The sequence below is a fragment of the Diospyros lotus genome, chromosome 7 (genome assembly GCF_014633365.1).
Source record: "Diospyros lotus cultivar Yz01 chromosome 7, ASM1463336v1, whole genome shotgun sequence".
Classification (NCBI taxonomy): domain Eukaryota; kingdom Viridiplantae; phylum Streptophyta; class Magnoliopsida; order Ericales; family Ebenaceae; genus Diospyros; species Diospyros lotus.
Genome location: NC_068344.1, coordinates 23,332,695 through 23,404,783, shown reverse-complemented (window position 1 = coordinate 23,404,783; position 72,089 = coordinate 23,332,695). Strand labels below are relative to the sequence as shown.

The window sequence follows — 72,089 nt, the reverse complement described above, 5'->3', positions numbered from 1 at the left end:
GGCCAAGTAAACCCAGCGAGGGTTTAATTGGCCAACAAAGCCCGATTTTATTTATTGTAGTTTTTTTTTTTTTTGGGTTTAATACCGATCCCTGTGTCCCATTAGCCCTAAAACGATCTTTGGTGCCACTCTTCGCGTTAAATAATATAGAATGCAAACAAAATTGTTTGAGAGGCTATTATGAGATGTGTTACATGATTGATCAATATTAAGATCACGTGTTATAACTTTTATACCATGAACATTGGACCAAGATGACTGAAATACGATTGCATGAACAATAATTTTGTAATTTTGGGCCTCTATGTTCACACTTACACCCACCAAACAAAAAAATCCAAAAAGAAAATTGCAGAAATAAACAAAAAAAAAATATTCGACTGAGTTTGGATGGCCAAGTAAACCCGGCGTGGGTTTAATTGGTCAACCAGGCCCGATTTATTTATTGTGGTGTTTTTTTTTTTTGGTTTCATACCAATCCCCGTGTTCCATTAAACCTAAAACGATCTTTGGTGACACTCATAGCGTTAAATAATATAGAATGCAAACAAAATTGTTTGAGACCCTATTATGAGATGTTCTACATGATTGATGATGTCAAGATCAAGTGTTATAAATTGTTTACCATTAACATTGGATCAAGATAACATGAAATGCGATTGGATGAACAATAATTTTTTAATTTTCGGCCTCTACGTTCAAACCTACATCCACCGAACCAAAAAAGCCAAAAAAAATATTCGGCAGGGTTTAATTCCCCAACCAAGCCCAATTTTAATTATTGTAGTTTTTTTTTTTTTTTATATCAATCCCCATGTTCCATTAGCCCTAAAACGATCTTTGGTAACACTCTTAGCGTTAAATAATATAGAATGCAAACAAAATTGTTTGAGAGGCTATTACGAGATGTGCTACATGATTGATCAATATCAAGATCATGTGTGATAACTTGTTTACCATGAACATTGGATCAAAATGACATAAAATGCGATTTCATGAACAATAATTTTGTAATTTTTGGTCTCTGCGCTCATACATATACCCACAGAACCAAAAAATCCAAAAAAAAAAAATTGTAAAAAAAAATAAAAAAAATATTCATCTAGGTTTTGTTGACCAACTAAACTCGGCCAGGGTTTAATTGGCTAACCAAGCCCAATTTTATTTATTGTAGTGTTTTTTTTTTTTTTTTCGTTTCATACCAATCCCCGTGTTCCATTAGCTCTAAAACGATATTTGGTAACACTCTTTGCGTTAAATAATATAGAATGCAAACAAAATTATTTGAGAGGCTATTATGAGATGTACTACATGATTGATTAATATCAAGATCAAGTGTTATAACTTGTTTACCATGAACATTGGACCAAAATGACATGAAATGCGATTTCATGAACAATAATTTTGTAATTTTGGGCCTTTACGTTCACACCTATACCCACCGGACCAAAAAAGCCAAAAAAAATAAAAAATAAACAAAAAAATATTAGTTCGAGTTTAATTGGCTAAGTAATCCTGGCCAAGGTTTAATTGGCTAACCAAGCCTGATTTTATTTAGTGTGGTTTTTTTTTTTGGTTTCATTCTAATCCCCTTGTTCCATTAGCCCTAAAATGATATTTGGTGACACTCTTTGCGTTAAATAATATAGAATGCAAACAAAATTGTTTGAGAGGCTATTATGAGATGTGTTACATGATTCATCAATATCAAGATCAAGTGTTATAATTGTTTACCATGGACATTGGACCATGATGACATGAAATTCGATTGCATGAATAATAATTTTGTGATTTTGGGCCTCTACGTTCACATCTACACCCACCGAACCAAAAAATCCAAAACAATTGCAAAAATAAACAAAAAAAAATTCGACAGGGTTTAGTTGGCCATCTAAACTTAGCTAGGGTTTAATTGGCCAACCAAGCCCGATTTTATTTATTATAGTGTTTTTTTTTTTTTTTTTTTGATTTCATACCAATTCCCGTGTTCCATTAGCCCTAAAACGATTTTTGGTGACACTCTTCGCATTAAATAATATAGAATGCAAACAAAATTGTTTGAGAGGTTATTATGAGATGTGCTACATGATTGATCGTATCTAGATCAAGTGTTATAATTTGTTTACCATGAACATTGGACCAAGATGACAAGAAATACGATTGCATGAACAATAATTTTGTAATTTTGGACTTCTACGTTCACACCTACACCCACCGAACAAAAAAAGCCAAAAAAAAGAAAAAATGCAAACATAAGAAAAAAAAAATATTCAGTAGGGTTTAATTGGCCAACCAAGCCTAATTTTATTTATTGTAGTTTTTTTTTTTTTCATACCGATTCCCGTGTTCCATTAGCCCTAAAACGATCTTTGGTGACACTCTTAGCGTTAAATAATATAGAATGCAAATAAAATTGCTTGAGAGGCGATTATGAGATGTGTTACATGATTGATCAATATTAAGATCAAGTGTTATAACTTGTTTACCATAAACATTGGACCAACATGACATGAAATGCGATTGCATGAACAATAATTTTGTAATTTTTGGCCTCTACGTTCACACCTATACCCATCGAAGAAAAACAACAAAAAAAAATGTAAAAATAAATAAAAAAATATTCGATCGGGTTTAGTTGGCCAACTAAACCCAGTCAAGGTTTAATTGGCTAACTAAGCCCGATTTTATTTATTGTAGTTTTTTTTTTTATACCAATCCCTGTGTTCCATTAGCTCTAAATCGATCTTTGGTGACACTCTTCGTGTTAAATAATATAAAATGCAAACAAAATTGTTTGAGAGACTATTATGAGATGTGCTACATGATTGATCAATATCAAGATCAAGTGTTATAACTTGTTTACCATGAACATTGGACCAAGATGACATGAAATGCAATTGCATGAACAATAATTTTGTAATTTTGGGCCTCTACGTTCACACCTATACCCACCAAACCAAAAAAGCCAAAAAAGAAAAATACTAAAATAAACAAAAAAAGTATTCGGCCGGGTTTAGTTGGCAAACTAAACCCAGCCAGGGTTTAATTGGCCACCAAGCTCGATTTTATTTATTGTATTTTTTTTTGGTTTCATACCAATCCCCGTGTTCCATTAGCCCTAAAATGATCTTTGGGGACACTCTTCATTTTAAATAATATTGAATGAAAACAAAATTGTGTGAGAGGGTATTATGAGATGTGCTACATGATTGATCAATACCAAGATCAAGTGTTATAACTTGTTTACCATGAACATTGAACCAAGATGACATGAAATACGATTGCATGAACAATAATTTTGTAATTTTGGGCCTCTACGTTCACACCTATATCCACCAAACCAAAAAAGCCAAAAAAAAAAATACAAAAATAAACAAAAAAAGTATTTGGCCAGGTTTAATTGGCAAACTAAACCTAGCCAGGGTTTAATTGGCCAACCAAGCCCGATTTTATTTATTGTAATTTTTTTTTTTTTTTGGTTTTGTACCAATCCCCGTGTTCCATTAGCCCTAAAATGATCTTTGGGACACTCTTCACGTTAAATAATATTGAATGCAAATAAAATTGTTTGAGAGGGTATTATGAGATGTGCTACATGATTGATCAATATCAAGATCAAGTGTTATAACTTGTTTACCATGAACATTACACCAAAATGACTTGAAATGCGATTGTATGAACAATAATTTTGTAATTTTGGGGCTCTACATTAAGACCTACACCTACCGAACCAAAAAATCCAAAAGAAAATGAAAAAAAAAATATTCGATCGGGTTTAGTTGTCCAACTAAACCCGGCGAGGGTTTAATTGGCCAACAAAGATCGATTTTATTTATTGTAGTGTTTTTTTTTTTTTTTGGGTTTCATTCCAATCCCCGTGTTCCATTAGCCCTAAAATGATCTTTGGTGACACTCTTAGTATTAAATAATATAGAATGTAAACAAAATTGTTTGAGAGGCTATTATGAGATGTGCTACATGATTGATCATATCAAGATCCAGTGTTATAACTTGTTTACCATGAACATTGGACCAAGATGACATGAAATGCGATTACATGAACAATAATTTTGTAATTTTGGGCCTCTACGTTCATATCTACACCCACTGAACCAAAAAAACCAAAAATAATGCAAAAATAAACAAATAAAATATTCGATAGGGTTTAATTGGCCAACCAAGCCCAATTTTATTTATTGTAGTTTTTTTTTTTTCATACCATTCCCCGTGTTCCATTAGCTCTAAAACGATCTTTGGTGACACTCTTAGTGTTAAATAATATAAAATGCAAACAAAATTGTTCGAGAGGCTATTATGAGATGTGCTACATGATTGATCAATATCAAGATCAAATGTTATAACTTGTTTACCATAAACATTGTACCAAGATGACATGAAATGTGATTGCATGAACAATAATTTTGTAATTTTAGGCCTCCACGTTCACACTTACTCCCACCAAACTAAGAAAGTAAAAAAAAAAAGGTTGCTAGATGGCCTACTAGGTTGTAATTTTGTAATTAATTCCTAACAAGGTTGCTAGAGGGCCTACTAGGTGTGGTAGGAGGTTTAGTGAATTATTTTAAATCCTTAGTGCGGAGCTAAGGGAGTGGATGTAGGCTGTTTGGCTGAACTGTTATAAATCGTTGCATCCATCTTGCATTTATTTTGATGGCATTTGATTGTTTTCATATTTATTCTTCAAAACTCCCAAAAAATTTTAAATTTCTCAAACACCCCATTCACCCTTTCTTGGGTTGTAGTGTCATTGCTATACAAACTTAACATAATCAACTTTATACCTACCAAACAATTTCTTTTTGTGAAGTTCAATTGCACTCAAAATATTAGCAATGGTCTGAAGATAAAATTTTGTATTGGAAAGCTTTCATCCATAGCATCTACAACATTAGTCTTTGGCATAAAATTTAGCTTGTACTTGTGGCTTGTAGTCTTGTATTTCATATTATTGTATCCAACTATAAAATTGAGCATAAAATATAATTGTCATTCATGAATTAATGTTTTGAAAGATCAAACCAATGAATAGTTGATTGTTGCATGAATCCTTCCACCCTATAAATTTGATGGCGAAATCTTAAATATGCAAAACAAAAGATATTATATAAATAATTAATATTAAATTTATAAAAATAAACGTGTTCATCCATGAAAACCATCTCAATTCTATAAATTTCTAACTTATCTTCAAAGCATGGAATCTCCCAAAGCCTCGTGACTCGAACCTTCAACGTCTATTACGTCTTGCTAGTGTTGATTTGATTGACAAAATCAACTCTTTCATTTATATTTTGAAAAGTTATTTTAAAAAGACTTTTATTAAATTATAGCGTGTTATATAAAATAAAAAATCTTGACATAAACTTCCTATTTATTCACAAAAACTATTACATTGGAACAACAAATCATTAGATATTTAAATATATTTTATAATTATTGGAACTTGACATATTTTTTATAATGCTCTCCCCGCTTCTCCAAGTGAGAATGAATAATGCTCTTAAAATTTAATTTTTGCAATGATAACAAAACTTTAACAATATGAATTTTGACTTATTTTTCTTTCACTATGCATTAATTTTCTTCCATAGTCTTGAAAATATGATATCTTAAATCTTAATTAGCATTGGAAAACCCATGCATTTGACTACCTTAAAAAAATCTTTAAGGTAGTGAAATGCATAGGTTTTCCAATGCTAATTAAGATTTAAGATATCAGATTTTCAAGACTATGGAAGAAAATTAATATATAGTTATTGATTCATTTAACTATGCAAGTTTCCTTACGGGATTATTACCATGTAATGCATGAGTTCCTGGTAGGTTCATTGGTAGAGAAATTGTAAGAAGTTGTTTGTTCTAGAGTTGTTCTGAAAGTTAATCTCTTTTTTATTTATGCGTATATTAAATATTTTGTTCGTAAGTAGTTCGTTCCTAAACAGCTTATTATATAAATCTACTGAGAAATAGTGTCTATAGTTGATTCTTTGGGAAATTTACTTCTAAAGTTTCATGGTTTAGGAGTTAGGTCTTGTCTATGTTGGCTATGAGCTCTACCAAACAAATCCATAAAAAAATCTTTAAGATAGTCAAATGCACGAGTTTTTCAATGCTAATTAAGATTTAAGATATCACATTTTCAAGACTATGGAAGAAAATTAATGCATAGTGAAATAAAAATAAGTCAAAATCCATATTTTCAAAGTTTTGTCTGAAGGATTACACATATGGTGGTGTTAGTAAAAATAAATTTGTTTACATGCATTAGATACACGCAACAGAAGTAATAAGCGCATCATACATAGATTTGATATTTACACAACACATTATTCATAACATGAAATACAATAAATAAATACCTAAAGTCCAATGTCAGGTTAGGATATATAAACTGTTTCTGTACTAAGATTGATCCACCTCACGCTATGGTAGTCCTAGGCTGTCCACACCTAGCATATTGCTTGGTACTATTTGGATCACCTCTCATCTTATGCTAGACCAGAGGTTCTCTATATCAACAGTACTCGTGTCTCAAATTCTCGTGTGGCAATCACGCACCCATAATTTTCATGGAAGTAGAAGAAAAAAAAAAATACAAAGAGAGCAAGCAGTATGTTTCTACTTTTTACTCCAATTTCATATCCTCAATTTCTTATTGCCTTACCCCACCACCCCTCCCAATTGGTTAACACATGGACAACATTACTACTTGTTGGGGTGGTGCGGGAGTCGACTGTTACGGTAGTTGACTCCTTAAGCCGAGTAGTCGACTTTTCTACTGAATTCAAAAGATTCTATAGCCCAATCCACTAACTCTTAGTAAACCGGATTGTAAGGACCTGTTAGGGGGTTTAGACGTTTTCGGGTATTTTATTTTGGTTCAAAAGTTTTTTCTTTAATTAATTGGGGGTTGAAAATATTTTTCTTTGGAATGAAGAGTAAATGGAAATGAGAATTTTGTAGCCTATTCAAATGGGATCCAAAAACATGGGGAAAGTCTAAATAAATTGGGCTATTGAGATGTGTTTGGAATTTTAATTATATTATGAATGGACTTGGAGGATGATAATTTATTTGGATTAGTAAGTTGGGCCATGGAATGGCCCACGGCATGGGCTGAGCCCAATTGAGAAATGAGATTTGAAATTCTTGAAGGAAAATCATAATAAAATAAATTGGCCATCAAATGTCAATAGTGCCCTTTGTCTTCCATTTGACCATTGTAAAAGTGAAGGGCAATCAGATCATTTTGACCAAGTGGCAGGTGCAGACTGCGCATTTTCCTTCTTCGTGCTGTACTTGCACTGGTGACCTTTCTCCTAATTGTACCCACATTTCCTATCTATGGCCTTTTCTTCTTATTTCTTCTCTTCCCTCCTGGCTGCTTGTGTTTTTCATCTGAGATGATAGCAGTTTCAGGAATGGAGGATTTTTCTGCATAGCGAAGTTATCAAGCAAGTTCTTCTTGCACTCCCCTTTGATTTTTAGTGCAAGTTATCTTATACATCCTTTTATATCCTTGTGCGAGCTAGCCTATATCTTCTTGCTTCTGTTATGATTGTTCTATTCATTATAGCTCATTGTATTCATTTTAGCTCACTGTGTTCAACCCATATTTTTGTATCTTTTTGTGGGTCTTCTTGCGGTCTCAAAATGGGTTTTGTTTTCACCCTAAGCCTTCTTTGTGAATGGCATTTTATATAGCTAGGTAAGGATGAGAACCTCTGCTTGTTCTGCATCCAAAGAAGCAGTGTTAACTATATATATATATGTGGGTATATCTTATCCGAATGAGCTCGTTCTTCCAAAGGCCTCTTATATTTGTATGTGCTATGTTAGAATGTAAAATGCTAAGTCATTTGCCACTCATTCGAATGATTTCATTGAGGTATTCGAAGGTCTCACATCAACAGCAAAAGCTCAACTAAGAATATATATTGTTCACCCATATATGAGACCCACTTGTAAATACACATATACAACATGCGTAACGAGTTGATACCCCTCACTGATGTGAAAAACTTACCCAAGCCATGCCCTGTCTAGCCAATCCACCATATACTCATGCTTAAACAGTCATTTGAATGCTCCTATTTTATTCGGCAAACCCAGTTATATATATATATGTACACGTTTAGCTTTATTAATGTTCTAGCGAGCTCGTTCCGAGCTCTTTCCTCTTGCCTTTTTTGTGAGGTCATTTCTCAAGCTCTTAGCCACGAGCTCTTATCGCGTGCCTGATCTCACACTCTTCTTGCGAGCTCGTCCAACGAGCTCTTACCCAACCCCTTGACTGCGAGTTCGTTCAGCGAACTCTTATTCAACTCATGACCTCGAGCTCGTTTCGAGCTCTCTCTACTTGTTCTTTTTGCGAGCTCTCCTGAGATCCCTCCGTAAGCCCCAAACTCATGACATCGAGCTCGTCCTGAGCTCTTCCCATAAGCCTTTGTTTGCAAACTCTCTGCTCACACCCCATCCATTTACATTTCATTTACTTTAATACATAAATTTAATACATAAATGTTTACATTTTCTTTAATTTATATTTTACCTTTCATTTACTTTATTTAATACATACATGTAAATAAGAAAGTACCCCTCATTTAGATTCAATAAAAATATCAAAAAAATCAAAATCCATAACAATAAAAAGATAGAATTTTGGTTTTAGTACAAATTCACGAATTTACGATTTTAGCACCCTCGAAATACACAGCTTTCGTTTCTTGAAAAATTCATTAAAAATCATTCTTACAACAATAAATGTTAGTTATCAAAATATCGGGAGTTAATTTTTCAAAATGAAGACATTTTCAAAAATATGTTTTAATTGGTCATTCGTCTTAGAAAAATTTCAGGTTTTTGTTTGACCAGCAATTTTGCGTGGTGTGGTCATTTTGATTGTGTAGGGACTAATCATGAATTTGAGCTATGAGCACGAATGCAAGTAAATACATACTATCACTGGTTAAATGAAATCACAACAATCATATGATGGGAAAAATAGTTATTAAATTTATAATACTCCTTAGCTGGTGAATCGAGATTTAATATTAAATAGCATCTCTAAAAAATTATTCCCGTGTTATAAATTACATTAAGTATTTATGTGTCATAAATTACATCTTGAATGTGGTAAACGTTATGAAGTAAGCTATATTGAATTTATCTGATGATGGAAAAATACCCGGTATGGGTAAGTGATGTTGAAAGTATGAATATCTCAAAAACAAGAATTTAAATACATGTGGTTGGCAAATGCATACATGATGCATACATGTACATGTTACATATATATATATATATGTTTTGCGCACCTATTATTTTGCACGAAGGGAAAAAGGGTATCCTAGAACACCTGGCACGAGACGAGGTGGCCATAACCCGATAGATTGGCTCCATATTTATTTGTGAGATTTTATTGAAATTATGCACTTTTGTATGCATTGATTTATGGCTTGAGAGCCGAGGAGATCGACATTGATAATGAGATGATGCATTCTTGCATGTATTGATTGATGGCTTGTGAGCCTATGAGAATTGATCATGACGTTGAAATTTTATGCACATTTGCATAGGGATACATGGTGACATGATATATTAAGTTGAATTGATAAATTCATAAATTATGAATCTTGTATATAATTGTGGAGTCCTTGATTACTTTTCTTAGTGTCATCATGTTCTTCGATCTTATTTATTGTTCCTTGTTTCTCGAATTTGCTGAGCCTTGTGGCTCACTTGATCTTCTTTGCCATTCCAGGTGAAGGAAAGAATGATATTGGGGGCAAGTTCAGTACGACTACAACCCAAGGATAGTGGTGTACGGAGACGCGTCTTAACTTCAAAGATCCTAGTTAGTGATTTGGTGAGGATTATAGTGATGAGGATTTGTTATGTTATTGGCATTTGAGCCTCTTATTATTTTGTATGGCCATTGAGTCTAGAGTTATGAGATATTGAAAATGTAATTAAATCTTATTTAAATTTTCGCTGTTAGAAATGAAATGAGCTGTTATTTGAGTTTAATTTTGTTCTATATCATCTCTGTAATGACCTTATTTTGAATACTCTATGCTAAGCGGGAATACGTGGAAGTGGGCCTTACACGGATACCATGCAAGATGACGATATTAGACGCAACACTATATGGTGTGTGATTTTCTAGGTCCATTGTCCACTAGCAAACATATAGCACCAAAAACCATTTTAGTACCGGTCAATACCTTGATCTAAGAGGTCCTGGATAACGATTAGGAATGGTCTAAGACAATATAAGTGATAGTGAAATCTCACTTTAAGTGAATCTATTATAATTGATGATTATCGTGTGTTATAATCCTTTTATCACCTAATATCCCAACTAAGCAAGAGTCATTGAGTGATAAACTCACAAATTCAATAACTATGTGTTTGACTTTATCAAAGTGACTCGATGACACCTCAAGAAACACTTTTCTTGATAATCAATTTTTCATAGCTAGGGATTGTCCCATTACACTAATAGTATATCACATAAGACGTTCATCTCATCAGTTACGATGAGGGTGATAGATCATACCTCCAACACTTGTCTCTATATATTAACAATATAGAATAACCTCTTCACCTTATAATTGGATGATTCAGCCTATTAGTAAATCATGTATACTAGTATAATCGTGTTGGTTCAAGTTTAAGAATTAGTTACACTGTCACAACTAGACGACATGACCATTATTCACAATGTCATGTGGGATCAGTCATATTCAGTGCATTATTCCCCAACAATCACCCACATATTTACTAGAGACATCTCTATGTTATATGGCATGTGACACACCATCCTTCCATTAGTATCTCATATTGAACAAGGTAGTTAATACTGTATTAATCCATACTCAACTAATCAAAATTCCCATCCGATTAATCTAAAGATCAGGAATCATTTAAGAAGTTTTGTTATCAAAGAATCCTGTTACACAGTTTTAACATCTTGAGAGTAAGATTCTCAAACAAGAGATCTAAGGATTCATTCATATAAGAAACTTGAGAGTTTATGAATGATGATAATTATAAAAAAAATATGTTAAGAATTTTTAATTAGTAGAGAAAAACCCATGAATTGGAAAGGCCATACTTCATTTGTAGAGATTTTCCAATACTAATTAAGATTTAAGATATCATATTTTCAAGTCTGTAATATAATAAATGGTTTTACTTTAATAAATAATTAATTAATCGCTATCTTTTATTTGATGCAAGTTTTGGAGGGAAAACAGTTCTCTATTGATTGCCACTTGGCAAAACAACAAATCCATAAAAAAAATTTTAAGATAGTCAAATGCATGAGTTTTTTAATACTAATTAAGATTTAAGATATCACATTTTTAAAACTATGAAAGAAAATTAATGCATAGTAAAAGAAAAATAAGTCAAAATTTATATTTTCAAAGTTTTATTATCATTATAGAAATTAAATTTCAAGAGTAGAAATTAAAAATTTCAAGAGAATTTTTAATTAGCATTAAAAAACTCATACTTCCTCACGTTTAGAGTTTTAATTTATATTTATAAATAAATATAATATAATAAATAATTTTATTTTAATAATTAATTAATCATTACCTTTAATTTAATTCAAGTTTTGGAGGGAAAATAATTCACCATTGATTGTTACTTAGCAAAATACTTTGGCACGGCTATTCTACTTTAATATATTAAAATAAGGAGTAATGTTATTAATATAATTATTAAAAGAGGTAATAGGTAGATGAGATAATCTCACATAATCTCTTCAATTTTTTTTAATGAGAAGGTTTCACATATAACATGACTCCTAACATTATTTATTAATAAGATAAAATAAGATTGTAATCTTTTGACAACTAATTATTTAATAATAAATATAAATACTGATTCATTTAAAGTGATTATGAAATTTAATACAATTGAATTGAATTATTAAAAATATTAGTAATATGTTATTTATTTTTATGTAAAAGTTTATAAGTTTTTAGAATTTTTTTAATTCCACCTACTTTAATATCAAATTAGAAAATAAATTATAACAAAATTTTGAAATTATCACTACAATCTGGAAACTTAAAAGTAAGGTACTTTACCAATAACAAGTAGATTATATAATAAAAAATGTTATTGGTACACTTTTATATACATCTTAGGTTATATAAAGGTATATTAATGACAAAAAAATTTCTCATAAAATATATAAAAATGTGTGAGATACAAAATATTTTAGTCATAATACTCCCTTATGTAATCAAGACGTATAAAAAAGTCATAATACCCGCCATGTCAAGTCCAACTCGAACTCGGACTCGGACTCGGACTCGGACTCGGTCGGACCGAATGCCAGTATTGTATCGTCTCTTTCCTTCTATTTCATCAAGCTTCGGCCTCTTATGTGAAAAACCTAACCAGAGAATGGACACACAACCACCGTCACCACCGCCGGCGCCGCAATCGCAACTGCAACAGCAACCGCCACCACCTTCACGGACATTGACGCCACCGCAGATCATCCGAACAATTACCACCCTTCTTACTGCCGAAAACCCCTCACTGAGCACGCTCACCGAATTCGTCCCCCACCTGACGCCACCGCTCGTTCACTCCGTCCTCTCCTCCGAAACCGTAGCCTCCCGCCCCAACACCCTTCTTTCCTTCTTCCGATGGGCCAACCACCACATCCCCCAATTCCACCACCACCCTGAACAGGCCCTCCCTTCTCTCCTCACCCTCCTCGCCTCCCTCTTCCGCTACAACAAATTCACCGACGCCAAGTCCCTTCTTGTCGCCTTCATCGCCGTCGACCGCCACCACGACCTACACCGCTCGCTCCTCCACCCCGCCCGGTCCCTCCCCCGCCCCTCCAAGGCCCTCCTCGACACCGCCATTGGTGCCTACGTCCATTTGGGCAGCCCCCAACTCGCCGTGCAAGTCTTTAAGAAGATGAAGCGGCTCCGGCTCCCTCCTAAGTTGCTCACTTTCAATACCCTCCTCAATTCGTTGGTAAAGTATCCGTCTTCTAGAACGTCTTTACTCTGTACAGAAGTATTTTCTGACGCCGTTAAGCTTGGTGTTACGCCAAACACAAATACTTTTAACATATTGATTAATGGGTATTGCTTGGAAAATAAGTTCAAAGATGCAGTGAAATTGTTGGGCCAAATGGAGGAATATGGTTGTTGTCCTGATAATGTAAGTTATAATACCATACTGGATGCACTTTGTGGGAAAGGTCGGTTAAATGAAGTTCGGGATTTGTTAATAGATATGAAAAGTAGAGGATTGGTTCCGAATAGGAACACTTATAATAGTCTGGTTTATGGGTATTGTAGAATGGGGTGGTTGAGGGAAGCGGCTAAGGTGATTGAACTGATGACACAAAACAATTTGTTGCCTGATGTTAGGACGTATAATATGTTAATCAATGGGTTGTGTAATGAGGGAAGGATTGAAGAAGCTTTTCGATTTCGAGATGAGATGGAGAACATGAAGTTGTTGCCTGATGTTGTTACCTATAATACATTGATAAATGGGTGCCTTGAGTGGAAGAATGGTTCAAATCCATTCAAGCTACTTGAGGAAATGAAAGAGAAAGGGCTTGAACCAAATGTTGTCACACATAATATAATAGTTAAATGGTATTGCAAAGGAGGGAAGATGGATGAGGCCAGTGATGCTGTTCAAAAGATGGAAGACAGTGGATTTCTCCCAGATTGTTTCACTTATAATACTTTGATAAATGGATACTGTAAATCTGGGAATTTATGGGAAGCCTTGAAGTTGATGAATGAGATGGGTGCGAAGGGTCTGAAAATGGATAATGTAACCCTTAATACTGTCCTTCACATTCTTTGCGAGGAGAGAAAACTGGATGATGCTTATGGCTTACTTAATGGTGCGAGCAAGATGGGTTATGCTGTTGATGAAGTAAGCTATGGTACTTTAATTGTGGGATACTTCAAGGTTGAAAATGTGGACAAAGTGGAGGAACTATGGGATAAGATGAAAGAGAAAGATATAATTCCTAGTATTGTCACTTATAACTCTCTTATTGGAGGGTTTTGCAAATTAGGAAAAATGGAGCAAGCAATAGCTAAGCTGAATGAAGTATTAGAAAATGGGTTGGTTCCAGATGAAACAACATATAATTCAATTATTCATGGGTACTGCTGGGAGGGAAATGTCGAGAAAGCTTTCCAGTTTTACAGTCAAATGGTCGAGAATTCTTTTAAGCCTGATGTCTTTACGTGTAATATACTTCTCCATGGGCTTTGCAGAGAAGGGATGCTAGACAAAGCTATAAAGCTTTTCAACACATGGATCTTGAAAGGGAAAGCTATTGATGCAGTGACTTACAACACATTGATAACAGCCCTATGCGAAGAAGGGAGAATTGAGGATGCTTTAGGCCTTGTTTCAGAGATGGAAGCAAAGAAACTGGGGCCTGATCATTATACCTATAAAGCAATCCTTGGTGTGCTTGCAGATGGAAGCAGGATCAAGGAAGCAGAGGATTTGATGGCAAAAATGGCGGAAATGGGATTGTCATATGACCCATCCTTACATCTTGATAGTGAAACAGTGGAGAAACTGGATTCAATCTCTACAGCTTATTCAGAACAAATAAACAAGCTTTGTGCTGATGGAAAATTTGAGGAAGCAATGCATATTTTTGTTAAATTGAAACAGGAGGGTATTACTGTAACTAAATCTTCTTATATTTCTTTGATGAATGGACTCTTCAAACAAAAAAAAAAGAGATGTCAACAAGAATCTGTTGTAGAAAATCCATCCTTAGGCTTTCTGCTCTAGAATGTCTGGTGGGCTGGCATTGTTGCATGTGTTGAATGAGCTCAGAAGTAATTCAATCAGCCGGGGACAATCTGTAACCCCACACAACCAGCTGAGGACAAGGTAGATATTTTCCTCCTCATCTTGGAAATGGAAGGATGAATAATTTTCTGATTCTTTTTTATTGATAAAGTTGTATATGATTTTCTGATGGTATGGATACAAGTTCTTAGTTCAATGGAAGCTGTTAGCTTATTCTTTGAAAGCACTTTCTTTTTTTTTTTTCCTTTTAAAGTATTGTACACATAGGGCTATATTCTGGCATCCTTTTCACTTGCATAGTTTATGATGAACCGTCCTTTTTTCTATTTTTTGTTGTATATAGCATGAAGGATATAGGAGACCTTTTCTGGGTACAGAGAACTTTTGTTTGAAGGGCTTCCTTTTTGTCTCTTTTCACTTGGTTGACAATGGACCCTCCTTTTTCAGTTTATTGATGATTTACTTTTCGTTTTATTGATGACTTGATAATAAGATTCGCGGTTTACTTATTGTGGTTATTTGTGTTCTAGAGAATATGATTAACCTTGCTATATTACTGAAATTGTTTCTTTGCTATTTAAAACACGTAGCTGATTGAAATAGGCAATCTGCTTTAAGAGAGAATACACTAACCGAGGGTTCCTTTTTTTAATGGTTAAGGGTAGCTTCTTTTTTCTCTTGTTTTTTTTTATAAATAGAGTCACTTGCAAAACCTAAAGTCTTTTGATCTCTGGTCCAATCCTCAATCCTCCCTCCCAAAAAAATTAACAAATAAAAAATAAAGTAAAGTGTTGTAATCACTTGTATTCGATTAGCTTGGGTTATCTCGGGAGAGTTTCTTTAGCTGTTAGCATTTGTATATCTCTTGTTTTATTCTAGAAGGATTGTTTCTATAATGGTTAGTTAGCAGATTTGTTAAATCGGTTAGTTGGTTGTAACTTCCGATAGTTTTTAAATAGCTTTTTGTTTTCTTCCTCTATGCTGTATAAATAGAGGTCGGGTGTGAGTCTTTAGCATAGGCTTTTATTCTGTCCAGGGATTAGAGGGAGAGAGGAGTATGCGCAGGTTTTACTTGAGTACTAAGAGGGTATATCTTTGTATTTTGGGTAGGGAAACTCTCAGCAGTTCTGGGTATAAGACTGGTGAGATTATTGGTGCATGTAATCCTTCAAGTTTCATTCAAGATAGTGAAGATAAAGTGCCTAGGGCAGTCTGGATGTAGGTCTTGTTAAAAGACCGAACTAGGATAAATTTCTTGGTGTTCTTGCTTCTCGGATCGTGCTCTTGTTTTCTGTTTTACCGTCAATCTTGTGTGTCATCAAGGTGAGTGATTCTGAGAGTGATTTTTCGTTGTGAAGAAGAGTGTTATTGAGAGTTAGAAAGCTGGGGGATTATTCCAACAACGTGGTATCAGAGCCTTCAATCTCAGTGGCATTCAAGATTCTTCAAGAAATCTCAGAAGGCAAAATTAGAGACTCAAATTGCGATGGCTCCAACTGCATCAAGATACGACATCGACAAATTCGATGGGTCTAACGACTTCGGCCTATGGAGGATCAAGATGGAAGCTTTCCTTTGCAGTCAAGGCTTAGAAGGGGCGCTGGAATCAGAGGTAATCGAGACATCAATTGGAAGTGCAACACTAGTTCTAACTACCGCACAGAAGGAGGCTCAGGCAGAGATAAAAAAAAAGGCATACAACCTTCTAATTTTGAGTCTTGGAGACAAAGTTTTAAGGGAGGTATCAAAGTTAAAGTCAGTGGCGGAAATCTGGAAAAGGCTGGAAGATCTCTACCTTAAGAAGACTCTATCCAGTTGGTTATTCCTAAAAGCCAGGTTCTTTAATCTTAAAATTCATGATAATAAAAAATTTCAGGAGCATTGAGATGACTTTAGCAAACTATGTTTAGATTTAGAAAACATAGATGTGAAATATGATGATGAAGACAAGGCCCTAGTTCTTCTATATTCATTACCTAAGTCCTATGAAAACTTTGTGGATATTCTCCAACACGGTAGAGACAAACTTTCTTTAGAAGATGTTATATGGGCTCTAAATTCTAAGGAATTAAGGATTAAGATGGATGGTAAATCTAACACTGGTGAGGCCTTAACAGCAAGATCAAGAAGCACTAAAAAAGATCAGAAAAATAAGGGAAAATCAAGGTCTAAATCTAGGAATGGAAAAGGGCCAATAAAGTGTTACTACTTTCAGCAAGAAGGCCATATCAAGAGGCTGTGTCTAAAGAGGAAAAAGGATTTATCCGAGAAGGAGAGTTCAGGAGGAGGGGTAAATTTTTGTGATAGTGGCTACGATTAGCTCTGAAGCTTTAGTTGTAAGTGAAAGTGCAGATAACCAAGAATGGGTTTTAGACTCTGGCTACTCCTTTCACATGACTCCTAAACGTCACTGGTTGCAAAACTTTAAGAATTTTAATGGAGGTAAGGTCTTACTAAGTAATGACAATGAATGTGAGGTAAAAGGGATAGGAGACATTAGACTAAAATTGCATGATGGTTCTCTTAAAACCCTCACAGCCGTTAGGTATATTCCAGAATTAAAGAGAAACTTGGTTTCTCTTGGGGAGCTGGATAGAAATGGCTTAAAGTTTAAAGGTGAAGGGGGAGTAGTTAAAATAACTAAAGGGTCCTTGGTATGTATGAAGGCTAAGCTAAGAAATGGAATTTATTTTTTGCAGGCTACCACATTATGTGGAGAAGCTGCAGTCATAAGTCCTAAACCCAAATCTAAGGAAACTCTATGGCATTTACGAATGTCTCATATCAGTGAGCAGGGCCTTAAAGAGCTTTCAAAACAAGGCATATTGGATTTAGGTTAGACCATAGGTATAAGCCAGTGTGAGTCTTGTATATATGGTAAGGCAGCAAAAGTAAAATTCTATAAAAATGCCATACATTCATCAAAAGAACCCCTAGACTATATCCACTAAGATTTATGGGGTCCAGCTCAAATTGAATCCCATGGTGGCTCAAAATTTTTCCTATCAATTATAGACGATTTTTCTAGGATGCTATGGGTATATGTCCTAAAGTCAAAAGATAACACATTTGAAACATTTAGGGCATGGAAGGCTATGGTGGAAAACCAGAAAGGTAAGAAAATCAAAGTTATAAGAACAGATAACGGGTTAGAATTTTGTAATAAGGATTTCAATCAAATGTGTAAGGAGGGGGGATTATTAGACACCTAATTGCACCCGGTAACCCTAGGCAAAATGGTGTTGCAGAAAGGATGAATAGAACCCTCTTAGAGAGGGTTAGATGCATGTTAAACTATGCAAATTTGTTTAAAGAATTCTGGGGGGAAGCTGTCACAACAGCAGCCCATGTTATAAATTGATCCCCATCTACAGCTATAAATTTTTGTTAAAGTACATTTGTTCTAGATTAGGACTTATAATGTGAGGGAAATATTCTGTTGTTATGTTTCTAGAAAGGATTTTATTGTTTTTAGGGCTGATCGAGTTTGTTGTAACTGCTCTTTGGGCAGTCAGTCAGGTAGGTTCTCCTGCCTCTATTGCTTATAAATAGAGGCCGAGAGGAAGGCTTTATGTATGCTTTCTTTTGTGAGTTTAGCAAGCTGTCTTGGGATGAGATTGTGCAGTGAGGAAGAGTGAATATCTTTCTTGTAACAACTCTATATAGCTTTCAGGTTTATGGGCTAGGTGAGAGTTGAGTTTAAGTGCACTTGTAATCTTGTATTGATATTCAAGATAGTGGAGAAAGCAGGGGCGAAAGCCAAGCTAGATGTAGGTCTTTCATTGAGACCGAACCAGGGTAAATCTTGTGTGTGTTGTGCAATTCTTGATTGGTTCTTGATTGTATTCTGTTTGCTATTCATTTGCGAATCGGAGAGAGAGTTCGTTGGGTAAGTTTGAGTGATTGAGTGATCATATAAAGGGTGAGATCTAGGTTAACAACTTGGTATCAGAGCTGGTCACCTCTAGATTTGATCAACGCCTCAAGAAACTCAAGTCGAAGAAGGCGATCTCAGGAAAATCAATAATGGCGCCGATTGCTTCACGATCAGATATCGACAAGTTAGATGAGAGCAATGATTTTGGCCCATGGAGGATCAAGATGGAGGCACTGCTCTGCAGTCTCGATCTGGAAGAGGCGTTGGAACAAGAAGAAACAGCAAAGGGAGAATCAACCGGGAAAGAACTTCAAGTCCTAACTGCAGAACAGAGTGAGGCGCTGGTGCAGATCAAGAAGAAGGCCTATAGCCTTCTTATATTGAGTCTTGGAGACAAAGTGCTTAGGGAAGTATCTAGGCTGAAGTCTACGGCAGAAGTTTGGAAGAAATTGGAGGATCTATATCTCAAGAAGACCCTCTCCAGCCGGTTATTTCTCAAAGCCAAGTTTTTTAATTTTATGATGCATGAAAACCAGAAACTTCAGGATCATTTAGATGATTTTAACAAGCTATGTTTAGACCTAGAGAACATAGATGTTAAGTATGAAGAAGAAGACAAAGCCTTAGTTCTCCTATATTCTTTACGCAAGTCCTACGAGAATTTTGTAGATATTCTCCAGCATGGTAGGGATAAACTATCTTTAGAAGATGTTATAGGGGCTTTAAATTCTAAAGATTTGAGGATAAAAATGGATAGTAAATCATCTCCAGCAGATGCATTAACTGCAAGGTCTAGAAATCCTAAGAAAGACTCTAAGAACAAAGGTAAATCAAGATCTAAATCTAAGAATGGAAAAGGGTCGATTAAGTGCTATTATTGTCAACAAGAGGGTCACATCAAGAAACATTGTCCTAAGAGGAAGAAGGACTACGCCGAGAAGGAAAAATCTGATGGTGGGGTAAATGTATGTGATACCGGTTATGATAGTGCTGATGCATTAACTGTTAGTGACAATTATGATAGCCAAGATTGGGTCTTGGACTTAGGCTGCTCTTTCCACATGACTCATAGGAAGCAATGGATCCAAAATTTCAAGGAAATTAATGGGGGAAAAGGTTTTGTTAGGGAATGATTTTGAATGTAAGGTCCAAGGGGTAGGAGATGTGAAGTTAAAGATGCATGATGGGACATTTAGGACCCTCACTGCAGTAAGGTATGTCCTAGAACTTAAGAGAAACTTGGTTTCTCTTGGGGAATTGGACAGATGCGGATATAAATACAAGGGTGAGGGTGGAGTAATTAAAATACACAAAGGCTCCCTAGTATGCATGAAGGCTGCATTAAGAAATGGAATTTATTTCCTACAAGCAACCATTCTAAGAGGTGAGGCTGCCAGTGTAAGTTTTAATTCCCATGATAAGGCAAAGTTGTGGCATCTAAGAATGTCACACATTAGTGAGCAAGGGCTCAAGGAACTTGCCAATCAAGGGATATTGGAGATAGGTTAGTCCCTAGACCTAGGCAAATGTGAATCTTGCATTTATGGGAAGGCAACCAAGATTAAATTTAGCAAATCAGCCATCCACTCATCAAAGGCACCCCTAGATTACATTCATTCAGACCTATGGGGCCCAACTCAAACCATGACTCATGGGGGCTCCCGATACTTCCTGTCCATAATAGACGATTTCTCAAGAATGCTTTGGGTATATGTTCTAAAGTTTAAGGATAATACCTTTGAATCCTTTAAGACTTGGAGGAAAATGGTAGAAAATCAAGTTGGCAGAAAAGTAAAGGTTATTAGGACTGATAATGGGCTAGAGTTTTGCAATAGGGATTTTGATCAAATGTGCAAGGAGGGAGGCATAGTTAGACATTTAACAGCCCCCGGAAACCCTAAGCAAAACGGGTTGGTTGAGAGAATGAACCGCACCTTGCTAGAGAGAGTAAGATGCATGCGCTTTCATGTAAATTTGCCAAAATCATTTTGGGGTGAGGCTGTGTCTACAGCAGCCCATATCATTAATAGATCACCCTCTGCAGCCATTAACTTCCAAACTCCATATGAAAGGTGGATAGGACACAAACCGAGCCTATCACACCTTAAAATCTTTGGATGTTTAGCATATGCTCATGTGAAACAAGGGAAACTAGAGCCTAGAGCCAAGAAATGCCTATTTATAGGCTATCCCACAGGTGTTAAGGGTTATAAGCTTTGGAATCTAGAAACAGATGGTCCTAGGACTATAGTCACAAGAGATGTGATATTTGATGAGTCATCTACCATTAAGGTTGGCAACCTTCAAACTCAGCATAGTCTAGGCGAGGATAAAAAAGCTGTCCAAGTTGAAATCTCAGGATTTGACCCAGCAGATACCCCAGAACAATCTGAAACTGCATATGAGTTTTAGGAAAGTAACCTTGAAAATGATTAGGCTATTGATCAAGCCTAAGAACCTTCCCATCATGAAGAAGATGAGGGAGACAGTGATGCAAATTCCAACTTAGGTGATAAACCAAATTCGGACAGATATAGTGTTGCTAGGGATAGGCAACCTAGGGATTTACCAAAGCAACCGAAATAGGAAGGGAAGAACCTCTCACTTATGAAGAGGCAATGTCTTCTAAGGATGCTGGAAAATGGCAAGAAGCCATGAAGTCGGAAATAGATTCTTTAAATAAGAATCAGACTTGGAAATTGGTTGAAAAACCAAAGGGGTAGTGCATAGTAGGCTGCAAGTGGCTGTTTAAAATCAAGGAAGGGGTAGGAATTAACCCTAAGCCTAGGTATAAGGCTAGGTTGGTTGCTAGGGGGTTTACCCAAGTTCAAGGCATTGATTTTAATGAAGTATTCTCCCTTGTTGTGAGACATACATCTATAAGGGTTCTTTTAGCCATAACAACCCACTTAAATCTAAAATTAGAGCAGATGAATGTTACCACTGCTTTCCTCCATGGGGACTTAGAAGAGAAGATTCTAATGGATTAACCTAAGGGTTTTGAAGCTAAAGGAGAGGTGGAGAAGGTATGTTTGCTTAAGAAGTCCTTATATGGACTTAAGCAGTCCACAAGGCAATGGTACCGCAAATTTGACACGGTTATGATAAGCCAAGGGTATTTAAGAAGTTCCTATGATAGTTGTGTGTACTATAAGCATGTTACTCCTAACATTTCTGTGTATTTACTGTTATATGTAGATGACATGCTCATTGCAAGTCAATCTCATCAAGAAATCCAGTTTTTAAAGCAAAGGTTAAAAGCTGAATTTGAAATGAAAGAGTTAGGTGAAGCTAGGAAAATTCTAGGAATAGAAATTTCTAGAGACATTCAACATAGGAAGATATACCTATCCCAAAAGTCCTATTTAGCCAAGGTTTTATCCAAGTTTAAAATGTTAAATGCAAAGGCAGTTGGTGTGCCTTTTGCACCTCATTTTAAGTTGTCTTCAGTCCAGTCCCCTAAAAGTGAGGAAGATAGAAAGGAAATGAGTCATATCTCATACTCTAGTGCGGTAGGAAGCTTAATGTATAGTATGGTATGCACTCGGCCAGATTTAGCACATCCTATGAGTGTTGTGAGCCGTTTTATGGACAATCTAGGGAAAGTTCATTGGAATGCAGTTAAATGGATGCTTAAATATCTAGTTGGAACCCAAAGTCATGTCCTAACATATGGTGGTGCTAAGATAGGAGTTCAACCTAGTATTCTAGGTTATTCGGATGCAGATTATGCTGCTGATATAGATAAGAGGAGGTCCACATCTGGTTGGGTATTTAGATTATGGAACTCTACAATTAGTTGGAAATCAAGTCTCCAACATGTAGTAGCATTGTCTACAACTGACGCAGAATACATAGCTCTTTCGGAAGCTTTTAAAGAGGCTATATGGCTTAAGGGTTTAGTTAGTGAACTCCTAGGTTTAGATGTTAAGGCAACCTTGTTATGTGATAGTCAAAGTACCATACATTTTTCTAAAAATCAGGCACACCAAGAAAGGACAAAACACATAGATGTAAGATTTCATTTTATAAGAGAAATGATTGAAAATAAATATGTTTTTTTATCCAAAGTGGAAGGTGAAAATAATGCAGCAGATATGTTCACAAAATTAGTTCCAGCAGCCAAGCTTCATCATTGTTTGAAGATTCTTCAACTGGGGCAAGCAGGAAACTGAAGAGTGCAGGAATTGAGAGAAGCCTAATCAAGTCAAATGGGTGGAGAATTTGTTAAAGTACATTTGTTCTAGATTAGGACTTATAATGTGAGGGAAATATTTTGTTGTTATGTTTCTAGAAAGGATTTTATTGTTTTTAGGGCTGACTAAGTTTGTTGTAATGTAACTGCTCTTTGGGCAGTCGGTCAGGTAGGTTCTCCCGCCTCTATTGCTTATAAATAAAGGCCGAGAGGAAGGCTTTATGTATGCTTTCTTTTGTGAGTTTAGCAAGCTGTCTTGGGGCGAGATTGTGTAGTGAGGAAGAGTGAATATCTTTCTTGTAACAACTCTATATAGCTTTCAGGTTTATGGGCTAGGTGAGAGTTGAGTTTAAGTGCACTTGTAATCTTGTATTGATATTCAAGATAGTGGAGAAAGCAGGGGCGAAAGCCAAGTTGGATGTAGGTCTTTCATTGAGACCGAACCAGGGTAAATCTTGTGTGTGTTGTGCAGTTCTTGATTGGTTCTTGATTGTATTCTGTTTGCTATTCATTTGCGAATCGGAGAGAGAGTTCGTTGGGTAAGTTTGAGTGATTGAGTGATCATAAGCCTAGGTACAAAGCTAGGTTAGTTGCTAGAGGCTTTACCCAAGTCCTAGGGATAGATTTTAATGAAGTTTTTTCCCCTGTAGTAAGGCATTCTTCTATAAGGGTATTGCTGGCCATCACCGTTAAATTGAATCTTCATTTAGAGCAGTTGGATGTTTCAACTGCCTTCCTACATGGAGACCTTGAAGAGAGAATTTTCATGGACCAACCTAAGGGGTTTGAAGCTAAGGGAGAGGTGGAGAAAGTGTGCCTCCTTAGAAAGTCATTGTATGGACTTAAACATTTCCCAAGACAATGGTATCGAAAATTTGATTCAGTTATGATAAACCAAGGTTATCTAAGGAGTTCCTATGATTATTGTATATATTTTAAATATGTCACCCCTAGTATTTCTATCTACTTATTACTATATGTGAATGACATGCTTATTGCAAGTCAATCCACTAGAGAAATCCAGCTTCTCTAGCAAAGGTTGAAAGCTGAATTTGAGATGAAGGAATTAGGTGAGGCAAAGAAAATCCTAGGGATGGAAATTTCTAGGGATAAGCATCATAGGAAAATATATCTATCTCAACGAGCATACTTAGCAAAACTGTTATCAAGATTTGGAATGTCAACTGCAAAGGCTGTTAAACTGCCTTTTGCATCTCATTTTAAATTGTCTTTAGATCAGTCCCCAAAGGATGATGAAAGTAGGAAGGAGATGTCAAATATTCCATGCTCAAGTGCAGTAGGCAGCCTAATGTGTGGAATGGTTTGTACAAGACTCGACTTGGCTCATGGAATGAGCGTTATAAGTCGGTTTATGGCTAACCCAGAAAAGCCCCACTGGTTAGCTGTTAAATGGATGTGTAGGTATCTTAGAGGATCTATTGATTATGCTTTGTCTTATAGTGGCGAAAGTCTAGAAGATCAGCCTATAATCCTAGGGTATGTTGATGCAGATTATGCTGCTGATATTGATAAGAGAAGGTCTACAACAGGCTATGTGTTTAGGTTATGGAACTCTACTATTAGTTGGAAATCAAGTCTCCAACATGTGGTAGCATTATCAACTACTGAAGTTGAATACATAGCCCTTGCAGATGCATTTAAAGAGGCTTTGTGGTTAAAAGGATTAGTAGGAGAGATTCTAGGTGTAGATGTTAAGACTACTTTGATGTGTGATAGTCAAAGTGCAATCCATTTGTCTAAAAACTAAGCCCATCATGAAAGAACAAAGTATATAGACATAAGATATCATTTTATCAGACAAATTATTGAAAATAAAACTGTTATTCTAACCAAAGTTACAGGTGAGGAAAATGCAACAGATATTTTTACAAAGGCTGTTCCAGTTTCAAAGTTAAAGCATTGCTTGGATATTTTGAAATTGATTCCGTCAGATTGGCAGCAGAATCAAAACAGCATGTGAAGATTCAAGTAGCAGAAGAAGAACTCTTGAGGAAGCAAATCAAATCAAGTGGGTGGAGAATTTGTTGTAATCACTTGTATTAGATTAGCTTGGGTTATCTCGGGAGAGTTTCTTTAGCTGTTAGCATTTGTATATCTCTTGTTTTATTCTAAAAGGATTGTTTCTAGAATGGTTGGTTAGCAGATTTGTTAAATCGGTTAGTTGGTTGTAACTTCCGGTATTTTTTAAATAGCTTTCTGTTTTCCGCCTCTATGCTGTATAAATAGAGGTTGGGTGTTAGTCTTTAGCATAGGCTTTTATTCTGTCTTGGGATGAGAGGGAGAGAGGAGTATGCGCAGGTTTTACTTGAGTACTAAGAGGGTATATCTTTGTATTTTGGGTAGGGAAACTCTCAGCAGTTTTGGGTATAAGGCTGGTGAGATTATTGGTGCATGTAATTCTTTAAGTTTCATTCAAGATAGAGAAGATAAAGTGCCTAGGGCAGTCTGGATGTAGGTCTTGTTAAAAGACCGAACCAAGATAAATTTCTTGGTGTTCTTGCTTCTCGGATTGTGCTCTTGTTTTCTGTTTTACCGTCAATCTTGTGTGTCATCAAGGTGAGCGATTCTGAGAGTGATTTTTCGTTGTGAAGAAGAGTGTTATTGAGAGTTAGAAAGCTGGGGGATTATTCCAACATAAAGGAAACTAATTATGCTTCTGAATTTAGATGGCAGGGTGTTATGGTCCTAAGTCTTTGGCAATGTACTTGAACTTCGAGGAAATAATTAATTGGAAGTTTGTGTTTATGTGTTTTTCCTATGCTTACAAGCTATTTTTCTCTTTTTAGTTAATGCTGCAACTAAGAGCTCATTGGAGAGAACTGTCAGATTTCAGAGCATTTTTTTGTTTGTTTGTTTTTTTGCTGAGGGTTTGATTTAGAGATTTAAGGGACTCAACCTTGAAGGAATTTCTGCATAATACTTTCATTAACTTTCTCTTCTTTTTAAGTACAACTGAATTTAAAAGCCAAAACTAAATAACCACCTATCTAAGCCTGCTTCCATGTTTATAACCACACATGGAGCTTACATAGGAATAGGAAAGTGAAACTGAAATATTAGTAAAGTGAAACTGTCATAGAAAACTGAAACTAAAGAAAGAAACTGTCATAGCCAGTGGTTGCCTGATGGCCATTGGACCTCTCACATGCTGGCAGTGATATGTGTGTGAGTCTTATGGACTGATGTACAGGTGCGGCGTGTGGGCATGTGAGACTCTTTGCTGGCCACGTGCTTTCTTTCTCAGGGTCACCAGAGGCTAGCAAATGTCCCCCGGCTACCACTTTTGTATTCCCTGTTGGTTTGTGTTGTTTTACTTAAGATTTTTCTATGTGGTGCTACAGTACACGTGAGACTCTTTTGTTTTTTCTGTTTCAATTTCTCTTCGATTTTTCTGTTTCTTTTCAGTTTTAACTAATTTATATATAAGTATTATATTGAAAATATGTATTCAATTTTTCTTTTTTTTTCAGTCTCAATTCAACTAATTTCTTTTCTGTTTCTTTTTATTTTTTCCTGTTGCTTTTAATATATAAAGTAGTTTCTCTTAATTATTTTAAATTGAAAATAATATTGTATAAGTATTCTATACATATTTTTAACATATATGCACCTCATGTGCTTGGAGCTTGCACTTTGCCTTGCGCCTCGTGCCTCGATCCCAAACACTCTTTGTGCCTCAAAGAGCCTTGCGCTTTTGACAACCATGTCTAGTGCTAATCATTTAGTGTGCTGCCTTTCTATTTCATCTTTTTAAGTGTGCAATAAGGCTGCACCGCAATGGGTCTTGTTCCTTGCTCTAGAATGATTTTATAATCATATGACCCAGGTGTGGGCAGTCTGGTTGGCTCATTGAAAACTTTGGTATCTTCTGCCAACAACTGCTGCAATTCCAATTCCTTGTCCTGAGTCTGATCAGGTTATAGGGTGATGCACTTGAACTTTGATGAAAGGATTAATAGAAAGATTGTGTTTTTGTGTTTTCCTACACTTGTGGCCTACTATTTTTCTCTTCCCAGTAAACTGCAATTAAGAGCTTTTTGGAGAGAGATCTTTGATCTCAGAGTTTTATGGAACTCAACCTTGAAGGAATTCTGCATAATACGTCCATTAACTTCCCTTCTTTTGAGTACAATTAAATTTAAAAAACAAAACTAAATAATCACCTATCTAAAACTCCTTCCATGTTTATAGCTGCATGTGGAGATTTCATGGGAAGGTGAAATTGATGTAGAAAAGTAACTGAAATATTACTGAAGTGAAACTGTAATAGAAAACTGAAACTAAAAAAACAAACTGCCATAAAAAAAAAAACTAAAACTAATGTGCTCTGTTTTTCTTGCATCCATGTGTGTAACGTTGATAGACCTGCCCACTAAATGAAACCACCTTGACTGAGCCCATAACATTGGGATTGAAATTGCAACAATAATTTGAATATCAACCGACAAAGATAGAAGCCTAATGTCTGCATTTTTAATGTCCATGTACTAATGAGTTTTTGAAACATCATTATCTTCTAGTTGGAATTACCAACTTCAGGCATGGGCAAACTCTTAGTCGTCATTTATTGAGCAACTTGTGGCCGATACTTCTTGTAAAGGATTCACCCCCTCTTGGGTGCTTGTTTATGTATACACTCTTACTTGCCAGAATAAAAAGGTCTGTGCTTGTCATTATGATAACATCTAATATGAAAAACACTGAACTTTTGCATGCATGAGAAGGGCTAATTGTTTTTTTGTTTTATGGAGATCAATTAGATTGGCTATTTTTTCCCAAATGTGCTCTGTGCCACGTTTTGAGTACAACTAGAGAAAATAAAATATATTGGAAAATATCATTGAGCATTTTCTTTTCTTTGTTAAATTTTTGTGTCTCTTAATGTCTCAGTGTCATGGACCTAGGGTTCATGATAGGTTTAAAAGGTAATTGGAAGGAATTGGGGAGTTAGATCGGAAGAAATGGGAGGAAATTAGGGAAGAACAGAACAGAGAGGGAGATTAGGGAGAACCGAGAGAAAAGAGGGAAATTGAGAGAGATTAGAGGGAAATTAAAGAGAGATTGAGAGAATTCAAGAGAGAGAAATGAGAGAATTCATTCAATTATTCAAACATTATTACCCTCTTACTGCAGTGGCTTATTAATAGTCTCACAGCCCCTGCACCCATGTGCAATACAACCATTTGGCCTTAGCCCATGCACCCACGTGCAGTACACTATAATCCTAACAAATTGCAAAAAACCCCCTAACAACTATTATATCCCTATTACAATATTGCCCCTCTATTGCTCTTAGGGACATGACAATTCCCCCTACCTTAAAACATTTCTTGTCGCCAAGAAATGCCAATCCTCCACAGCTTCCAATATGTTTTTTCCTTCTCTTCCACAACTTGGATGGAGAAGTTTTGAAAAACCTTTGTATGCATAACAAATTTGTAGTGGTTCTCATGTCCACCTCGACTGGAACAAAGCCAAAATCGATCACTCTCCATTGGTCAAAGAGAGTAGCCGAAATTTTCCGGTTGCTGTCCTTACCAACTTTCCCCACCACAGTTTCTTCAATGTGGAGTTAGTGCACATCTAGAAGATTGGCTAACTGTGACCACAACTTCCTTTAATATTTTGTCACCATTTGCAACAATATTTGCAAACGTCTTTAAATGCAACAATGTAGAAATGTCAGGTCTAGGAGTTGCTACAGCATCAATTCCAATCATCACTCCATCCCTCATTGTAGTAGGCAAAAATCCCAATCGACCAGCTGTAGCAATAACGCACAAAGCAGCAACAACTTTATTCTCCACGACCAAACTTTTAACTTCTGCAGCTATCTTTCTTAGCTTTCCTCCAGCTACAACCGGTCTCCAAGATTCCTCACAACTTTGAATCTGCTGTTGATGGAGAGAATGCCTAATAGGGTCATAACTCATAGGAGATTTCCCTTGGCCAGAAGAGAAATCAACATCTCTCTTTTCAGCGAGCTTGTCCTGCTCCCCTGAAACACCTGCTTTGGTTACCTCTGTTACCACCAGCATAAAAAATTGGTTTGCACATTTTGAATTCTGGCTTGCATTTTCGGAAATGACAGCAACATGGCGACATCGTTTAGGATCAGTAAGACTTCCTCTTGCTGGTGTTGTCTTCACTTTATTGTTAGCTAAGGAATCCTTAGCATTATCCGAAACCATAGGCAATGGAACAATATCCTTAGGAACTCCACAATCAATTCCATTTCTTATAGAATTTTGATCCAGGATACCATCCAATCCTTCAGTCCCTGCACTAGTCACCAGAGGTAACGAATTGGCCTTGGCTTCCTCCGTCACTTCATCAAATACTGCCCCAATTTCCTCTTTTAGCCTTTCAGTAGTTGCATCTTGAGGTAGTACTTCTACTTTTAACTTCTTAATCACTGTAGCAGAATTCCTCTTCCCTTCCAGAAATTCCTTGTTGCCTTCAGTTATTCTTGCCAACTGATTGATTGCATCAATCATCCCTTGTTTTGGACTTCCATCATTATCACTTGGAACATCCTCATCAAGAACTTATTTTCCAAAGGAATCAGATTGTTCCTTCGTATTTGTTGTCCCAACTATTGGATCGTTATAGCTTCCCTCTAGATAATGCTTTTCATCGTCAATATTATTTCCAATATTACACTCATCCTTGTTGTCATTGCTGCTTAAATCAGAATATTTCTTCTGGTCAAAATCAGAGGTACGCAATGAATCGTTTTCCCACAATTTTGACCCCTTCTTAGACTGTTGCATTTTAGGGAACTCCTGAGGTAGTAATGCTTCCTTAACCACGTCTTTCTTATTATCGTTTTCTGCCCTAGACATTCCAACATCCCATTCTGAAACAACCGTTTTGTCTCCCTATGTTGGATTTTGAGATTTGTTAATGGAGTTATGGTTCCATGGACGAGTAAGGTAAGGATTCCCTACTGAGATAGGATCTGACCCATTTCTTCGAGGAGAGTAAGGATCAATCGTAGGATTTGGTAGCTTCTCTATAATAATTGGATCAGAATATTCTTTGGAAAGCAAACAATTAGGTAATCTAACCTGATTCTGTCTGGCGAACATTATCATGTATTGGTCCCTTATCTAATTTCTAGATTCATCTATAATTTCACGCCTGTGATTGATCTCCTCTTGCAGCAAACTGACAACACTGTCTAGTTTCCTATCCATTGCCGATTCTACAAATCAAGCATGGATTTGCCTCTCCGTCATCGTTGTTGTTACTTGCTGCAATTGCGATCCTCTTGGTTTCACCCTGATATCATTCGCCATCAGAATTCAAATCACTGATGGGATCGCCAGCCGATGAACAACTCTGGATGCTTCTACTGAGGATCAAATAGCTGCTATTAACTGCCGGAATTGAGAAGCGATCGTTGCAGACACCTATAAACTCACTTCCAAAACTTCATCTTCCGGAATCAATGAAGCTGAATACGCCTACACAATTTGAATATGGATTGCCGATCGCTACTGTAGTTTATGAAATGGCTTCCTAAATTGTCATATTCGCTTCACCCTTCCATTTCGAGCAGCAATGACTCGATTAAATTTGTAGAGAGTCATTGGCTCTGTTGCAATTCTTCCGAGAATTCAATTGACTGATGAATCAGCTGCATTGAATTGCCAAAATCACTGATGGAGTTAATCACGTCGACTAGCAATAACCCTTAGAATTAGATCGGAAACGATTGCATGTTTGTTGTCAATCACCTCCATGTATCAGAATCTAATTTCTAGAATTAATGGCTATCTTCCTCTTCAAAACTAGGACAAGAGTGCCCAAAATTTCCAGGCAACAATAGCCTCACATCAACCCAAGAGAATTGCTCACCCAATCACCGTCCAAGGAGTGTCGGAATTCACATGAATTTGTTGGGATCTGCTTCACGCCTCACTGTTGACGTTTGTTGAACTTTGCTGGCTCTCCGTTATCACATGCAACAACTTAAACCCAGCTGCCAGGGAACAACAACCAAGATTGCAACTCAATGGTCGAGGGTCATCGACTTTGCTTTGCCTTCACATGCCACTGCTTTCGGTTTCCATAGTCGTCTCCAAATTTCGAGAATTAATCCTCCTTGCGTCGGAATCAAATTCTAAGAGTCAATTCTGTCGGACAACAGCTATCATTTTTCGTCAGAAATTAATCAACAAGAAAACCATTGAGGAATGATGCTCTGATACCAATTGTCATGGATCTAGGGTCCATGATAGGTTTAAAAGGTAATTGGAAGGAATTGAGGAGTTAGATTGGAAGAAATGAGAGGAAATTAGGGAAGAACAAAATAGAGAGGGAGATTAGCGAGAACTGAGAGAAAGAGAGGGAAATTGAGAGAGATTAGAGGGAAATTGGAGGGAGATTGAGAGAATTCAAGAGAGGAAAATGAGAGAATTTATTCAACAATTCAAACATGATTACCCTCCTACAGCAGTGGCTTATTTATAGCCTCACAGCCCTTGCACCCATGTGCAATACAACCGTTTGGCCTTAGCCCATGCACCCATGTGTAGTACATTGTAATCCTAACGAATTGCAAAATACCTCCTAACAACTATTATATTCCTATTACATTATTGCCCCTCTATTACTCCTAGCGACATGACACTCAGATTCACTGATAATATAACAGCTGGATGCAGGTAATGCTTGTTTAATTTGTCCAGTGGCTATTAGGTTCAATACTTGGCTGGAAAACTTGCATTTTTATGTTCTTATCTGCCCTGGTGGGCTGCTAAAATGGCTACCACTGGCATTGTGGCCCTTTCGCTTAGGGCCTGCTTGATAGTTAGTTTTTTGTTCTGTTTTGATTTTTAGAAGTGAAAACTTCAAATTTTGTTTGACAACTATGGTTTGTTTTCATTTTTTTGTTTGATTTTTTTTTTTTAAATATTTTTTCTCACTTATCCTTTCTCCCAGAGCCTCAAATGCCTCTGGGAGTTATGGGACTCTTTGGCAATTGGTGACTGGCAGGGGAGGGTCAGTGGACCCCCCTCTGTTGACCTTGGTTTCCAGCAGTGAGAGGATGGGGGATGGGAAGAAAATGAAAATTACAAAAATACCTTTTTATTGTTCTCAAAACATTTCAATATTTTTGAATTGAAAATGAGAACAAGTTAACAAACACCATTTCCTGTGTTTTTGTTATCAAAATAATGAAAATGAAAACTGAGAATGAAAGGCCTATCAAATGGGCCATTAGAGTGCAAATTCATGGTAATATACAAAGCTGCAGGAAATGCATCCCCCCTCAGTTTGAGATAAAAAACAAGGTGGTGATCTTTGGATTAACTTCACTGAGAAAGTTGAGTGTCTTTCAGAACTTTTAAAGAAGAATCTGCAGTAACAGTAGAGTACCAGCTAGCAGAAACAGATCCTAAAGAGACAATACAGGGAAGAAGTAGAAACAGATGCCAAACAGACTTGATGATACTGATTGGTTGTAGTGTAGGTTGTGTAATCCTGACTACTAAGCCATTATTGTTTAGAGTTTCTGATGCAGAATAATAGAAAAAGATAGCAATTTGATGTGGGAAAAACAAAAAAGATTGCCGAAAATAAAAAAGAAAGAAAAGAGATAAAGAAGAAGAAGTTGAGAAAAAGCAAAATCCAGAGAGAAAAAGAGAGGAGAGGTTTCATGAAGAGAATATCACAATTGCATTCAATATCATCAAAAAAGGGTTGTTGATTACATCATAAGCCTTTTTGTAGGCTAAAATCCAATCCTAACTATAGCATAATTAATCTAACTACATTTATCTTAATAAATAAAAGATAAAGCTAATTAAAAGATTGTCTAAGAATCTAAAATGTATACAAAATATGATAAATAAGTAAATATCCTAGCATAATTACCTTAGCTATAATTATTCTAACAAATAAGTAAAAATTAGAAGAATCTTAAATCTAAATCTAAAATCTAAATATCAAAATTCAGATAAAACTTAACTCCTACTATCATCATTATTGTCATCAATTGGCAATTGCACCTTATCCTAACCAAGTTGGGGTCAGTGACATGATGTTCATAATGTCAGTCAAGTTCTAAGAGTCACATTGGCTCTACAAATCCATGCAGAAGAATAATATAGTAAAATTTTGCCGGATATCCTTCTTGATGCAACCCTCTAGTGAAGAAATGATGTAATAAAGCTCTAATACCATCTTCATGTGAAAAAGGTTCATGAAATGATAGTGAATGAAGATAGTTGATACGGTTGTGTTCCATCACATAGTTGATATTATGGAACTTGTACAACATGGAAACTCCTAATACAAAAACATTTAATAACCCTAAATCTTCATTAGTTTCTCTATCTGGGGCATCATGTAGTGCTCATTATTGGTGGTTTTGTGGTTGTACATTTTGTGTTCTAATATATGGTTCATTTAACTACAGCTTCGATTTAATTTTCCTATGTGAAATTCTAACAGGAGGAAGTTCTTTTCACTTTGTGTTGATTTTATACTTATTGTTTATGAGTGCAGTTAGAGATTATTGGTAAACTGATGACGCAAATGCTTCTTCACTGACTTTGATAAAAAAAAGAAGAAGCTAATTCGTTGAAATTTAGTTTTCAAATCATCCAAAATAGTGCTTAGTGCTCTCTTACCTCAGTGTAAATACTGTTTCCTTTTGTTTGAAACACTTTATACTGGTATGTGAAAAGGAGGAATAAACAGATTTACTTAGTTTCTTTATGTTTGCAGTTACAGCAAGTAACTTGCTTAAACAAGAAAATAAGTGCTTTTGTGTTATTTTCAAATTGTGTTTCCATTCATTTTTCTGGCAGTTTCTGAATTTTCTGCCCAAGGGGAAAAATGGTCATGATTGTAGCTGGTTTTCATGCAGGTGAAATTTTGAAGCCTTATTTTGGCTAACGCCACATGCTTTTTGGAAGGTAATTGTTCCTGTATATTTTTGATTGGCAACATTTCTGATGAATCTAGCTTGTTCAATACTCAAATAAATTCATTATGTCTAGCTGTGTTTTGGTGAAATGTGGATGTGAAACTGGAAATAAGGGGTGGCACGAGTTGTTTATGTATTTATTCATGATCAAATATTTTGCTCCTGTTTTCAGTGTGTTTATAGCTTATGTAGTTTACAGGATAATGTTTTTGTCTGATGAAATGGACCAAAAGTCATGGTCCTTATTTATAGGGTGATGCCATTCTAGGAGGTCTTAATCGTGGGGTGAAAAACCTGCTACTTGATATTTGAATGGTGGGAGCAACTTATTATTTGATGAAATGCGGGCATTCTTCTCCACTCAATTCAGATGGATCTCCAGGTATGGAATTTAGATTACTTTAATAAAAAATGTCCTTTATGCCCCGTTTGATTTTTGTTTATCAGTTTTTAAATGTTAGTGTTCAAATTTTTGTTGGGTAAATTACTATCCCCCCTGGAGGTTAGGTGAAATTTGTGATCACATCCTTGTGTTTTGGAGCCACATTTATTACCCTCCTATGTTCCAATTCTGTTAGTAAATTGCTAATGTGACAAATGGGCCCTAAAATAACTTGCCAATAATCCCACTAATGCCCTTCCTCTTAACAGGAAAAAAAGAAAAGTTGTAAAAGATTAAGCAAATTCCCCCCCCCCCCCCCTTCTCTCTCTCTCTCTCTCTCTCTTCTCTAAATGGGTTCCAGATCAATAGAAGGTTGGGGAGATGGAGTTACAGTACATTGCTATACATGTTTAATTAACAAAGTGGACACAGTTATGCTGCCAAATAAATGATTATGATTATTGAACAAAATTTAACTATCAGTCAACACAAATTTTGGAGATGAATAAGGATTAACATTAATCAAATCTCAAAGTGACATTTGAGCTGCCTTAATCGCAAGTTTTCCAAAAAATCAACTAAGTAATGACCCTCATACAACAATGCTTTAGGGTTCTATTTTAGATAAAAATCAGATCTGAATACAGTTACAAAACATTGACAAAATGTGACATTTCACAGCTAAAAAATGTCAAAAAATGTGGTCCATCCCATATACAAAGCTGGCTACTGCTGTCCTCCATGGAAAGATGCTTGAGTGGTTGAAATTTTGTGAAGAGCTTGCCCCACTACTTTGAACCTATAATGACAAATTAACAACATTAGTGATTGATTAATGTGTAAATATGAGACTAAACAAATAGGGCTAGGGTTTCGTATACCTTAGAAGCAGCAGCCCCATGTGCAGCGCTTGAAGCACCTATCTCCACTCTAGACCTATTTTTCTTTCTCTGGACTGTCTTTGTTGAATAATCCATGGAAGTATGGAATGATATCCACGGAAGTATGGAATGATATACAAATCACAGAAGTATGGAATGAGCTTTCTAAAATCAGCCCTGATATTATCGTCCATATTTAGAAAGCTGTTCAGTTATAGAGATTTCCTAATTTTGTGTTGTATCTTTTGTTTCCTTGTATAGTGTATAGATTATGTTTCCATTTGTTTGTAGTTTCCTAAAGTTGTAGTCCTCTGCCCTATTAATAGGAAATGTAATCCTGTGCATATTGATAGGAGAATACAAAGACTTTTTCCCACTATTCTTCTCCTATTTTTCTACATGGTATTAGAGCCTTTTATGATTGTTTGCTGTTTTCCTGTTAGCCTTCATTGTTGACCTCTGTTCTTCCTACTATTTCTTGTTTTCCTTCATCACCATAGCCTTTCTGATTTGGCCTTCATTACCATTCTTGGGCTCTTTCTCAATCAATTTCCATTGTCGATAATTGGCCTTGCTTTTTGTGTCATTGCCATTTTTCTTCTGGCCAACCCAACACCTTTCTTCCCTATTCTTCTTGAACAACCATGCTTTCTGATCATGGCATGGAGGGATCAACTATGGTGACTAACAAGGTGCAGGGGACATGGATAAAGCCTTTGCTAGGCAGAGAGCAATCCTCATCAAAGTAGGCAAAGGAGGGGCTTTGGTGCTCGTTCTGCAAAAAGCCTAGACATACAAGAGGTACATGCTTCAAATTGCATGGTAAGGAGATAGTACTACACAAAGTTGGAGGTTTCAAGAACTTGTAACCAAAGAATCAAGGAAGAGCCTTTCTCTCCACTAAAGAAATGAAGGAGAAAACTGGAAAGGCCAACTCTATAGCCTCCTTAGACCTAGGAGAATTGAATGTAGAAGAGATTGAGAAGCTAAAATCTTTCCTTAAAACTGTCCAAGATGAATGTTCCTTAACTCAAGCAGGTACGTGCCTTAATTCTGAGCTTTCACTTGCCTCATATACAGCTAGGAATGAACTATGAATTTAGATTTTGGAGCAACTGACTACATGTCACCTAATTTGAAATTTTTTAAAACCTATGAACCAATAATCGGCTCCAGAAAAATCACTATTGCTAATGGCCAATCTATTCCTATAGTTGGGCAAGGAAATGTCCGTTTGAACCCATCTTTACCTACCCAACATGTCTTGTATGTACCAAGCCTTTCCACCAATTTAGTTTTTGTTGACAAGCTTACCCAAAGCCTTAATTGCAGTGTGAATTTCTCACCTCATGGCTATGTGTTTTAGAATCTAATACCAAGGAAGATGATTGGTGCTGCTAAGGCATTGAATGGGTTGTACTACCTACAAAGAAGCAAAGAGCTACCTGCAGGAGACCATTCTAGCCTTTCTCACTCCTTTACTCACTCTGATGTATGGTCTCAGCATTTTAGATTAGGGCACCCACCTTTTACTTTAGTAAAGACCATGTTCCCAAATCTATTTAAAGGTGTTGATGTCAATTCCTTTCATTGTGATGTGTGTCAGCTATCTAAACACTATCGAGTACCTTATGTTGTTAGCAATAAACTTTATTTGTTTCCTTTCTCCTTAGTATATTCTGATGTAGGGGGGCCTTCTAGAGTTCCCAATTGTTCTGGGGTTAAGTGGTTTGTATCATTTATTGATGATTGCACTAGGATGATATGGGTGTATTTACTAAAAGACAAAGCAGCCATCAACACTATCCTACCCTTGTTTCATAGGATGATTTTCACTCAATTTGGGGTCTCTTTCAAAATATTCAGAATTGATAATGCAAGAGTATATTTTAATCATCACCTTAATCACTTTTTCCAACAAGAGGGAATTATTCATGAATTCTCTTGTATTAAAACCCCTCAGCAAAATGGAATTGTTGCGAGGAAGATGAGGTATCTCCTAAATGTTGCTAGGGCACTCTTACATCAACATTCAGTCCCTAAATCTTTCGGGGGGTGAGGCAATGCTGACTGCAATCTACTTGATCAATAGGGTTCCCTCAAGAGTCCTAAACTAGCTTACCCCATTTCAATGTCTTTCTTCCTACTTCCCAAAAACTGATCTTCATACCTTCCTTCCTCTTAAGGTATTCGGGTGTGTAGCTTTTGTTCATGTCTCTAAATGTCATAGGGACAAGTTTGATCCTCGAGCCCTTAGATGTGTCTTTTTGGGGTATTCTCCTACCCAAAAAAGGTACAAGTGCTACCACCCTCTTACTCGAAAAATTCTTGTTTCTAAGGATGTCATCTTTGTGGAGAATCAGTCTTTCTTCCAGTCTTCTACTTCTAGTCCTAAGGGGGAGGTTACAGCTATTAGTGATCATGATTTACCTATCATGGAAGTGTCTTAGCCATATCAACCACATTCCCCTCCTAATCTCTCAACTTTACCTACTCTTTCTAATTCAAAGACAATAGAAATAGGAGACCAGCAAACATCTCCTGATTCTCCACCCTCTGTTCTGACCAAAATGTCTCCCGTCAAGTTCAAGGGCTCACTATTTGTATACAAGAGGAAGGAACAACCCAATCCATGTGTTAATCAAGGCCCATCATCTATTCCTTAGTCAGGTTTGGAACTCACTCAGCCCTTTGATGATTCTCAATCCATTAATTGTTCTAATCCTATACCTTTTGATTTGGATCTATTTATTGCTATTAGAAAAGGGGTTAGGAGTTGCACACAACACCCTATTGCCTAATTCGTTTCTTATCACAGGCTGTCCCAAATCACAAGAGTTTTCTAACCTCTCTTGATTCCATAGCTATTCCTAAAATTGTAGAAGAGGCATTACAAGAATTGGGTACAAGTTATGCATGAGGAGATGAGGGCTTTGGAAAAGAATAAAACTTGGGAAATTGTGCCTAAACCAAAGGGGGTTCAACAGGTAGGGTGCAGATAGGTGTTCAATGTGAAATATAATGTTGATGGAACATTGAAAAGGTACAAAGCCCGATTGGTTGCCAAGGGCTACACTCAAACTTACGGTATAGATTATTTGGAAACTTTTGCACTTGTGGCTAAGATGACTACAGTAAGGATTCTACTCTCTTTGGCTAGTTGTTATGGTTGGGAATTGATGCAGTTAGATGTCAAAAATGCCTTCCTGCATGGTGACTTAGAGGAAGAGGTTTTTATGGAACTCCCACCAGGATTTACTAATGGAGTTGATGTAGGTTATGTTTGCAGATTAAAGAAATCCCTTTATGGGCTAAAGTAGTCTCCTAGGGCTTAGTTTGATTGATTCTCAAGAGTAATGAAAGAAATGGGGTATTGGCAAAGCAGAGGGAATCACACTTTATTTATCAAGCATTCTAAGAGATGTACTCTAATAGCCTTACTTGTGTATGTAGATGACATAATTGTCACTGGAAATGACTGTGGTGAATAGAAGTTACTAAAGGAGCATTTGGCCTGTGTGTTTGATATCAAGGACCTTGGCAAACTTGGGTACCTCTTGGGGATAAAGGTTTCCCAGTCTAAGAAAGGTACATTTTTTTCCCAAAGAAAATACACCATGGATTTGTTGGAAGAGACCGAGATGCTTGGTGGCAAAGCAACTAGCACACCTTTGGAACCTAACTTGAAGTTAGGTCACAGTGACAATCCAGTGGTTGATCGGGGGAGATACCAAATGTTAGTAGGTAGATTAATTTGCCTTTCTCACACTTGGCCTGACATAGCATTTGCTGTCAACCTTGTGAGTCAATTCATGTATCATCCTACTAAAGAACATATGCTAGCTGTTAGAAGAATTCTGTGTTATCTTAAAGCAACTCTGGAAAAGGGTCTATTATTCAAATCAAGGAAGGAACTGGAGGTCCTAGGCTACATTGATACTGATTATGGAGGCTCCCTTATGGGTAGAAGGTTTGTTACAGGTTACTATGTGTTTTTGGGAGAAAATTTGGTGTCTTGGAGGAGTAAAAAATAGGGTGTAGTAGCTAGGTCTAGTGCTGAGGCAGAGTTTTGTGCTTATGGCACTTGGCTTGTGTGAGTTTGGTTGAAGATTGTGCTGGATGATCCGAAGGTTTCTATCAATGGTCCTATGCAATTACTTTGTGACAATCAATCAGCAATCAACAATCAGTATTGCACATAATCCGGTGCAACATGATCGCACTAAGCATGTTGAGATTGATCATCACTTTATCAAGGAAAAGATAGAAGCTAAAGTGATTTGTATACCTTTTGTCTCTTCAGAAAATCAGCTAGCTGATTTATTAACAAAAGGATTGCCTATCACAAGATTTGAAGAACTTACAAGCAAGCTGAGAATGATGGATATTCATTCACTAGTTTGATGGGGAGTGTTGAATAATTCATGGAAGTATGGAATGATGTACAAATCACGGAAGTATGGAATGAGCTTTCTAAAATCAGCCCTGATACTATCCTCCATATTTAGAAAGCTGTTCAATTTTAGAGATTTCCTAATTTTGTGTTGCATCTTTTGTTTCCTTGTACAGTGTATAGATTATGTTTCCATTTGTTTGTAGTTTCCTAATCTATAGTTTCCTAAAGTTGTAGTCCTCTTCCCTATTAATAGGGAATGTAATCCCATGCATATTGATAGGAGAATACAGAGACTTTTTCCACTGTTCTTCTCCTATTTTTCTACAGTATTTGCAGCAACATTCTTCTCCTTTCTAGGTCTTTTAGCCTTCACTGGACCTCCTTGGCATGTACGTTTGTTGTGTCCAAACTGCTTACATGATGAGCATCTTATGCTCAACTTGCTCCCTTTTTCTGTTCTTTCTAGGCCTGCCTGTTCTTCTCTTAAGAGGAGGAGGTAAGATCCTTTCTCTTTCTTTGCTGAGCTCCAATTTCAGCACTAGGAAATGGATGAACTACTCCATTGTAGGTCTTGAGGTACCCCTCAATGGAGTAGTAATCATGGCAGTAGTCCTCAAGGTTGCCTCTCTTGTACAGAATTGCCAGAACTGCATGCTTGCAAGGCAAACCTGAGATGGTCTACCAGTTGCAGCTGCAGGTGTTTGTTTTAAGGTTCGCAACAAAGTTGATGGCACCCTCCTGCAGTTCATAGTTCTTATCCCTTCCAGTTAAAAGCTTGCAATGCCTTGCATGCCTAACAAGCTTGTTGAGCCTTTTCTTGCAATCAGAAGTGACTTTCCCATTCCATCCACACCCCTTTGCATACCTCTCTTATGCTTTCTGACCATTAATTTTTGCCTTATGTTATCAATGATTTTGATTTGGTTTTGAGATCTGAACTTAGATTGAAACTCTCTGTCATGTTGTTGGTGCAGTGCTCTGATTTGCACTAAGCATGGGAGGCATGCCTAGGCCATGACCTCACATCCTTGTTCGCAAACCAGTCATTACATTCTTGCTTCTTGTTCTTTAAGTTCTTCATTGCACATTTGAACTCATGCTGGTTTGTGGATCTTGCACAACTCCAAAATACCTCTTTATGCAAGTCCGGATGCCCGTTCTTCATATTAGCATAAAGATGACTTTAACTTCTATGTGTTGATGTTGGGTAAAAATCAGCAATGGCATTAATTAGACCGTGTCCAAAGTATAAACATAACAAGAAGTTAGTGCCCACAGTATTTAAAGCAGAGTAAGTTATTTTATGATGCCAAAACATTTACCTTTTGCCCATCTGACATCATTGCATATGGAACTCCTTTGTTATCTGGCCCAATGCAGGTTATCATGGCATCAAAGAATCATGCCCAATTGTCATAGCACTCAGACTCAGCAATGCAGAAGGCCAATGGGAAAATCCCCTTGTTGCCATCAAGTGCCACCGCTGACAATAAAACTCCCCCAAAAGGCCCTTTCAGGTGGCAGCCATCAACACCAAAGAAAGGCCTTCAGCCTTCTAAAAACCCAGGTATGATATGCTCCAAAAAACACAATAACCCTTTTGAGTGTTGGTGCTGAATCAAAGTCAGCTTTGTCCTGGTATGCTTATTTGACCACCATACCAGGATTGGGCTTCTTAAGTTGCTCAGTGTATGCATAAAGTCTGCCAAAATCCTGAGTATGTGTTCCTTCATTCTCAATCCTTGTCATAACCTTTGCTATTCAACTTCCACTGTTTGGCCTGTATACCATACTGCCTAAGCAGTTCATTAGACAATAAATCTATTTTCATATTAGGATTAGACCTAAGAAACTCTCTCATATTCTTTGCTATCCAAGCTAGGGTTGCATTATAGTGAGTAATGGTCCTCAAACATGTGTGCTCATCCTTTAATGTCTTAACCATAAATGTCTTTTTGTCTGGAAGCACACTTGCATGTATTCTCCATTTACAATCCTGACCCTTACATGCTGCAATTACCCTATCATGATCATTTTTGAATCTCCAAACATCATAGCCACCCTTAACTGCAAAATCCCTAAGTGTTTCCGTAAAATGCCATACCCAATGTGAACTCAAAAGCACTAGAATCTAAACTCTCAAAAACTTTGCCCCTAACTCCGTTGAGAGGATCTATGTTCCTCTTAGTTTTCAAATTACCATCCTCATGGACCTCATCACTATCAGACTTGTCTCTCTCTTCTGAGTTATCAAATGGGCTTGAACTCAAAGCTGAACTATCTGAATCATCACCTAAACTAAGCTGAATTCCCTCTGCATTCTGGGCGTTCAACATCTACCTCAATATCTTTATTATCATCCCCATGTTCAGAATCACTACTCTTACTATCAACTGCATTATTGTTCTCCAACCAGTCCTCATCATTTGAGTCACTCAACCTAAACTTCTCATCGCTCACCCTAATTTCTTCCTCAACATTACCCTCTTTTCTGTTGCAATATAAACTAAATTAAAAAACAGAACTTGCAGAGAGAATTTTGAGTAAAATGAAGAAAGGCTCAACAAATTTCATAAATGAGAATGCCTATTTATAGGCTTACAACCAATCTGAAAGTGCTAAAAAATCTCAACTACAATCCAATTTTATTGGCCCTACTTTTGCTACCTGAAAATAGAAAAATATGGAGCAAGAATCTGAAACAGTAACAAAGACTAAGTCTAACTAAGACTTTTTCAAACTTCTAAGGCAAACTCTCACGAGTTCTGACACTCCTCCTTGAGGTTTGCCTGGGACATGCCAAGCTTCATCCTTAGGAATTCCAGCCTTGATTTTGGAAGCGCTTTAGTCATTATATCAGCAACTTGCACATCAGTTGAGCAATGATGCAACTTGATAAGGGAATTCTTTTCAGCTTCTCTTACGGAGTGAAATTTTACATTGATGTGCTTGGTCCTGCCATGTTGGACAGGATTTTGTGCAATGGCAATGGCTGAGTTGTTCTCACAATAAAGCTTAGTTGATGAGTTTTGTTCTTGGTCTAGATCAGCAAGTAATTTTCTTAACCATATTACTTGATTTGTAGCAGCTGCAAGGGAGATATACTCAGTTTCTGCAGTTGATTGAGCTACTACTTCTTGCTTTTTTGCATTCCAGCAAACAACACCCGAACCAATTGTAAATACATAACCTGAAGTGCTCTTCATGTCATCAACACTTCCTGCCCAATCACTGTCAGCATAGCCTTCTAGCTTAACTCCTCCTAACTTTAAGTACCAGATACCAAGGTTTGTTGTACCTCTAACATACTTCAGCACCCTTTTTGCAATTCCCATGTGAACATTGCTAGGTGAACTCATGAACCTTGAAAGTAAACTAGCTGGAAACATCAAGTCAGGTCTAGTTGTTGTTAAGTATAGTAAGTTGCCTACCAAGCTTCTATATGCAGAGGGTTCCTCAAGTTTCTCACCATCATTCTCAGAAATCTTCTCATTTTGTGCCAGCGGAGTTGCTGTTTCTTTGCATGATTCAAGCTTGAACTTCTTGAGGATATTAATAGCATATTTTCTCTGTGATATGAAGATGCCAGAGCTGCACTGGAATATTTCCATTCCAAGGAAGTAATTCATGATGCCAAGATCAGTCATCTCAAATACATCTTGCATTTCCATTTTGAACTTATCTAGCAATTTTACATTGCTTCCAATCACTAGCATGTCATCAACATAGAGTGATACTGCCAGTTGCAAACCACCATCATTTTGTTTCAAATACAATGTGGCTTCATTTTCACTCCTCCTGAAACCAAGTTGGATCATATGAGAATCAATCCTACTATACCAGACCCTTGGTGCTTGCTTCAAACCATAGAGAGCCTTGTGCAACTTGTACACTTTGTGTTCATGGCCATCAACCTCAAAGTCTTCTGGTTGTTGTACATAAATTTCTTCTAGAAGTATACCATTTAGAAAAGCTGATTTAACATCTAAATGATACACTTTCCATCCCATTTGACCAGCAAGTGCAAGTAGTAGCCTTATAATATCATGTTTGGTCACTGGGGCAAATGTGTCACCATAGTCCACTCCAGCAACTTAAGCAAAGCCCTTCACAACCAATCTAGCCTTGTGCTTGAAGATTGAACCATCTGAATTGAATTTAGTTTTGAAAACCCATTTTACACCAATTGCCTTCTTAGCTTCAGGTAGTTCTGTCAACTTCCAGGTTCCATTTCTTTCAATAGCATCAATTTCAGTTTTAATGGCCTCAATCCATTCTGGAAATCTTGCAGCTTCTGTGTAATATGTAGGCTCTGTATATATAAGATTACACCTCTCGTATACTTCAGATAAAGGCCTTACCTTAAGCACTGGTGTGTCTGAGGTAGCTTCAACATCTAGTGAATCTTCAATATTTGTACTTTCTATTGCTGGTTCAAGAATAGATGGAGTGGTTTGCTCACATTTATGGACTTTCTTCATGTCCCAATTCTAGTCAAGCATTTTCATCAAAGTGTACATCTCTACTTATCACAATTTTCATCCCACTCAAACTAAAGATTCTATAACCTTTTGATTTTGCTGCATACCTAGAGATGGGAAATGGACCGGGCGGCCCATGGGCCGGCCCGCCTCATAGCCCGGCTTGGTCCGCCTAACAAAATGAGGGCCGTGCCGGGCCAGCAATATGTGGCCCGCGGCCCGGCCCGGCCCACCAAAATAGCCCGTGGGCCGACCCATCAACTGGCCCGCTAAAATGGCCTGGCCCGGCCCACCAAAAAATAAAAAAAATATTTAAAAAATTATGTTTGTATTTAATAATTATAAACATAATAATTAAACATTTGTAAACATAATTTTATTGTAATGTTTATAAACATAATTATCTTTGTAAACATAATGTTTATTATGTTTGTAAACATAATTTTAGTGTAATTTTTGTAAACATAATGTTTACTGTAAACATCATAATTTTACAAACATCAAAATTATAAGTAAACATTAATAAACATACTTTAAAAAATATTAGTTACATTTGGGAAAAAATAAAAAAATATATTTAAAAAATTATATATAAAAAAATTAAAAATAAATGGCTCACGAGTCGGCCCAAATAGCCAGGCCCACGGGCCAACCTTGCCCAGCAAGCCCATGGCTCGGCCCGGCCCACTTTGGCCCATTTATTAAGGGCCACAGGGCCATGCCGGGCCCAAGTTTCCATTTCATTGGCCCGGCCCATCTCCTTCGTGAGCCAAGTTCGGCCCGGCCCGCCCATTTCCCATCTCTATGCATACCCAACAAAGACACATTTCTTAGCCCTTTCATCAAGCTTGCCTCTCTTGACAGATGGCACATGAAAGTAGTACAATGAGCCAAATACTTTCAGATGCTTTACATAAGGTTTTACATCAGACCATGCCTCTATTGGTGTTTTGTCTTGAACAGATTTTGTTGGTAGTCTGTTCAGCAAATAAACCGAGGTGTTGACTGCTTCAGCCCATAGAAACTTTGGTAGCTTGTTTTAAAATAGCATGCACCTTGCCATTTCCATTACAATTCTGTTTCTCCTTTCAGAGACTCCATTTTGTTGCGGTGTATATGGAACTGTCAGCTGGTGTACAATTCCAGCTTCTTGGCAAAAAACATTGAACTCTTTTGAAGTATACTCACCTCCATTATCAGTTCTGAGCACCTTAATCTTCTGGCCAGTTTGAGTTTCAGCCATTTTTTTGAAGCTTTTGAACACAGATAGCACTTGTGATTTGGTTTTTTAAAAAATAAACTCAAGTCATTCTACTGAAATCATCAATAAATAGTGAAAAATACACATTGTTGCTCAATGTGGCTGTGCTCATTGGTCCACAAATATCTGAGTGAACTAATTCCAGCTTGTGAGTAGTTCTCTTGGTCATATTTTTAGAGAATGACTGTCGATGCTGCTTCCCTAGCTCATAACTTTCACAAATTTGAATATTAACTATAATTTCTTGCATGTCTTCAACCATACCAGCTTCCTGCATGAACTTCAGTGACTTGAAGTTGAAATGACCAAACCTTTTGTGCCAAGTAACACTCTCATCAATCTTGGCAGTAAAGACATGTCCTTCAACTAAATCCAACTTCATGTAAAAACTATTTCCATTCATTTTAATTTGTGCTATCTCTGTTCCATGTTCATTAGAGATAAAACAAAAATTTTCTTTGAAAGAAACTGCATATCCATTTCTAACCATTTGTGCAACACTAAGTAGATTTAGATCTAGTTCTGGAATGTAAAGAACGTTAGTGACAGGTTTCGTACCTCTCTTGGTTTTGATTGCAATTGTACCTTTTCCTTTGGCTTGCACAACTTCACCATTTCCCAGCTTGATCTTTGGTTGAACTAATTTGTCAATGGAGGTAAAAAAACGACAGATATTTGGTCATGTGACTGGTGCAGCCACTGTCAATGAGCCAAGTATTCAATTCAGAAGAACCGAGTGCTGGTGATGCCATAAATAAATGCTCATCATCATTTTTGTCTTCTTCAGTCACATTAGCATGTTGCTGTGTCTGCTGCTGAAGTTGTTTTTTCTTGTTTCTGCAATACTTCTCACTGTGGCCAAGTTTATTGCAGAAGTTACAGTGAAAATGAGGTTTATCTTTGTACCAACAATCTTTCTCAGCATGATTGGTTCTTCTACAATGAGAGCAAGGCGAAAAATTTCCTTTTCTTGAGGATCCTTCAACTTTCCCCTTGTTGTTCTTGAAGAACTTCTTTCCTTGCAGGTTTCCAGAACTCTTTCCCTTGTACTTTGCTTGAAAAGCACCTTCGGTAGCTTCATCACCTCTCATTGAGACCCTTTGCTCCTGTGCATGAAGCTTGCTGGTTAACTCTACAATCGTGAGACTTGTGCAAGTCACAAGATTCTTCAATTGCAGATATCTTGGCTTCAAACTTTTGAGGTACTGACACCATGATCTTTTCTACCACCTTTTGATCTGTAAATGCCTCACCAAGAAGCCTCATTTGATTTACGACATCTATTAACCTGCCAGAATAATCTTTGACAGATTCATTGTCTTTCATCTTCATCAACTCAAATTCTCTCTTCAATGTGAGGGGCCTGACAGTTTTGACTCTGTCACTGTCCTCAAATTCACCTTGGAGCTTGTCCCATACTTGTTTAGGTGTTTCCAAGTCCATGATTTTGGTGAAGATGTGATCTGCAAGTGCTGAGTGTAGGCAGGTGATGGCTTTGTCTTTCTTGAGCTTTTCCTCCTCATGTGCTCTCATCTGAGCAATTGTAGGATTTTCTCTCAATGGTGGTGGATCAGCTTTAGACATCTCAACATTCCACAAACCTTGAGACTTTAAGTAAAACTTCATCTTGACAGCCCAAAGGTGATAGTATTCACCATTAAACATTGGAATTACAGATGAAGTACCGCTGGAGGTAGGCATATTCGCACCAATAAATCACTCAACCTCACCAGTCTTTGCACTCCAAAAACTTTGCGTCACAGCCCGTAGAAAGTGTGCTCTGATACCACTGTTGCAATATAAACTAAATTAAAAAACAGAACTTGCAGAGAGAATTTTGAGTAAAATGAAGAAAGGCTCAACAAATTTCATAAATGAGAATGCCTATTTATAGGCTTACAACCAATCTGAAAGTGCTAAAAAATCTCAACTACAATCCAATTTTATTGGCCCTACTTTTGCTACCTGAAAATAGAAAAATATGGAGCAAGAATCTGAAACAGTAACAAAGACTAAGTCTAACTAAGACTTTTTCAAACTTCTGAGGCAAACTCTCACGAGTTCTAACATTTTCTCTCCCTAAATCTATATTTAGGTTTCCTATGTGAAATACCGGACCCTTTATTCCTACCCCTGATATTTTAGGTTCTGGTTTGTGTTTCAACTTGGGCTTGGTTGGGGTTTGAGATTGGGCTTGAGGTTCAAGTGGGGTGTTAGATTGGGCTTGAGGTTCAATTGGGGTGTCATATTGGGCTTGGGATTCATTTGGGGTCTGAGATTGGGTTTGGGTTTCCAAAGGGTTATGAGATTGGGTTTAGGTTTTATATTGTGTCTCCGCCTTCTCAATATCTCTTGACAGTGATAGATAGGAGTATCCATTAGAGTATACATCTTCAATATACTCTTCCTTGTCATTATACTCTATGCATAGTGTGTGTTTCCTCACATACATCTGCAATGCAACAATAAAAACATCCAATTTAATCAGAACCCCCATTTTCAGTCTGCAAAAACACTGACATGCATTCTAACAATCTTCCATAAAATCAAATTTAAAGTGTTAAAATATGGTTAACATTAGCTGAAACGAAGTCCATTATCTATTATTAACTCTCAATAAGGATTCAGACTTACCTTGACTATATAGGGGTGTTCTTCTTGTGGAGAAAGTTAATTTCTCTTAATCATCAATCAAAGGACTGTACATGTTGTATATATATATATACAGAAAAGGAAAACCAATCACATCTCTAAACTAGGAAACTCCTAAGAATCTGCAATTAACCTAATCAAAGAGATTTAGAAGCTGCCTATTCTTCTCACTATACATTGCCTAAAATAGGGGTATCTTGGGATATTCTGATAGAAATGAAAATAACTATTTTGAGAAAATAAAGCCTAGAATAATTCTACACTTTTACTCCACGCAATGCTAGAAGCTTTCGTACTCTTTCTATTTCTCTTTGTTTCTAGCACCTTGTTTGTTGCATCGTGACTTGGTTTGTGGTGGTTGCAATTTGGTTTGGTGGTTGTGGTTAGGGTTGTAAGCGGTGGTGGTTAGGGGCCGGGGGTTAAGATTTTGGTGGTTGTTGTTATTGGGTTTGTGTAATCTAATAGCACCACACACCCAAGCGGGAAGGTGAATTGGATGTTTATAATTTTTAAAAAAAATTGTAAAGGTTTGCAAGAGAAATATGAAAGCAGTGAGTTAAATACAAAAAGATAAAGATCGAAGTATGTAAATGACACCAAGAATTTAGAGTGGCTCGGCTCTACCTAGTCTACATCCACTACTTTAGCTCTCCACTAGAGATTCCGAAATCCACTAAGCAATTTTCAGGTTGCAAACAATGACTTATTATACCAACTAGTCCCAAACTAGTTCTTCTAGCACAACCCCTAGGAAAGATACAATACAAGATATTCAAATCTTCCAACATTCTCTCTGAAATCTATCTAGAATAAGGCTTGAAGAAATCTTTACAACGAATACAAATCTCCTCGATAGAAAAATGAGAGTGAAAAATGAAGCACAAGAAAACTTGAGAATGTATAAATAAAACTTGAAAGCTCAATTGTCAACTACTTCATCTCAAGCTTCAAATCATCTTCTATATATAGGCTTCGTGGCCTCTCTCAATAAATGTAGCTGTTGGACCCAAATCTTGAGGAATCCTATCTGTAGAAATTTGTCACGACTTAGGCTAGTTATATTTTATTTTTGTTTCTTGCAAATTGAATTAGTTTGCAGAAGAGTTAGTTATTGCCTTATTTACAGATTATTGACAGTTGTGGGTTAGTTTAGGAGTGGTTACCTCTAGTGGAGGCGTGGAAACTGCCCTGTAAAAGGTGTGGTTAGCTTATATATAAAGTTATGCACCTCTTGGCCAATTTTATGCTTTTGGATGAATTAAAAAGTATTGCTTCTCTCTGCAATTCTCCCTTACTTTCTCTTGGATCTTTTTATTTCTCCCTACTTCCTGTCTAAATTCTCCTTTCTCTTTCTTATTCTCCCTCTTAATTAGTTTGATTATCCCCCCTTATTCTCTCTCTCTTTCAATTCTCTCATCGAAGAACTTACAGTCAGGCTCGGGTTCCTGACAAAATCAAGTACAATTAATCGTTGGAATTTCTGTGACAAAACCGGTCGACTGATTCTTAAATGTATAAAAAACCCAGTTGATGGTTTACAAAATTTGGTTGATAGTTCCCAGAACTTTTGACTGAAAATGATGCAGTAACGGTCGACAGCAAACAACTAAGAGTATGCAAACTGGCGCTCGACTGTTCTTAAGAATTGATTGACAGTTTTTGACTGTTTTCAAGAACTTTTGACTGTTTTCTTGAGGACAAGAACAGGTTGTGAACATGTTCAATTGCCTTCTCATTTTCTTTCATCTTTAGCATATCAAACTCCATTCAGATTCCCAACAAAAAAGAGAAAAAAAAAAAAAAAAAAGCTCAATTCTGATTTAGTAGCTTGATTGTTCGTATTCTCTTTGAATCATGAAACTCCTTAAGTGCATCGCAGGCCTCTTTTACTTTTGTAGCAGGGGCTATTTTTGGAAAAATGGTGTCCTGCACTACGAAGGGAAGATAATGCTTTATAATTTCTTGTTCTTGGTGCCTAATCCTTTTGTTGCTGACTAGGATGTTCTATTTCCTCTGGTTGATAACATTTTTTCAACCATTTCCCAAAGATCACAGGGCAGGGGGAAAAAATCATTTTAATTGACCAAAAATGATAATTTTCTACTGTGAACGCAGGAGGTGGTGCAGGCAAGGCGGGCTGCGCCCATGTGAAGCCATGGTCTCATACAAATAGCCTTTTCTCATGAAGAGAAGTTCGAAGCCAAACTCGTTGAGCATACGACTCGACGCAAGATTTTTCCTAACTTCTGATTGGTGGCGTACGCATCACTAAAGAGAATTAACTTGTGTTTTAGGCCATTAAGAGTTAAAACATTTTACCAAAAAGTGTATTCTAAGTCTGTTGTGCCTTTTGCCTTTTTCTTTCTACGGTAGCTGTATGCCCTCGTGGACATTAGGATGCTTTGGTTCAACTGGTTCCTAGATCTCGGAAAAACCTCTTTCCTTGCATGCATGCATTTTGGCTGCTCCAAAGTCTCATTTGTCCTGCTTGAATGGTCTTGGTGTGTTGACTATAGCGATCTCTCAAATTAGTTAAGGACTGAGGAGAAAATGCATTTTCTTCTGCCATCTTCCAATCTTGTAGCCATCTCTTAAGATTACATACAAGACTGTAAATTCTCCAAGATTAGCTATGCTTAAGTAAATTTGCTGGTAATGCTATCAAGAGATGTGCCTTTTAGTCCCTCAATTAAAATTTTCATATTTCGTCCTTTTAACTTTTTGTTTTTGTTTAGATTAACTGGGAGTTAATGATTAAATTAACAGTGACATGTAAGATAAAATTTTTATTCCACGTTAGATTAATTTTTTTAGGTTAAATACATAAAATATTCCTAAACTATTAAAAAAATTGTGGCTTTTAGCTCTTCAGTTAAAATTTTAGCAATTTTTTTCTTTTAATCATTTGTTTTTGTCCCATTTAGTTATTTAATTAATTGAGAGTTAAAAGCTGAATTAATGGAATTGTAAGACAAATTTAGTAGTTATATAAAGTTTGGTTCCTTGAAAAAATTAACTTGTGATTGTATATAATATATTAATAATTTGAGCATATAAATAGTGATAAGAGGAAAAAAGAATTTATCAAAATTAATATCATGTATTATGGAGGTTTTGTCTTATTATAGTTAATTCAATCGTTAATTTCCATTAATTGAAGGATTAGAGGGAATAAAAATAAATGGCTGAAGGAAGGAATACGTTAAAATTTTAGTTGATTGGATAAAGATCCTATTTTTTAATAATCTAAGGACGTCTTATCTATTGAGTATAAAAAATTAATCTTATGTGTACTAAACATTTTGTCTTTGAAAAAATAGAAGTAGAATTAGTTAGTCAGAGGAGAGAACAATACTGTGATAACAAACTTGAGGTCTTATCACTTTGAAATAAATAACCTTGCAATGGTATTCCAGCACGAGTCCCACTTAACTCTTTTTTTATTTTTTAGGTCTCCAACTTTGCCCCAACTAATCTTGGGAACGGGCAACCTTTTTCCCTCAGTTTGTCCGTCAAGTAAATTTGGATGCGATCATAATTTATATACACATAGAATAAAATATTTAGTTTATATCTTCATATACGACAAATATCATCCCAAAAATTTAATATCTGATGGTTCCTATAAAATTCCATATGTTCTACAGGTGAAAAAAAGGCTAGTAGAAATGAGCTTGCTTACTGTCACTCACTCGGCAGGCAGGGTAGATGATGGGCTGCCAGCCAGAACCCAGACGGAAAGACATGTTATCAGACGGCACCCCTCTGCACAAAGTTTTAAGAATTTATTGAATATCAAAAACTTAATATGAAATTCATATAGGTGTTAATAATATTTAACATTTTAAGAAGCGACTAAGAGTGAGATGCAGTTAATAATAGAGTGCCGTGCCGTGGTGGTATTTGGCTGGAAATTGGAGCTTGTTGTGTTGTTCCATCTCTCATTGGCTACACCTGAAAAAGTCATACTCGTGTTACATGTCGTAATGATTGTATAGGTAGCATCTTGAAAAGCCCATTTAGTTGACAGTAGACTAATATATTTTCCAGCCCAAATATTTGATTATAGGTCCTGAAATAGAATAATTAAAAAAAGAAGTTAGCTAAATGCTTCAGTAAATCTGTTTTTTTTTTTTTTTTTTTTTTTGGGGGGGACTTATCTTAACTAGAAAATTTAGGCTCATCAAGAAAATAAAACAAAACATAGTCTAAATGGATCCACTTTGACTTATCTACTTGCTGTCTAATAACATCACTCTCTCCCTTCCAATTAGCGCTAGCTTGTCCTCAAAACACAAAATAGTTTTGGATAACGAACAACTAAGTGAGCAATAGACTCCCAAGAAGCGTCAACTGGGGATAAGCCTTCCCAATGAATCAAGGCCTTTCTTTCATTGACCCCCATCGAACTTGGCAATCTAGCTAGAACAATTTGAGGAGTGGGAATACGAACACCTTGGTTGAGCAGCGACAATTAATATTGTAGAAGAAACTAAATCGGTGCCATGTGATTTGGTATATTTGTACAGAAATCTCTTATAGTTTATTTCTATTCTTAGTGTTTTTCTAGAAAAGGCCTCAGTTGTCGTCATAGACAATAGTAGAATAGTGGTTTAAATGACATAATTTTGCGTTAATGCTAGTTGTACTTACTTGATTGGAGTTAAAATCAGGGCGAAAGAGACAAAAAAAAAAAAAAAAAGAAAGAAAGAAAGAAAGAAAGAAAGAAGGAAAGATTGACTTTGAGGAGACAACCACTGGATAAGAAGGGAGGAAATTGTCTCTAGGCAACAACAATTATTGGGCCTTCACCTAGGAAATGAGCTCTAGATTCAAAGATATATTATTCAGATCAAGTGTGTTTTTAACAACCATCATCATATTTAATATTTATATTTTATGCTATGTGATCCACCATTCTTTATCATTAGTATCTCATATTAATCAAAGTAGAAATTATAAAACAGTCCATAATCGATTAATTGAAATCCCCCATTCGAAGAAGTCTAAAGAATGAGAATTATTTAAGATTTTTTTACTAAATAATCTCGTTCACATATTTTTAACAATTTAAGAATGAGATATTTAACAAGATATTTAGAAATTCATTCGTAAGAACGGATAGGATAAATGAAGAAATGACTATTTTATTAATAATAACAAGAATACATCATAAGCCCTTATGATGTCATTTAAATACATCACGGTCCTTTTTCATCTCATTTTTAAAAGTCTAAACTTGTACCTAATAGCAAATTTCTATGGACCATATATATGGATTGTGTTCCTTAAACTGTTTCTTACTTAGCCAATGAGACTGCTGTTTAGAGTAGTAAGTGGTCTTTCCTCCCTAGCCATTGCAGACCCTTTATGTAGTTCTTCACATTTTGAGCTTAACTGAATATATATGTAAGTTTAGTATGTCAAGTCATATGTGTTGTTCAATCCTTGAATTTCATCAACTTTTTAATTAATATGTTATTCAATTTTGGCGTTTTATCGTTTGTCACATTGCTGCTATCTATTGAGATTTCTCGTTGGCTGTGTTTGGTCTTTTTTGTCTTTTGTCAGATCATTTAAATGAAATTTAATTAGTTGCAAGGTAGTCTTCTTAAAAAAAGTATAAAAAATATTATAGTATCTTCTATTAATTAAAAAAATGAAATAATATAAAATAAAAATAACTAATGCCAAGTCTAGTAATAATTAAGATTGTCCCCATTGGTTATTTTTTGCATAAATGGTAGGTATCACAAAGATAAATACCTGGTTAGAAGCTAAAATTTTAGATCTTTGAAACTTATTGTGTCATGATTAATTAAATTAAATTAAAATCTAATTAAATCAAAATAATTGACAAAAAATATCTCCCATCAACTATTGATCGTTGGTGACAGCCTTTAGTCAATGACACCTATGATGGGTACACTACACACACACGCTTGTGTGCGCGTGCATATAGAAAAAAGGCCAAGTCCATATTTTTATTTTTATACTTTTTATGATTATTTGAATATTTTATTATTTTGATTACATATTGGAACTTGATTTTTAAGTCACTTTAACCATTATATTTTAACCTTTATTTTTTTCGTATGGCAAATTGAACTTTCGTTGCTTCGATTACCTCTCTCAACCTGCATTATTTGGGACTACTATTAAGATAATATTTTGATTAATAGCTTATGAAGATTTAAGAGTCGCTTATCCAAATTAACTCAAACTACTTTAGTGGAAGATTATCGGATGAAGTTTTAAACCCTTTCATCAAAAGGTCATTGGACTCCCACTAAATAACTTGTTAAGTTCTTCATAGCTAGATTAAAACTTGAGATACAGGTTGAGGTAATTGCTAATTAGCAAACTATACTTCATTAGGCCTTTGGATTAGCCAAGCTATATGAAGCAAAATTTAAGATGATCAAGAGCCTACATTCAAGGTAATCTCACAACGTCCTTGGTCTTCCATCTTCTCAAAACGAAAGCAATGTTATAGTGCATGCTAACACCACTCCTAACAATCCTCTAATTGTGCTTATGAGGAGACTCATTGTTGAAGAAATGAAGATCAAGAGGGAACAAGGGTTACGCTATAATTGTGATGAAAAGTTTGGACTAGGGAAACAAGTGAACAAGTAGGTTCCTATTCTTATGGGAGAAGAACAAGAAGAAGAAAAGGGGAAAACTACAGAGCTAAAAGGCTTAATAATGATCAAGAACATATAACAACCAAACATCACTAATCCAATGCTAAGCATATATGTTGTGTGACATTCTAGGTTCACAACTGAGTAGCAATTGGGACATATCAACTCTGTGATGCAATTGAATATTTTGATTTATCATGAGAATCTCTCCATCTCCTCATAGCATCACGAAAGGTCCTGAGTGACAACTAGTATTATGTTATGACGATCCTATTAAGAATGAAGTTGATACTTCGAGTGATTCTATTTAAGACATTTGATTTTCATGCACTGTAATTCTTCCATTGAATAACATCCCAACAAGCGAGAGCCATGGACTAATCAAACTCACAGAACTTGGTAACTATGTCAAGATCTAGTTTGGTGTGATCGAGATGACATATCAAAACTTATTTCGATATCATAAACTTCTCTCCAATCATACTCACCTTGGCCAGAGGTTTAGACAATCACAAACTAACTACGATCATATAAGATGTTCATCTCATCCCGAAGGTTAATGGATCTAATCAGTAATCATCTGCCTCCATACACTATTGCATAGAGATCACATAGAAAGTATTCCCACCTCTTACACCGGATGGTTCGGTTCAACAGCAAATCTTCGACACAAGCATACAAGGTAACTATATATGTCGCCTCTAGTCCAAGGACTAGTTACACAATCGATGCCTGTAGCAAATCATTAATCCTCTCAGCCATGTGATCTGTTATATACATCACATTTGACAGATGTTCAACCAATATCTATTCATATGTCTACTATTAGCATCTCATGCAATATGGTATGTGACTTATCATCTATTATCATTAGTATCTTATACTAATTAATGATAGTAGTCCATGTGTCAATTCGTAATTGATTAATCATATTCCCTTTCTAAGAAATTTAAGGACTATGAATAACTTTAAGAAAAATCCCAAACTAAAAATCTATCACATGTTCTTAACAATTTAAGAATAAAATCTTTATCAAGATATTTAAGTACTAATTCATAATATAAAATGAGAGGTATGAATGAAGATATAATTATTTTATTGATTAGCAAGAATACATCATTAGTCCCTATTATATACATACTAGATATCATCTAAATCTAGCATTAAAGTACTGGCACTAACATTTAAAACATTTTTTAAGGTAATAAATGGTAGTTTTTTTTTTTTATTTTATGATATATTAGTCTATAACAAGGGCTCAAAAGAGCATTACAACATTTGTCCTGGGATTTTAACATATTACAACACCATCAACCATATGTTAAAATGAGCAAGTGTGTTTCATTGAAACAATTTAGAGGATTCTTGGGACTTAAAAAAGAAGTGTAAGAAATTTATTAAAGGATATGCCATGACAACAACCCCATTAATTCTTCTCTTAATGAAAGAAGCCTAGGACTATAGAGGTAGGAGGCACAACAAGCTCTTTAGAACCTTAAGAATTGCATGAATAAGGCAATTCTATACTTTACTAAGGCTTTTATAGTGGAGATTGATGCATCCAGGACAAGGGTAGGTGCAATTTTGGTGTAAGATAACCATATCGTAGCCTATTTTAGCAAGAAACTCCCTAAAAGATTATTATTAACTTTAGTTTAAGTGAGGAAATTTGTATGCCATTGTGCAAGCTGTTTAAAAATGGAGACCATACCTACTGGGACATTAATTCACAATTTGTACATGTCACAAAAACCTTAAAGAGCTTATGACTCATGTCATTTAATACACTAGAACAATAGCATTGTCTTGTCAAGTTATGTGGTTATGATTACACTATTTCTTATAAACCTAGAAGAAATAACTAGGCAATAGATGCCTTCTTAAGACAAAATGCTCTTGCTAATAGAGAGGAAGGTGAAATTTCTAGCCAAGCTCTCTTGATGGCCCTTTCTAGCTAGACTAGTGGTTGGACTCTTAGGTTGTAGGAGGAGAACCAAACTGATGAAGAATTGGGAGGCCTACATTGTAGATTTTAGCAAATTGAACTCCAAGATGACCATTATCAAATACATAATAAGCTCTTGTACTATAAAGGAGGGATGTTGCTTAGTTTAAAACCTCCGTTGAAGGAGATAATCTTACACGAATTCAATGATTCTCCATTAGGGGGCATGTTAGGATTGTTAGAACCTAAGTACAAAAGGGTTGTAGCCAATTCTTTTTGGACCAACATGGGATGAGATGTTCAAGATTATGTGCTAAGGTCCACCTTATGTCAGCAAATGAAGAATCTTAATTACAACCAAACTAGGGGGTCTTTTACAACCTCTACCAATACCTCAACAAGTCTTTGAGGACCGCTATATGGATTTCATTGTGGGGCTTCCAAAAGCCTAGGGGTATAATGTTATATTGGTAATGGCAGATGGGTTAACCAAATTCACACATTGTAGACCTCTTCATTCACAATATATAGCTCAAAATATAGCCTTCCTCTTTATATATTTGGTTGCTAAAATACATGGCTTTCCAAAGAGCACAATGAGTGACAAGGATGCCTTTTTACTTAGAAAATTACGGAATACTCTCTTCAAGAAAAGTGGAACTAACCTAAAACACAAGTCTTTTTACCACCCACAATCAGATGGCCAAATAAAAGTCATCAACAGAATATTGAAATCTTATCTAAGGTCTTATGTGCAACATTTTCCCCAAGATTAGGTCCAACCCTTATTATATATTGAGCTGTGGTGTAACATTGCTTATCATTCAACTATTAAGATGACTCCATACCAGGTTTTGTTAAAAAGAGAACCTCCCAAGTTACTTGATTATGTCATGAATGGTACCATAGTAGAAACTACCAAAAGGCTTTAATTAGAAGAATCGAATTGCTAAATGTTTTGAAAGAGAACTTAACTAAAGTAGACAACAAATGAAGCCAAGTTTTGACCAGCATAAAAATGAATTGCACTTTAGTAAAGGGGATTGGGTGTGGGTTAAATTATGGCCTTATCGGAAACATTCTTTAGCTCATAAACAAAACTCCAAACTTAGTCTAAGATACTTTGGTCCATTCCCCGATTAAAAAAAAAATGGTATTGTAGCCTATTAGTCGATTTTTCTTTCTACAAAATATACCTTGTCTTCCATTTGTCTTTTCTCTAACCTTATAAAAGACCTTCCCCAACACAATTAATGGCACATTTACCCGAAGCAAATCTTGCTTATCAAATTGAGATTCTTCCTTTTGCCATTCTAAACACTAAAAGGATAGTACATAACGATAGAGACAGGGAATGAGTCTTAGTGTAGTGGGAAAGACTTCCCTTTAAAGAAGCTACTACTTGGGATGATTAATTACAATTTATAGCTCTTTATCTTTACCTCAAACTTGAGAGTAAAGTTTGATCTTGTAGTAGATGGTGATGATAGAAAGTTGTAACAACCACCTGAGTTGGCCATTAATGGATAGGAAAGGTAAAAGAAGGAGCCAAAGACAGAAGACGATACCAATGAGATTCTTGGATTAAAAGAAAAAGTGAATGGAATAAGGCACTAGAATGTATGAGGGGGTATTTTGTAATTAAGGCATTAGAATTGTTAGAGATCATGTGTCAGTTTGTTAGAGTTTTTCCCAAATGGGCATATTATCCAAGCTAGTTAGAAAAAGGTTTTTAAAAAGCCTAACCCAATGATAGATAGAAGGACAATGAGAATTCAGATCTTTTTCTTCTACCTATGTCATCTTTACAATTCTTTTCTTATTGAATCCAATTTATTGCCATTCAACAAATTGTCAAAGGGTGATCATTTCCTATGAAGGAGATCCTATCATCATTTTCACTTTTAAGAAGGGCATTCACAACCATTATTCTCTAAATAAACATCTTTAGGTCCCAAAAGGTCTGCTACTAGCTAGGCTTTAATCCGTTGCTCAATAAAGTTAGTTGACAAAGTGCAAAGGTCTCATTTGAGTTAGAATAAAAAGGTATAAGACGATTGCCATGGATAAAGATAAAACAAATCATTTAAATCCTAGGACATTGATGGTGAAAAAAGTAGTAATGGATGATTCTTCTCATTTTGCTTATTAGACTTGATGGTGAAAGAAATAGCTAAAAGTAGGTCATCAACCATCTTTCCTCTTCAATGATTACATTTTTAGCTAATTTTTTATTTATGACGATTGAGTTGGGGTGGGACTTGGAAATAAAGAATTAGTGGTTGAGCATGGATAGATGGAGGATATATATAATACTAGTGTTAGTTAACTAGTAGGGAAAGACTTGACCCTAATGTTTTTTCTTTTCTTTTTTTATATAATTGAAGAGAGAGAGAAAGAAGAGTTAAATCTAATATAATTTAATTTTAAATAATGTTGTTTAGGTAAAAAAATTAACACACAGGGAGAGAGAGAGTGTGTGTGTGTGTGTGTGCACGTGTGAGTGTGTCATCGGAAAAAATAAAAATCACTTGAACTTTTAGGTATATATTTAAAATTAAAAGGGTCTTTGTGCAATTAACCTAATCCACAAGCCCTTTAGGATAATTTGCCCTTAAAAGGACATGTGTAACATGCAAGTTTCCTGTGACGAGTTGTAAAGCCTTAAAAAATATTTGTCCCCACTGAAATAAACTAGTCTCTCCCCCCCACTCTCTCTCTTTCTATATATATATATATATATCCCCCATCTCTCTCTCCCTCTCCAATTATGGTTGAATCAATGACTAGCAGTCCCTTCTCGCCTTCCACTCTTCCTGATAGAACTTGCTATGCTTCTTCTTCTGCCCCATCTACAGTGACGATTGTGAGGCCGTGCGCCGCATGCAAGGTTCTCCGGCGGCGGTGCGTTGAACAATGCATTCTGGCGCCCTACTTTCCACCTCACGATCCACTCAAGTTCGCCATTGCCCATAGAGTCTTTGGATCGAGCAATATCATCAAGATGCTCCAGGTATATATGTGTGTGTGTGAGTAATTGTCTTTCATGAGGAAGCTGTCTGGTTCTGGATCGATCGATCGTGGATATGTTTTTGGTCAACAAAGCAGAGTCTCCTCCTCCGGTCTATTTGTACTTTCAAAGTGAAAATCAACCATTTTTTTTTTGTTTTTTTCTCAATAAAATTACCCATTTCCTTTAGTTGCATGTCTTGACTTAGAGATGTTAAAAGGGTCGGCCTAACTTGGCTCGTCACTGTTCAAATGGACCGGGCCAGGTCGGGCCAAAGAATTTGGGCCCGGCCCGGCCCATTTAAGGCTCTAGCCCGACCCCTGGCCCGACCCGTTAGAACCTTATGGGCCGTACTCATGAGGCTCTTATGGGCCCTACCTCTAAAAAAAGGTTAGAATTATTAGGAATGATTTCTAGCTCATGTAAAAAAATTAAAAAAATATTTTATTGAATATTTTCAAGTGATGGCTTGAAGAGAGTTGTAGGCCATTTGTTTACCGAACAGTTCGAACCTCTATAAATTGCAGTGTCCCTTACTCACTTAATTTTTTAACTATGTTATTCTTTATTAATTATTGATATTGGATGCTAAAAAATTTACATTTCATAATATATATAAATAATAACGATCAATATATTTAAAATTTCAAGCTAATTTTTTTATATATTTAAATTATAAATAAACATTCTCCTTTTTATATATGTATTATTTTTCATATCAATTCACAAGAAAATTTACAAGGCATATAGAATTTGGAAATAATATTTAAAATTTAAGATAGAAAATTGTTTAAAAAGAAAAAAAAATAATTTTTATATATGCATTATTTTGATATTTATATATACATTATTTTTTTAAAAAAATATTTAAAAAAAGAAAAAAAGGGTCGGGCTCGGTGGGCCTGGCTTACTAGGGCTTGTGGACCAGGCCCACCGAGCTCGACCCACTAAGCCTGGCTCTCTAGTCCCTATGGGCTAAAGGCCCGACCCGACCCGACCCTCTACCCCTATAAGGGGGTCGTGGGCCGGGCTAGGCCCTGCCCACGACAAAAAGGGTTGGGTCGGGCCCGACCTTTTTAGTAAATGGGCCGACCCAACCTGTTTAAAAAGCTTGTGGGTCGACTCAGGCCGACCTTTTTGACATCTCTATCTTCAAGTGGGAAAATAACATCATTGTATAATTTTATTGCCACTAAAGTTATTAAAATTTTATTGTTATTTTGAAAAATTATTTATCAAAACAGAAAATTTGAAGACGAGTTTTGTTTGAAATTTTAAAAATAATTTTTTAATAATATTTTATTAAATAAATTTAATTATTCAAAAAATTAAAACTATTTAATTTTAAATAAATTGACTTGAAAAAAAAATAGCAAGTGAGATCATAATATAATTATAAATAGGAAGCATTAAAATAAAAATAAAAAACGTGAATTGATATTACATAATGTGATTATAAATGATAAGATTGCATCAAATAATTTAATAACAGGTGAAATACAATTAGTAGTCTCAATACAAATACTAAAAATAAACATAGTTCAAAAATTAAAATGATAAAATAAATATATTATTTAACATATATACACATATATACCTATTATTATTAATCCCTCCCTCTCCTCTATAATCCTCTCTTTGCCCGAGAAACCTAGTCCCTCCCCCAAGAAACCCACCATTCTCTTTCTCTCTTTCCTCTCTTTTTCCATTTATTGGCCTCCATATCTCTTGTGACTTGAATTCGGCAACAGAGAGACGATCTGGGCAAAGAAGCTGATGGGTCGACGCGCACCGACGGACAGGGGAGTCATGGTTGAGAGGGGCTGGTCCTCATTGGTGCTGTTGTTTGCTTCTGTTGCAATTGACAACGGTGAGAAGAAAGAAAGTGAAGGAAGCAGTGGCAGTGGATCTAGCCGGCGACGATGATAGCCTTGAAAAGATGAAAAGAATGAAGTTGTGGGCAACGAATTTAGCTTGAAGAGAGAAAGAGAAGGAAGCAGTAGCCGACGGTGATGGTTTGAAGAGAAGAAGTGAAAGAAGCAGTGACCGACGGTGATGGCGGATCTGGCTTGAAGAGAGGAAGAGAAGGAAGCGATGGTCGACAATGATGGCTTGAAGAGAAGGAATAGAATGTTAAAACATGAAAAATGAAACTTGTTTTCCGTATTTTGAATTTGGAGTTTATTTTGAATGAAAACATCCAAAATAACTTTTTGTTATTTTGGGTTTTTTTATATTTTTTTTATTTTTAAAAATATATTTTTAAAAATAATAAAGGGAATGTGTTTTCATTATTTTAGAAAATTAAAAATTAAAAATGTTTAAAAAATAATAAAAAAAACGCAACCATAGTTATTGAGCAATTTCCATCTACAGCTAAGTTCGATTAGATATGAGTCGTACATCACAGGCCTTTTCTAATGTGCCCCAGTCGAATATTAGACACAAATAATCACTAAATATTAAACTCCAAATCTTAAACTAGTAAAATGTTTTAATGTATTTTTGCAGAAAATTCCAGAGTGTCATAGAGCAGATGCAGTGAGCAGCATGGTTTACGAAGCGAATGCCAGGATGAGGGATCCGGTGTACGGCTGCACCGGCACCATCTGCCAGCTCCAGAAGCAAGTCAGCGAGCTGCAAGTACAGCTGGCTAAGACACAGGCAGAGATAGCTAGCATGCGGAGCCATCACCAAACTGATCATCCAACGCCCTTGGCTTGCATGGATGTCTCACCATCTCTTCAACAGTGGCAGCAACAAGTGTTCTATCAGGATGATGGCAATCTGGTCAGCTCAGCCCCAGCCAGTTGGGGTTTTTGCTGGTCGCCGTGACCCGAACTCGAAGTTAATTAATATTTTCATGGAGCTTTAATAATTAATATCAGAGAGAGAGAGAAAGGGGGAGGACCCGGGGGGGGGGGGGGGGGGGGGGGGGTAGGAGTTAGTCGTGATAATGAAGTTATTGAACCATATTGTACCACTAACTTTTCCGAGACATGAGTAATATTTGCATTTTTATTGAAAAAAATGTTAAATAGAGGAGACAATAACATATAATTTTTTTAATCTCCTCCAATAAAAAAACGCCACATGATTGATGATAGTATTTCTAGTATTATTCAAATGTTTTGGACAACAATTTTTTACTCACAACTCGTCTCAAACCTTTTTCTTATAGTTTTGTTTTCTCTTCACATAAATTTTTTTTTTTTAATTTACTCAGTACAATGTCGAACTATATTGAGTACGTATTTTCATTGTGATTAACAAACAAAATTACTTTGTAAATAATAAGACCCAAAATACTCATAGTTCATTTTCTTTTCACTTTTTCTTTTTAGTTAGGTATAGTTTCTTTTCTTTGGGAAAATGCATGAGCCAGCGCATTTGAGCAATTTGACAGTATATTCACACAAAGAAGTCTTCTATAGAAGAGGGTAAGGAATCACATGATTTGAGGTCTCCGATTAATAGGTATAGTTGTAATAGCAGAGATGGAGAAATCAGCAAGCCCTAAAAATAATTTATAGATCAAATTAATGCTTACTTATACTATTAAAGGTGTCTCGATGTATATAACTGCGCGTGGACCATTTTATTATAAGTATTATTGTATAATTATAATAACAAATAAATAATTTTACTATATCCAATAATTTGTGACAATAGATTTTTTTTGAGACTCATATATCAACCCTGTGGGTTTGAGAAACCGAGTGATTTGACAATTTCCTATTGATTCAAATAAATATTAAAATTTATTGGAAACACTAAAAGTTCACAAAAATCTAACTAGATTTGGGAAACTTGTTGGATCCCAACACTTTTTTTGAATTTTTATATGTTTTTGTTGGTTTATGTGTATATAGATCTAATGGTTTCAAAATAATGATTTTGGGGATGAAATGACTAAAATTAAAAGGATTTTATCTACTGATTGAAACAATGAGGATTGTGAATAGACATAACACCAATTATATCATATGATGGAGAGAAAATTAACTTTCAATGTCCAAGCCATACAACTAATATCTTGACTTCCTATCGGCTCAGGAAACATCACAACTCCATTACTACAGATAACAATGCCATCATCAAACCAATTATCAAGGTGCAAAAGAGAACTAGAGGCTCAAAAGATGCGTAATTAGGTGTTAGCAAATCTCCCTTTTTAATCAATAATTGTCTGGATGTAATAAGTTGGTAGATCTTGCTTTCTCTATTCTTGTTATGATTTGTGTTCCAAGTTGATGTTAGCAGACCTTTTATGGGTTAATTTAATTATTAGTAAAAAAAAAAAAAAAAACACAATCTTCACACCTAGCACAAAGAAAAAAAACCCAGGAAAAAAAAAAAAAACAAACACAAATCTGCTGAGCCAAAGAGCTAGTAGCCCCATATATATCTTCATGGGTATTTCGATATACCAAATGAGCAGATTAGAAGAGCTAGTCTTACCCTGAACTGAACATAACACAGCTAATAATCAACAGCTTTTCGAAAAAATAAGCAACACACTGAATTATCAATATCCATTTAATTAATAGAAATAGAGGCACATCCATACATATTCCTCAAGAAAATTCTTTATTCTGTTTTGTTTAAGATACGATCTCGAGGAATATAGAAGTCATTCCCCCAACACTATATTCAATGACCAAACCTCTGTCCCATGTCAAGTGATGATGGTTTTTGGGATCGACCACCACGTGCCACCTCTACAAATGGACCTTGAGAATAATACCTCGGACTTGGCGATATCGGACTTCGGTGATAGAACCTGCAAAATAATGGAGTGACCGGACTAGGGTTCCCCCGGGTGGATTTCGACACTCAAATTAGTAGAGAAAATGCAAGTAGTGATAAATGTAAGAGCTAGAGAGCTTCTCTATACCTGGTGAGGATCTCTGTTTTTTTATAGGCGGGCCTGTTATGGGGTACCTGAGATAAACCCGAGATGGGCGGGCATGACTCCCGATGTCTTCGGTCAAGTTGGAACGAATCTCACGGTCTAGTCCAGTTTTTCGAACTTCGCGCCGAATTGTTGACTCGCCACGTGTCGGTTTCTCGGGCGACCCACGTGGCGAGCGAGACTATTAGCGCGTAGGGGTATTCTTGTAATTTTAGGCAATACCATATCACTTGCCCCCACTCTTTGAGCCGAGTTAAAAATCACGCTAGATCGAGAAATAGCTTGATTCCTGAAGTTATTTGACTATAGATTTTTCCGAGATACGCAAGAGTATTTTTAAGTGTGAGACAACCAAGCTCCCAACTCTCGAGGTTAGTTTTTTCCTTCCTTCTCTATTTTTTTTTTTTGTATTTCTTCCTTTTCTTTTTCTATTTATATGGTTTTTATTTTATTTTATTATTTTTTGCTTGTTATTTTTTTTTAATTATATGCATCTTCTTCCTCGGCCTAGCCAGATCTCAGCCATGGCCGAGGTCAGCCTCACCAGATCTTAGCGAGGTCGAGCCCCTCGGCCATGGCCGAGCACTCGACTCGGCCTGGCCAAGCTCGACCTCGACCATGGCTGAGGCGCAACCAGGACTGGCCTGGCCGCCCTCAGCTAGGGCAGGCTTGACCGAGATCGGCCATGGCCGCTCTCTCTTTGGGGCGTTTGCCCCTCTTTTTCTTCACTCTTCTTTTATATATATATATATATAGGTATATATGGGCTCCTGCCCCTACCTTTCCTTTCCTTTATTTTTTTGCTACTATTTTTTTTTTTTTATAATGCAAATGTATATATATAGGCATGTTGAGGTCAGCCATGGCCGACCTTGGGACTCCTGCCCCCTTTATTTATTTATTTATTCATTTAAATATATATATATATATTGTTAATAACAATAAGATAAATCTTGACTTGACTAACTTGTTTCTTTTGACTTTTTTTTTTTTTTTTGTCGCATGTGTGATTTGAGATTTCCAAAGCTAAATCGCATCTATTGAGCTCCTTTTAGTTCATGCCTAACTTTGATTTTCCTTACTTCTGTTCTTCTTTACTTTGGAGACGGCCTAATACTCTTGACCTTTGGATTTTTGTCACTCACTTGCTAAGGAGGGTGTTGAGTTTCTTCTGGCCATTAGTCCACATTCGATTTGGGGACGGCCTAGGGCTCTTGACCCTTGCATTTTTGCCACTCCCTCGCCGAGGAGGGTGTTGAGTTTCTTCTGGCCATTAATTCACCTTCGACTAGGGGACGACCTAGGGCACTTGACCATTGGATTTTTGCCACTCCCACGCGAAGGAGGGTGTTGGGCTCTTGAATTGTTTCTGGCCATTAGTCCACATTCGGCTTGTGGACGGTTTAGGGCACTTGACCCTTGAATTTTTGCTACTCCCACACGAAGAAAGGTGTTGGGCTCTTGAATTTTTTTTTGCCATTAGTCCATATTTGGCTTGTGGACGGCCTAGGGCACTTGACCCTTGAATTTTTTCCACTCCCACACGAAAGAGGGTGTTGAGCTCTAATTTTTTTCCTTGGCCATTAGTCCACATTTGGGGATGACCTAGGACTCGTGACTCTTGGATTTTAGCCACTTCCTCACGAAGGAGGATTGTTGGGCTAGAATTTTTCCTTGGCCATTAGTCCACATTAGACTTGTGGATAGCCTGGGGCACTTGACTCTTGGATTTGCCACTCTCACGCGAAGGAGGGTGTTGGACTCTTGAATTTTTTCTGGCTATTAGTCCACATTTGGCTTGTGGACGGTCTAAGGCACTTGACCTTTGGATTTTTGCCACTCCCACTTGAATGAGGGTGTTGGACTCTAAATTTTTTCCTTGGCCATTAGTCCACATTTGGAGACGACCTAGGGCTCGTGACCCTTAGATTTTAGCCATTCTCTCACAAATGAGGGTTATTGGGTTAGAATTTTTTCTTGGCCACATTTGGGGACGGCCTAGGGCTCATGACCCTTGAATTTTAGCCACTCCCTCACGAAAGAGGGTTGTTGGACTAGAGTTTTTCCTTGGCCATTAGTCCACCCTGATTAAGGGACGGCCTAGGACTCGTGACCCTTGGATTTTTCTTTGGTTAAGTGTCAACTTTTGTGAGATTACTATTAGATGGAGAGAATCCGAAGTCTTGCCATTAGTCGTAGAAAATAGTTCAAAGAGGTTCAGGAAATTCCCCTCCTTATTGATAAGACTTCCTTAAGTTTTGGACATCCCAAGTATGCTTTAAGGGCTTGCCTTCCATGTCTTCTAGTCTATATGCCCCTCGGACTTAAGGATTCTACCACCTGGTACGGTCATTTCCAATTCGGAGTTAGTTTATTCGCGCCCCGAGGATGACTCACGTCGAACTGTAATAGTACAAGATCTCCTGGCATGAAACTCTTAGCGTGGACTCGTCGGTTATAGTACCTAGCAATGCGTTGATTATACGCGGCTTGTCGAATTTGCATTAGGTCTCGGAGCTCATCCATTCCCAGCGGGCTATTTTCCTTCTCTCCGGGGCAGTGTTTGACTTCGCTCTCGGAAACAATCCCTAGTAGGAGACCTTCTCCTATTATTTGACTTGGAATCAACTCTACCCGAACTCGCGCCTTCTTGGCCAACGAAATCTGGAAGGTAACCCCGGTTGATAACCTCCTGAATCTCTTCTTTTAATTAGATGCAATTCTCTATAACATGGCCGTGGTCACAGTTGAATCGACAATACTTCTTTTTGCTTCGAGTGTTGGGTGGAGACCTCAGCGGTGGAGGACGTCGTAGATAATCCTTATCCTCTAATGCCAGTAGAATCTCTGCTCTACTGGTGTTGAGGGGAGTATAACTCACCAGGCTGTCACGGGCACCCCCAAAACCCAGGCGATCTTGGGTTCGGGAGGGGTGATTGTAACGCCCCGCTTTCCCGGGCACGTTATATAACTTGGGACAAATCTAGGACAATAAAATTTTTCCTTCAAACACTAAAGCTAAACCACATCATTTCTCGAATCCGTCCCAGAATTCCCATATATTAATCTCGAAAGAGAATCATTATTCACATCAAATGCGGAAGCAATGATCGAAACCTGATATTTTAACATTGATCATAAATCAATTCTTACATCTTCATTAACCACAAGGATATACATCAACATTCCTCAAAACATTCAAAATTCAAAGTAGTAGAATTTAAATACATGGGCTACATAACATACATTTCACTTTTCATGCACTCTGCTAAGTGCCATTTCATGCCTCATTTATCCTTGTATCTACTACAATTTCCACCTGAAACGTTTGAATATTCTAGGGGTAAAGCCCAAATTAGATGATGAATCATCTAAGTAAAGGTACATAATGATATATCATGTGTGTATGCAATGTCTTACCTCGTAGGTGTCAACTGCACCCCTCATACTACCTACCATTTTTGCAGCCCCCTCTTTCGAAGCTGAGGTGTATGGGTGCACCCTTGGTAAAGTAGCGGTGCCAGTTTGTAATCCCTACGGCCTCAAATGCGAGTGATCAATGATATCAACGTGTATTTATGCATTTCATAGTCATGTCATGTATGCATTCTACGTGATGGATACATATCAGGGTATGTCAATATGATGAAAACATTTTCGAGGAACATAAATCACTTATAACCCAACCATTTTCCATAAACTTAACTTTAATTGGGGAGTACCACTTACCTTATCAAACTTATCGGGCTAACTCAATATCCCTGCCTTGCCTCGATTTGCGTGCCAACCTCAAAATTTGCATGAATCTCTTCAACTTCAGCCTCAAAGTATCTTAATCACCATAATTATTTAAATAAACATTAAAACCTATTTTTCTATAATTTCTGGCATTTTTTTTAATTTTCTTTCTATTTCTTCCTAATTTTCCTCAATAAATCCAAACTAAATATTTCTAAAATATTTTCTCAAATATTCTTCTACGAAAATTCATAAAATAATATTATTGAATTTCTAGAATTTTCTAGAAAATTTTACTTACCTTAGCTTAGCATCTCTGACTTCCTCGGTATGCGCGCCCTATCCTTGAAACGCGTGCTCGAGCCGTTTTTCTCGCCAAAATCTCCGGGATATTACCGAAATATAATTTCTTATTTTCTAGAATTTTTTCCCATCCTTTTCCTATTTTCTTTTCCTTTCTTTCTTTTTCTTTTCTTTTCGTTTTCTTTTTTTTTTTCTCCCTTTCTTCTTCTTCCTCCTCCCACTCCCTTCTGCGCGACCTACAACTCCCTCTTCCTTTTATTTTTTTCTTTTTCTTTCTTTCTTCTTCTTCTTCTTTTTCCTTCTCTTCTCTTCTTCTTCCTCTCATTTCTTCTTCTTCTTCTTCTTCCTTTCTCTTCTTTCCTCCATGGCCGAACTAGCACTGCCCGCGACCGCCGCTGCTGCCAACGCCTCCGCCGCCGGCTGCCTTGGCCTCCCGGACCACCGCACCAGCTCACCATTACCGCGAACCATCCGCTCACTACCATTACCCGTAGCAGCCTCCCCTGCTCGCGTCGGCCTGTTGGAGCTCGCGGCCATGGCTGCCATGGCCGCGACTCAGTTGTTTCCGGCCCCTTCTCGAGCTTCTGCAGCCTCCGTCGATTGCCGCGCTACCCTCAGCGAGTCACACCTCGCCTCGAACCACCGCCATGCTTGCTGGTCGTCGGCCATGGCTACCGAACAGCAGCTTCGCTACTGCTGCCATGGCCGACTTCGGCCATTCTAGGCGGCCTTCTCGGCTCCAACGCTCTCCCTCATGAGCTCTCATCCGATCTCTCCCTCTCTGGCTTCCTCTCGGCCCTTGCTTTCTCTCTCGGTTGCGGCTTCCACTCCCATTTCTTGCTTTCCTCCTTCTCTTCTCCTTCTATTTATAAGCGATCCTCCCCTCTCCTCATTGGCTGGCTGTCCCTCAATGCGTCTAAGACACTCCAACCCACGTTCGATTTGCAGGGCATGGCTCGAAAATTTTAGAGGGATGTCTGATTTACAGGGCATGGGATGGATTTGCAGGGCGCCACACTGTTACGTACATACACACGTATATTTATATATTATATTAGATTGATAGTAAATTTATATATTTAAACCTTAAATTTTATTCTAAATTCATTAGAATAATTCTCTAATTGCAATAATATCCTCAAACACTGAATTAATTGACATTACGATACTAAAAACACAAAATTAATAACTTGAAGCTTAGTCGAAAAGGACGATTCGCCCTGATGTCCTCACCGGACTGTTGTTTCATCTCAAAACCACTTAAGGGTTGCTCATTACGCAAAATCAGAGCCCCCTAGGGTTCCGTTAATTTTTCGGGAGTCTCCTACAACGATTCGATTTTTGCAGCCTAAATAACAGTTGTATTTTAGCTGTACCGAAAACTGTTTCCGATCTAATTTCTTTTGCTACCATAAATCTTATCTCGGAACGCTCGTCGAGACCATATAATTTTCTTTAGACAATTTCACTCTGAGGCATTCCCTGCAGTCGATTAGGTACTTATAACTGCTATCAAGCCAATTTTTTGGTATTCTAAACTTATTAAAATTACGTGGCAACCTTATACAAACATGGAGTATTACAGTGATAATCCGTCTTCTGTTCCACCATTGGATTTTTCTTCTCCTTTTCTCTTTCCTTCCTGTCAGGTTGTTCAGCTCACTTTACCTTCATCATTTCTTCAGCGTTGATGTACTTATTGGCCCGGGTAAGGACTTCTGTAAAGGTACGAGGTGGAGTTTTGGCCAAGGACTGAGCGAATGGCCCCGCCCTCAAGCCATTCTGGAGAGCCACCATTGCAATCCGCTGATCAAACTCGTTGATGCTCAATGCCTTCTCATTAAACCTAGCCACGAAATCCCTTAGGGACTCACCTTGGTTTTGCTTGACGTTAACCAGAGCCATAGAAGACTTCTGGTGGCGCCTCAAGGGAGCGTAATGGGCAAGGAAACAGGTCTTTAGCTCTTCCCAACTGTTGATGGAGTGATGGGGGAGGCAAGAGTACCAAGTTCGGGCATGACCTCCCAAAGTAGCTGAAAGGCCCGGCACCACATCGCGTCTGACCCCGATTGCACCAACATGTGAGAGGAGAAAAGCTCTACATGATCATCAGGGTCTGTATTTCCGTCATAAAGCTTGATGGATGGGATACGAAACCTCTCCAGATGAACTTCGGCCATAATTCCCTTACTCAGAGGTTGGTTAGAACCAAAGTGGGGTAGTTCTTCCTTTCCCTTCTTGAGTCCCAGGACTTGCCTCTCCAAAAAATGCAACTGCCTTTCCTGCAAAGTCCCTCCTTCTCGTGAGGGGAAAGAAGTAGATCCTGCCGCCTCAGAGGGATGGATTTCCTGGCCCAACTGTCGGGATTGACGAGGCACCCGAGTAGGAGGAAGTGACTAGTGCTCCTCCCGCTGAGAGGGTGTATGCGGACGATGCTGTTCATTCTGGTGTAGATAGCCAATCAATAACTCAGTTAACTGTTGGACCTGATTTTTCAGTCTGGTGAGTTGGTCCTGTGGCATGGGATTGACTGGAGGCGGTGGATTCTCCCCTGGTGGCGGGGCCTCTAGATTGGCACCAGTCTGGCTCTGAGTCATGTCTCTTCGTGGAGCCATGTAGTTAGTTATGGCAAGAAGCGACACTTGTGGAAAGACCAAGGTCTGAGGTGAGGAGTGGAAGTCTGAAGCGCAAGGCAGGGAAAAAAGAGGCTGGCAATATGGACGTCAGCCCCACGGTGGGCGCCAAATGATGATGGTTTTTGGGACCAACCACCACGTGCTACCTCTAGGAATGGACCTCGGGAATAATACCTTGGACTTGGCGATGTCGGACCTCAGTGATAGAACCTGCAAGACAATGGAGTGACGGGGCTAGGATCCCCCGGGGTGGACTCCAACGCTCAAATTAGTAGAGAAAATGCAGGTAGTGATAAATGTAAGAGCTAGAGAGCTTCTCCATACCTGGTGAGGATCTCTATTTTTTATAGGCGGGCCCATTATGGGGTACCCGAGATAAACCCGAGATGGGCGGGCACGACTCTTGATGTCTCTGGTCAAGTTGAAACGAGTCTCACGGTCTAGTCCAGATTTTTCGGACTTCGCGCCGAATTGTTGACTCACCACGTGTCGATTTTTCGGACAACTCACGTGGCGAGCGAGACTATTAGCGCGTAGGGGTATTTTTATAATTTTAGGCAATGTCACATCACCAAGTGATGTGAACAACCTATAGACAATATTAACAAACAAAGAGAAAATGAGTGAAAAAGTTTGTATTTTGTGAAACGCATGCAGCTCTTTTTTCTTTGGTAGGTAACATTGTATAAAATAAGTGCGGCTAGCCATTGACTATATAAGCTGAAAATCTTTGGAGTTTCACACCCAAATATCCTATTAAAAGTATAAAGGATACAACCATAACTAGTAACCATCCCAAATAAAGAGCAGTGTAGTGGACATAAAAGCAACAAATTAAAATTCAGCAACGCCTCAAATTAATAACTAACTAAACCATTACAAAATAAACTGGAATATCCAACTGATAGGCTCTGTTTGGGGTGGGTGATGATAAAGCCACCG

At 36.9% G+C, this 72,089-nt stretch overlaps 3 protein-coding genes across 10 annotated transcripts; all 3 read left to right on the top strand.

Moving 5' to 3' along the window:
* Positions 1-12,352: 12,352 nt before the first annotated feature.
* Positions 12,353-51,795, top strand: LOC127805986 (pentatricopeptide repeat-containing protein At2g16880). 8 transcript variants are annotated; one of them, XM_052342899.1, is made up of 6 exons: positions 12,353-14,946; positions 33,841-33,889; positions 34,134-34,282; positions 40,940-41,126; positions 46,327-46,503; positions 50,069-50,658. In XM_052342899.1, the coding sequence occupies exon 1, from the start codon at positions 12,373-12,375 to the stop codon at positions 14,842-14,844; it is 2,472 nt and encodes an 823-aa protein (XP_052198859.1). In that variant the 5' UTR covers positions 12,353-12,372; the 3' UTR covers positions 14,845-14,946; positions 33,841-33,889; positions 34,134-34,282; positions 40,940-41,126; positions 46,327-46,503; positions 50,069-50,658. The 8 variants fall into 8 exon arrangements, with proteins under 8 accessions (XP_052198859.1, XP_052198863.1, XP_052198861.1 ...); XM_052342903.1 differs by lacking the exon at positions 46,327-46,503 and having other exon boundaries at positions 34,169-34,282; positions 50,069-50,657; XM_052342901.1 differs by lacking the exon at positions 46,327-46,503 and having other exon boundaries at positions 34,153-34,282; positions 50,069-50,657.
* Positions 24,115-24,705, top strand: LOC127805614 (secreted RxLR effector protein 161-like). The gene has a single exon (XM_052342364.1). The coding sequence runs from the start codon at positions 24,115-24,117 to the stop codon at positions 24,703-24,705; it is 591 nt and encodes a 196-aa protein (XP_052198324.1).
* A 7,532-nt stretch (positions 51,796-59,327) lies between the features above and the next one.
* LOC127805613 (LOB domain-containing protein 1-like) lies at positions 59,328-62,426 on the top strand. Its single transcript, XM_052342363.1, has 2 exons — positions 59,328-59,558; positions 62,067-62,426. The coding sequence occupies exons 1-2, from the start codon at positions 59,328-59,330 to the stop codon at positions 62,388-62,390; spliced, it is 555 nt and encodes a 184-aa protein (XP_052198323.1). The 3' UTR covers positions 62,391-62,426.
* Positions 62,427-72,089: the final 9,663 nt, after the last annotated feature.

What these genes read in the sequence shown, in the direction of transcription:
- LOC127805614 (XM_052342364.1), top strand. Translation starts at nt 24,115, where the DNA reads ATGTCAACTGCAAAGGCTGTTAAACTGCCTTTTGCATCTCATTTTAAA.
- LOC127805613 (XM_052342363.1), top strand. Translation starts at nt 59,328, where the DNA reads ATGACTAGCAGTCCCTTCTCGCCTTCCACTCTTCCTGATAGAACTTGC. An exon ending in ATATCATCAAGATGCTCCAG is followed by an intron (nt 59,559 to 62,066) that starts GTATATATGTGT and finishes GTATTTTTGCAG; the next exon opens with AAAATTCCAGAGTGTCATAG.
- LOC127805986 (XM_052342904.1), top strand. Translation starts at nt 12,373, where the DNA reads ATGCCAGTATTGTATCGTCTCTTTCCTTCTATTTCATCAAGCTTCGGC.